This window comes from Pyrus communis, chromosome 15 (assembly GCF_041283825.1).
Source record: "Pyrus communis isolate YQ-2024b chromosome 15, ASM4128382v1, whole genome shotgun sequence".
Taxonomy (NCBI): Eukaryota; Viridiplantae; Streptophyta; class Magnoliopsida; order Rosales; family Rosaceae; genus Pyrus; species Pyrus communis.
In genome coordinates, this window is record NC_142579.1 from 3,850,820 (window position 1) to 3,922,725 (window position 71,906).

The 71,906-nt window shown below is 36.4% G+C and overlaps 4 protein-coding genes and 2 long non-coding RNA genes across 17 annotated transcripts; 4 read left to right on the forward strand and 2 right to left on the reverse strand.

The window, feature by feature from the left end:
• Positions 1–345: 345 nt before the first annotated feature.
• LOC137727573 (uncharacterized) lies at positions 346–2,239 on the reverse strand. The gene has a single exon (XM_068466416.2). The coding sequence runs from the start codon at positions 1,981–1,983 to the stop codon at positions 556–558; it is 1,428 nt and encodes a 475-aa protein (XP_068322517.2). The 5' UTR covers positions 1,984–2,239; the 3' UTR covers positions 346–555.
• An 8,118-nt stretch (positions 2,240–10,357) lies between these two features.
• On the forward strand, positions 10,358–17,363 carry LOC137740582 (uncharacterized). The gene is made up of 11 exons (XM_068480423.2): positions 10,358–10,541; positions 10,627–10,842; positions 11,016–11,111; positions 11,830–11,918; positions 12,006–12,134; positions 13,404–13,524; positions 14,952–15,030; positions 15,142–15,251; positions 16,258–16,436; positions 16,601–16,697; positions 16,873–17,363. Exons 1-11 carry the CDS (start codon positions 10,461–10,463, stop codon positions 17,167–17,169), a joined length of 1,494 nt encoding a protein of 497 aa, XP_068336524.2. The 5' UTR covers positions 10,358–10,460; the 3' UTR covers positions 17,170–17,363.
• A 1,147-nt stretch (positions 17,364–18,510) lies between these two features.
• On the reverse strand, positions 18,511–22,322 carry LOC137741950 (phosphoglycerate mutase-like protein 1). 4 transcript variants are annotated; one of them, XM_068481658.2, is made up of 10 exons: positions 22,135–22,322; positions 21,510–21,571; positions 21,294–21,401; positions 20,915–20,994; positions 20,051–20,213; positions 19,742–19,816; positions 19,550–19,638; positions 19,131–19,250; positions 18,915–18,959; positions 18,511–18,813 (listed from the first exon to the last, which is right to left on the reverse strand). In XM_068481658.2, the coding sequence occupies exons 2-10, from the start codon at positions 21,567–21,569 to the stop codon at positions 18,699–18,701; spliced, it is 855 nt and encodes a 284-aa protein (XP_068337759.2). In that variant the 5' UTR covers positions 21,570–21,571; positions 22,135–22,322; the 3' UTR covers positions 18,511–18,698. The 4 variants fall into 4 exon arrangements, 3 of the variants coding, with proteins under 3 accessions (XP_068337759.2, XP_088542088.1, XP_088542087.1); XM_088685962.1 differs by lacking the exon at positions 21,510–21,571 and having other exon boundaries at positions 22,135–22,316; XM_088685961.1 differs by lacking the exon at positions 22,135–22,322 and having other exon boundaries at positions 21,510–21,690.
• A 12,357-nt stretch (positions 22,323–34,679) lies between these two features.
• Positions 34,680–38,322, forward strand: LOC148690383 (uncharacterized). 9 transcript variants are annotated; one of them, XR_015957384.1, is made up of 9 exons: positions 34,931–35,078; positions 35,218–35,361; positions 35,437–35,492; positions 35,685–36,160; positions 36,339–36,438; positions 36,546–36,591; positions 37,105–37,152; positions 37,330–37,375; positions 38,123–38,322. It is a non-coding gene; the product is annotated as an uncharacterized LOC148690383 (long non-coding RNA). The 9 variants fall into 9 exon arrangements; XR_015957382.1 differs by having other exon boundaries at positions 35,447–35,492; XR_015957381.1 differs by having other exon boundaries at positions 35,218–35,492.
• Positions 38,323–38,597: 275 nt separating this feature from the next.
• LOC148690384 (uncharacterized) lies at positions 38,598–39,856 on the forward strand. Its single transcript, XR_015957385.1, has 3 exons — positions 38,598–38,684; positions 38,772–39,082; positions 39,209–39,856. It is a non-coding gene; the product is annotated as an uncharacterized LOC148690384 (long non-coding RNA).
• An 18,587-nt stretch (positions 39,857–58,443) lies between these two features.
• On the forward strand, positions 58,444–60,324 carry LOC137720482 (transcription factor bHLH93-like). Its single transcript, XM_068459900.2, has 4 exons — positions 58,444–59,195; positions 59,298–59,465; positions 59,675–59,842; positions 60,015–60,324. Exons 1-4 carry the CDS (start codon positions 58,524–58,526, stop codon positions 60,099–60,101), a joined length of 1,095 nt encoding a protein of 364 aa, XP_068316001.2. The 5' UTR covers positions 58,444–58,523; the 3' UTR covers positions 60,102–60,324.
• Positions 60,325–71,906: the final 11,582 nt, after the last annotated feature.

Sequence of the window (71,906 nt, forward strand, 5' to 3'; positions counted from 1 at the left end):
CATGTGTTTGTGTTCTTCTACTACCAATTTAAGAGCAATATAGAAAAGAGAGCAAGCACAGAAGTTACACCAAAACTGTAGATTAATTATGAACAGATGCAAAACTCGCTACGTTCTGAATGACAGTTATATCGATATACTAATCAACTTTTCAGGTAACGTAAGCGGCTAACATATCAGGAGAAAACGCTGCTACAATCTTTATCGAGGCTCTTGTCACGTTTCTGGGTAACTAAAGCAGCTACATTTCATGCAAAAGGCTCAATCCCAATATCTGTATCAAGTATTTTCAGTGTTTCACTACTTTCGATTCAAGAACAACTAAAATCCAAAGAGACCCAAAACTTTGTGCTAAAACAATTCCTCATATACACAAGAAACAATGTTAATTGTCATACCATCCGAACAACAATAAAGGTTTCGGATTTCAAAACCAGAGAAGTATCCACCACAAACCCATACAATTAAATTCTTATTTCTTCTTATTTAAACTATAGAACCATTAGAAAACAAAAGAACAAACACATTATATATGAATTTTATTATTTATATTTGTCACATAGCAGACGCTTGGGGTGCCATGGAAACAACAACCTTACCATCTTGAATTTGATTCAATACACCAGCAGCAGCTTGTCTCCCATCTACGGGCACCGGAGCAACCGTCTGATATGAAGAAACGACACCTCCTGCTGCAGTGTAGTATACCTGCCTCCCGACGGCATCATACCCAACCTGTGCAAACCCTTCACTATAAGCTGCAGCCTGCTGAATTTGTTGTGCCTGATGAGCTTGTTGTGCTTGCTGTGCTGCCACGGCAGTATTGTACACCTGAGCGTCCTGGTACACCTCTGGTGCCATCCTCTGCGGTACTCCATAGTATGCCTGACCAACTGGACCGGTCGCCGGTCTAGGGGCGGGAGCCTGGTATACACCGGTCGGAGTAGAAATGAAATAAACGGGCTGCTCCGGTCCAGATGGGGCAGTCGTCACCGGATAACCCCCAGTGTTCATGTGCCTCTCTGGCATATACGCAGTTGGAAATGGCACAGGTTGTGGCACTCCCACCGGAGACGATCCTTGCGCCGGTTGAATGTTCTCTGGAAGTTTCTGTGTGTAATAATCGCCGGTGTAACCCCTAGGGTTTCCCATTTCGTCGCTTTTCCGGTGATAGATGGTGGTCGGCTCGTGACCAGCAACGATTTGCATCCTCTGCAACTCCTGGATCTGCCTCTGAATCTCCGCCTGAGACATCACCGCTTCTCCGGTGTGGCGATCCCCAGATCCAACCAGAGTGCTTTTCACAATCAAATCGGGAACCGTCGGCGGAGTGACCGAGTCGGGAAATTTCGCAACCGGTACAGCCGTGTATCCCTTATCGAATCCGAACAGGAAATCGGGGTTTGTCGGCGAGGCCGTGACCGGAGCCGTCGGAGAGGATCCATCGGGAGACCCGATCTGAACCGAATTCAAAGCGTCGACGAACCACTGGCGCTCGGACTTGGTCTCGCTGGAGCCGAAGCTAGCGGAAGTGTTGCTGTCAAGAGGGAAGAGAAAGAGTCGGAGCCTGGCGGGCTTAGCTGAAGCGCGGTACAGCCGGTCGTACTCGACCATCATGTGGTCGAGGTCCTCGTCGTTGGTGACGGAGATGAGAGCGTCGAGATCTTCGCCGGGGAGCTGGTACTTGAAACAAACGGCATCGTTAGAGGTGTCGCAGAGGGAGGAGAGCTTGGAGATGAAAGCGGAGAGCTTGATATTGCGATCGACTGTGAGGATTTTGGTGTCACCGCCGACGTAGGTGAGCTGGTGGTCGTGGGGGCGGGGCTGGATTTTGCCGCCGTAGCTGCACATGAACTTGACTTTGTAGGTGGAGGTGGCGGAGAGGGGTTGGTCGTCCCATGAGGGGGTGTCGCAGTCGATTTCGCGGGAGCGAGGGGAGGAGTCGCGGGAGTCCGGGTAGGAGTGGTTGGAGTAGTTCTCCATCGGAAAGTGAGAAAGGAGGGAGAACACGGAGGAGCGAGGAAATCAAATTAGGGTTGGGGATTTGGGAGCCATTGGAAATGGAAAGGGTCAGGGTTTTTGGATTCGGTGGGCGGTGATGAGAAAAAATGGAAAGAATTTTCTTTTCGGGCTTGATTTGGTTGGTTTACGTAGTAGAGGTGAGAATTTGTATTTTAATTTTCACAATACAATTCTTGATTAAGACACTGATATTTTTTTAATTTGTAAAAATTGCTAGATCCATTTTGGAGGTGTGTACAAATAAACTTGTAAACATAATTGAGTTTGAATTTGTATTTGAGGATAAGCGAACTTAAGATTTTTTTCATTTGTAAGCATAAATAATATCGTTTGTTAAAAAAAATATATATTGAGTTCGAAACAAATTAGTCGTAATTCGTATTCAAATTCATATATGATTGAATTATTCGGATTGTATTTGGATCATCTTATCTAATTATCCATATCCAATAAACATTATGTTGCTCGAATTGTATGGATTTCAAGACTACAAATAGCGCTCGGCAAATTACATGGGCTCTCTCTTTTCTCAGTCGTTCGACCCTCTTGCAAGAGGTTTTTATCCCTTTTATATAGGCTCTTAGTGGACCTCCAAGCCTTGGGTTTCCCCAATTTGACATTTAATGTGCCACCTACGTAGACTAGCATACTGACACCTTTTCACCTATTGAAAGGATATTCAGCAGTGAAATGACAGATGCTCAGTCGAGTTGGCACCCCTTTTCAGAGTGATGCGGTCGAGCAGCTTGCTTGGTCTTAGTTATCTAACCCTGCCTCTCTGAGCAACACCCAACCACTTTTGTGTCCCATCATAGGCCTCTGATTTTGATTGGGAGTTGCCCACGGGCCTGATTGACGTCTGAGTAGACTTGCTCCTGAAGCATTGCGCTATAAAGTTATTAGGTTTGCCACTTTCCTCTGCTGGTTGAAAAGCACTTTACATAATCTAGTTGGGCTGAGCTAGTCAATGGTCGTTTTTTAGCGCACGAAAGTATTATCTTCTAAATCTCTTGGACCTTGGACTTTGACTTTACCTTGGGCTTTTCATGGTTTCTTACCCGCCCTGCACCATTTTGTGGGCCTAAAAGTTTCCAATATTAACAAAGCTCAAGAAGAGAAGGGATTATCGAAATCAATTTCTTTTGACAATTAACCGCCCAAAATGAGGCCTTTTTTTTTCTTTCTTAACAAACGATATTATATACGCTAAGTGATGGGAGAGTGGGCTAAGCCTCACAATAGGCTAGTAATAATATGGTTCAAATTCCTAAAATGGAGAATTTTTGTCGAACGTAGTGTGTACCACGTGTGCTCCATCATCGGGGCATTCTTTTAATTTCAAGATTCATAGGTGACTTGAGGAAAAAGTCACACTGCTAAAATTCGTGAGCACAAAAAACTGTGTGGAGGAAACAAAAACATTCTAGCATTGAACTCTCTAGAATTCTACAAAAAGGCTATCATTTAACTCGTTTCTTTTCCATAAAAGTATATCGTTATAAGTTCAACTCTTTTCTTTTCCATGCCACATAGTACTACGGTATAGTAATATTCATATTCACTTGTAAGTAAGAGGTCTTATGTTTGATTCTTGCCATAAGCAAATTTGAACCAAATTATTGTTAGCCCATTATGAAGCTCAATCCACTCACCCATCCTTTAATGTATATAATATCGTTTGTTCAAAAAAAAAAAAAAAAAAAAAAACTCTTTTGTTTTCCACAAAAGTTTATCATTAAAGTTTATGGAATTTTATAGAGTTTAGTAGGGAAAAATTAGGTTTTCATCCATCAGTTTTCTATTTTATTGATTGGAACCTTATTCATTTTCCATTTTTTATTAAGGTGCATTGACTTTTATCCACACAATTATTCCAATAATAAAAGATTTACATGTCAGTATATTTTATATTTTACATTTTATGTATATCCATTTATTGTTAGAACATTTGATATATTTGTATTTATGGCTAAATTGTGTACATATTGTGACATCCCACATCGCCTAGGGGAGTGATCCTTATATGTATATTCCTATATCTACCTAGCACGAGACCTTTTGAGAGCTCGCTGACTTCGGGTTCCATGGGAAGTTCTCGTGTGAGTTCCTAGAAACAAAACCGTGAGGGTGTGCTGGGGGCCCAAAGCAGATAATATCGTACTACGGTGGAGTCGGACCCGGAAAGTGGTCCCACCCGGGCCGGGATGTAACAATGATATATGCTCTAGTACTACAATCACATAAAGATTGGTGCTATGCGCAGCACATACGAGTCTTAATTGCCTATAGCAATCTAGGACATGACTGACACCTTCAATGGATCCAAAGTGAACATACGGTGCGATGTGCACATACACGTGAAAGATTGGCCCTGGCCCGGGTGAGTACCAACACCAATGTAGCAAACGATGAACATATAACATAAATATAGTCATGCCTTAGTGATTTGATAATTCACATCGTCGTACTAGTAATAAATGAAATATTAATCATGGTCATAATCAAAACCCTATAAAAGTACGCATACCTGTGCATCTTGTAGGATTTATGATAATTTCGTAATTTTCTGTTATTTCACTAATTTTTATAAACGTTAGTCTAATCTAGGCATACGTAGAAAATTCTTTTTCAAATGTATAATTGGAAACTAACAGTCAAATATATATATTATATTAAAGAAAATACTCACTCACAGATATTTGTGAGGTCACAGCCCTTCTGTGACATCCCACATCGCCCAGGGGAGTGATCCTTAAATGTATATTCCCATCCCTGCCTAGCACGAGGCCTTTTGGGAGCTCACTGGCTTCGGGTTCCATGGGAACTCCGAAGTTAAGCGAGTAGCGCACGGAACACTCCCAAGATGGGTGACCCATTGGGAAGTTCTCGTGTGAGTTCCCAGAAACAAAACCGTGAGGGCGTGGTTGAGGCCCAAAGCGGACAATATCGTGCTACGGTGGTGGAGCAGGCCCGGAAAATGGTCCCCCCCCGGGCCGGGATGTGACACCTTCGAACTAAGAAATTTGGAGTCACAGATAATAATCGCACCTAAGCATAATATTAGGACCCATTAGTAAAACTCTACTAAGACAATTAAAATTGAGAAAACAGAGTGCGGATTCGGAACCAGAGCGTCGAAATACACTAAGAAGGGTCCCTAACAAATTTTATAAAAAGTCAACAGTCAATTGAGATGCTTCGGTGGTCAACTGCGTTAAAACTTTATAATTTCACTAAATGGATGTCAAAAACGGACTCGGGACGTCGAAATTAGCCTAGGAGAGTTTCCGAGAAAATTTCAAAAAAGTCAACACAGGAAATATTCCTTAGAATATTCCAAGAATATTGTTAAATATTTCAGGCCCAATTTGGAATTGGGCTAGGCCGGATTAGTGGCGCAAAGGTTTGGGCTGGGTTTCGGCTTAGGCCACCCCCCTTTTTTTTTCTTTTGAACCGGATCGAGTTGACCCGCCAGACTGAGCGAAGAAGGACACCGGTCTTTGGCCGGGAAACTTCCCGAGCTCTGTTCGAGCTCGAAACTCAACTAAAACTAGCAATCTAATATACCAATTTGAAGCTCTAAAGGAGAGGAAGAGAAATATACCAACATAGGGTCCTGACGTGGTTAGAACGGGCCGAAAAATGGCTCGAATCTGCCGGATCTCTCGCTGGAATCTGGGAAAACAAAGAACAAACCCAAGTAGGCTTAAAACTCTTGGTTTTTTACTCGAAAACAACCTAATTCAGTCATAAAAATATTACTAGCAATTAAAACAACCCTATTCACTGGAAGCTCACCCCGCCATTGTCGAGGCCAAACTTGTCGGAGAAGTCGACGAATGGTCTCAGCTTAGTTCTATGCGCTGTGAGTACATAGAGGAAGTTGAACCCGACATGAGGAGGAGTGAAGAACACGTCGCCGTCGTCGGAGCTGGTGAGGGTGATGGTAGTTGTGGTGGTGGATGCTCCCAGGGGGGTGAGAAAATGAAAGCGACAAAAAGAAATGGGCGGAAAAGACAGCCGAGAGAAAGATGGTAACGAGAGAGTCTTCCGAGGGAGAAAAGGAACATGTGGAAGATGGTGAGTGGTGGATGTGGGTCCCACTCATAAAAATCTGAAAGGAAAAATAATAAAATAACTTAGGTAAATTATTTAGGATTATGAAATGACTAAAATGTCATTTGACTTCGTAATTTCGTAAATTTGTAATCCTAACTCCAAATTAGATTCCGCTTGCGTCTACGCATTCGTACTGTCGAGTACTTCGAGAATACGGTAGAAGGAGAATACGGTAGAAGAATGAGTCATACGTCTCTCTCTCAACAATAGTCAGCGGAAGTCAAAATCCTTGTCTTTAGGGTATTTTTGTCAATTCACACTTTTCAAATTTATAAAATCATAGAACTAGGGATGGGTTGTCACAAAAAATGGAAGCTTTATATATAGAATAATTTTTACTATATTTCAAGGAACTCCACTAGTTTTTAAACATGTCAAGGAGAGACAAAAGTATAAAAATAATTAAAGCCTTGCCCAAAAACATGAAAACAATGTTTTAAAATACTAACCATACCCCTAAGATTTTAGGCTTTTAATAGAACCTAGCCTTCAGAACTCCAACAAAATTAATATGTGCCATAACCTTAACCAATCCTCGATTATTGATGCAGAACAAGTTTTGAAACTTTATGCAGTATAAGTTTAGTTCATTTATTACTATAATCAGTTCAATTAATCTTGAACCATTTTTGCAAAATCAGTTTAACTCGTCATCGACCATTTTTGCAGAATCAATTCAATCTGTCTTTAACCATTTTTGCAAAATTAGTTCAACCCATCATCGATCATTTGCAAAATCAGTTCAACCCATCTTTGACCATTTTTGTAGAATCAGTTCAACCCGTCCTCGACCATTTTTGCAAAATCAGTTCAACCCGTCTTCGATCATATTTGCATAATCAATTTAACCCGTCTTTGACCATTGTTGCAAAATCAGTTCAAACTGTCTTCGACCATTTTTGTAGAATCAATTTCAAATACATGTAAAATTAGTTATGTATACTTTTTTACTTTAAAAAAAAAAATATGCAACTTAATTGACTTTAATACTTTAAAAAAAAATATGCAACTTTCTTACTAATGCAAGGGAGGTGAAGGTTGCGGAAGAATCAAGAGCATCATAGAGCACGAAATTGAATCAGTTATATATATATATATATATATATATATATATATATATATATTTTTTTTTTTTTAATAGAATCAACTTGCATAGTTTTAGAAGAATTAGTAAATGGGGAAGCTTAATTTGTGTTGAGTTGGGTTAGATTGATCCTTACTCGGTACTTGTAAGTTCCAAAGAATTTACTTTTTTATCAATCAAATTAATTTCAAAGTTTAGTAACATCCTCCTTCAAATTAAATTAGTCATTGTGTATTAATTTAATTTCTCTTGTGCAGGCTCGATCATGTGTTCTATCCTTTGAAAGTTGATTGAGCTATGTCCAAATGTATAAGGATATAAGATTGATGCTTGTTTTGTAATTTGGTCTTTTGTTGTCACATCCCGGCCCGGGGCGGATCACTTCCCGGGCCCGCTCCACCACCGTAGCACGATATTGTCCGCTTTGGGCTTACCATTCCTTCACGGTTTTGTTTTTGGGAACTCACGAGCAACTTCCCAGTGGGTCACCCATCATGAGATTGCTCTAGCCCCCTTCTTGCTTAACTTCGGAGTTCCTACGGAACCCGAAGCCAGTGAGCTCCCAAAAGGTCTCGTGCTAGGTAGAGATGAGAATATACATTTAAGGATCACTCCCCTGGGCGATATGGGATGTTACATTTGTTCACTTGGATCAATTTTCCTTATCCTTTTAAAAAGCTAGAGGGCATATTTGATGTACCTGAAACAAATAAATTTGAATTGGGTTTTCTAAAGTATCATTCCTAAGTGTAAATATAATTGTTTTAGCTTTTGTACTAGTCAACCTCACCTAATGATGGGACGCTCTCTCTTGCGGCAAAAAGGTGTAGATGCCCAACCTCTACATATTGCATCATCTCTTTGAAGTTTGAACCTCGAGAAACAAGGCGCCTAGGTGGCACGAACAACTTCAACGCTGGAGGGAGAAGTGTGAAAAGATACCAAAAATAAAAAGTATTTTCGTAAGTTAAACTCCAGAGAAAAACAAGCAAATGATGTCATCTTTCATATTTATTATTTTTTGTTTCTCCTTGAAATGTTAAAAAGTGTTATCTCAATATAAAATTAAGTATTAAAAGTATATTATATGTGCAATTTTTCCTAAAAAAATCTAATCAGATTTCACACAACTTAAAATTGATCGAAAAATTAAAAGCCCCTTTGGTATTAATCTTTGCATGCTTTTAGAGAGGAATTATTAATTTTTGTTATTAATTTTTTTAACTAATACTGAAATTTAATATTTTGTTCCTCAAGTAAAGTATTCAAAATAATATGATTCAATCTAAGATTTTGATCAACCAAGTAATGGAACCAAAATCTCCCTTATGTAAAAATCTATCATATTCGTAAAAGTCAATGACTTTAAAAATTGAAAACAAAAGTCCATATAAAACTCAAACAAAAGTCAATATAAATCTCAATACTCAATATAAATCTCAATACACTACACCCCTAGTTTGGTTGGGATTTGTTGGGCAAGGAATAATAGAAGGTAAAAACTTAATTTGATATGTGACGAGTAGTTCTAGAAGAGTGGTTAAATAAAAAGCGAAATATTAAAGCACTAACTTTTCTTGAGCATCAAAATATTGTTCAGTAGGAAGGAATAAAATTTGGGTATAGATACAAGCTAAAAAAAACTTTTTTTTATCAACCACGCAGAGATTAGGATCGGAATATTTGAAAACTACGTAGAGATTTTAGCTTAAAAACTACGTAGAGATTTTTTTTGAGCATCAAAAGTTGTCTTCGTTTGATTTAGCAACTATGTAGAGATTAGGATCGGAATATTTGAAAACTACGTAGAGATTTTAGCTTGAAAACTACGTACAGATTTTTTTGAGCATCAAAAGCTGTCTTCGTTCGATATAGCAACTACATAGAGATTAGGATCGGTATATTTGAAAACCGTTCCAAAAACAACAAACATAAAAAATTGAGTAAAACCAACTAATAAACTTGAGGATGCATGAACACAAATTGAAAACAAGTCTTGTTACCCAGAACATCTCCAGCCTTGAACTTCTTGCCCTGAGTCCAATGAGATAAGTCAGCACGAGGGCTCCATCCTTTCTCACCCCCACTATATATTCTACCGCATCAACTTCTTCACAATGGAGTAGTAAACTCCAAAACCCCAATTCCAATCACCAAAACTTTGTTCATTTCAATTGCCATCTTTGATTTGATCCCAATACAAAACCACATTACTAATCAATTTAATACAACAGAAGCATCTCTTTAAAAATATTGCAAAAGTCTATCGTTTAACTCTTTCTTTTTCACAAAAGTATATCATTAAAAGTATGAAATTTTATAGAGCTTTTACTGGTCAGTAAAAATCTATCAAATCTGTGAAAGTCTATCACTAAAAAACTCAACTAAAGTTCATCTAAATCTCAAAACACTTCACCCCTTAGTTTGGTTTGCGATATGTTATGAGTAGTTTTAGAGGAGGGGTTAGATAAAAAGTGTAAAATTTTAAAACATTAAACTTTTGTTGAGCATCAAAAGTTTGCTTAGTAGGAAGAAATAGAATTTGGGTATAGGTAGAAGCTCCAAAAAAAACCTTTTTGATAAATACACACACCCATAATAGTTTTTAGGCTTGAGCAAGTCTTTTACGCTTAGGGTTGCAGTTTAGGTTGGATCGACTTAACTGGCCATGTCAAATTCTATTTTAAATTCAATTGGGTTGGTTAAAACGAAGTAAAAACTCATATGCACGCAACGCGATCTCAACTAGATCTTTTGTTTGTCGGGGCTGGTTGTACCTTGCCTTCCACATCAGCCCATACTTAACATGATTTATAGTCCATATTCGCTTATCCACATATTACGTACTACGCTTCATATTATCTAAGCTACGTATAAAATTTTAAATAACAATCCTTGAAATTTGGTGGTGTTTTTCATTTGTAAAAATGAGTTATAGCGTTGACTTTACTCTTCTTTCGGTTGAAGCTTTTTTGTTGGCATATAAATTATAATTTTGTAAGTTAATTCAACTTTGCTTGGTTGACACTAAAAATGGTCTTGATGCTATATAGTTCAACTTTTGAAAAATCTTATGTCACCACCTGATTTTGATTTAATGGGCCGACCCGTGATCATGCTTTAATTTGCGCGACTCGCAAGCCCGGCCCGGCCATTAACTCAAAACAAACGACTCCTGTACCGACTGCGAAGAAGCTCATTGATCCGGCCACAAATTCACAGCGTCCGTGCAACAATGGTGAAAGCCGTCGTCGGCGAGGAAACCCAGCTCAAACTAGCCGAGGATCGCCTCGAGAAATCCTCCACCCCCGTGCAGGTTCTCTCTCTCTCTCTCTCTCTCTCTCTAAAGATTGTTGCTTCTGAGTTTTACGGTTTTTGACTTGTTGGTTATGAAAATTCAGGTGGGGCTCCTCATAGGCAAGCTCAGCTCCTCTCTAGACCGAGGTTTCGTCTTCGATTTGATCCCAACGCCGCCGAACGACGCCGGAGCGCCTGCTTGCTCCGTCCTCGAGCCTGCCAAGGACGACAAGAGAAAGGGGCCTAAACCCAAATCTCAGCCCTCCGATTCCTTCTCTCTCTCCATTGACAAGGACTGGGTCGCTGAACATGCCCGTCAGGTAAGCAATAACATATATAAAAAAAATGTTCCTGTATATATCTATGCTTGCATATTTATATTCCTATTTGTGTGTGTGTGTAATTTACAATATTTGATCTGGTTTCTGGGTTTTGCTCATTGTGTTTGTGTATTTGTAAGGGTTGTGACGGCACAATTTGTTTGATGTTTCAGGTGTCTAGAATGTTAGTGGGTGGCATGAAAGTGGTTGGCATATACATTTGGGCTAGTGATAGTGCTTTTAAGAATTCGAACATCATGCTTTGCCAGGTATTCTTTTGTCCCGAATTGGATTGGTGTTGTTTGATATGTGGATGTTTCTTTGTAGAGCTTGATTCTGGTTACTAAAATGTTGTTCAAGCATTACTCTGTGGACTGTGCTCTCTGAGCTTGGTTGTGTCTAGAAGATGATGTAGGATACAGTTGGGCAGCGAATTTAGGTAGTGTAGCGGAAGAGAAAATGCAAAAAACTGAAATTAAAACAAAAATAAAAGATATCTGATTTCGACTCTTTAGGAAATCAAAAGAAGACTAAAACCCTAAATATTAAGATACTAAAAGCCTAGAGATTAAAAGATTAAAACACCCCTTGATTTAGGCCAGACTCCACTTTGGTTCCGCATCAAAAGGATGGTGGGTTTAACTGTGCATAAATCCCTGCTTAGTCATGGTGAAATATGTAGGAAGGATAAATATGAGATTGATTGGTGAAGGCTTGGTTTCCATGGTCAGCTTTTGGCTGTTGGATGTTGATGCTATCTGTTAGGCGTATCAAGTAAAGCTGGAATTCATGAAATTGGGTCTTATACAACATGTGGAAATTTTACAGTTACCATAAATCAAGTAGTAAAGAAATCTTGGCTGGTTATAATGGGTCAGCTATGATCAATTCGGGACTGCCTATATTCATTTTAAACTTATAGCTAACATATGCAAATCTGTGGAAAACAATGATTTATTTATTTATTAATGGAAAAGGCCCTTGCAGACTGTAATGGGAGTTGCCAAAGCAGCGCCCCTCTCAGAGATTGATTGGGATGAGAGACTGCTTATTCACATTTGTTATAGTCCAAGGAGGTATCTTCCCAACCTGAATTGTCCCAATTATTCCCTCTTAAATTGTCAAATTTTATTTCAGGCTGACTAAAGAGGTTATTTCTATAGGTGGACATGTCGAAATTGTGCAGTAGCTTCAAATATTACGTCAAGCAGCCTAAGACCTTGTGACTTCAAAATGGGAAGGGTCCTAAATTCCCTTCAACATTTTAGGTGCATGTACAACTTTGATATCAGGTACCATCAGCTTATTTAATGATCTTTATTTAACTGAAAGTGGAGGATTTCTTTTATTTATGGCTTCTGCAAATGTAGGAATTTGTTTTTCCTCTCAATAGTTCAGGTTGTTGAAAGTCCTGCCTACCAGAGTGCTCTTGTGCTATATTTATATTTTCTTAAAACTTAAAAATAAAATTTTCCTGTGATTTTCACACACCTAAAATTGAGGACCCTTTTTTAATCTACTTTTCTTTTCAGTAGCCCAATTGAGGATAATTTTGAAGTCCCCTTTTCATCATGGATTGAAATTTTAAAACACCCAATGCCATTTATTTTGATTTTGAAAACGCCCAATTTTGTTGATCGAAAAAACATGAAAGGATACAGATTCCTTCAAACATAAAGTAAACAATGAGCTCAGTTCAAGCAAAAGCAAAGGGTGAGCTAATTATCCAACTGTCAAGTATATTAAACTATCAATATCTAACCAAGATGCTACTGGAGGCCATTTTGAATCTTAAATCTTAGTGGCATACCTTATTTATCATCTCAGTTGATTTCTTGTCCACTATTAAGTCATATCCAAAGCCAACACTGATGTTGAACCTTAAATCTAAACCCTTTGCCTTTTGCGGCGCTTGAGTATTCATAGGAGCTTTCAAGACTTTAGATTGCTAAACCGGCCAGAAGCAGACCTTTGTCAGTATAACCCTTCTTTTAAGCACTTTGACAGTGATCCTGGATTGGAGCGAATCCACATATAAAGACTTTCCAAAAAAACTGGTTAACAGACGACATTCAGATGGATTGGACAGAATCCACATAATAAAGAATTTCCAAAAAACTGGTTAACAGACGACATTCAGATCACGATTCTATTTTCTTTTCGTCTTAAAACCTTGGCACAGATCTAAGCTACGATCCTCCCACATGTTCAATCTTTTTTTAGCGGTTTCCCCAGAGATCTTTATCATTAATGCAACCTTCATTTTGCTCTGCCGTTCACTGGGGCTTCGGTCGCCGTCTCCCCTGTCATTAGGCCACCCACTTCCTTGACCTTCTGGCATCAAATAACGAGAGATATGTAAAAGCAGGTCCAGTTACGCGTAATCCTAAATTGAATGTAACTTGTACTGAGCTTCTACCTCTCCCACTTGATAGATTGCATTCTCATAGTACTGGGGGTCTATCCAATTTAATAATAGTATTTTTGGTTATTGATGCTTTGTTACAACACTAGTGCTATAGTGGTGTTTGGGTTTTCTCATGGTAGTTATTCTTTCCCAGATTGCCCATATTTCACAAGAATTCATCAAATCTCCGAACTTTTAGTGAAGCCCTTCGTCATGGTATTTCAGTTCATGCAAAAGATTTAAGAAGTGCAAAAGCCATGTTTGGTGGAAATTTGGTAAGTAGCTCATCGACTTGTTCCTCTGAAAGTGAAAATTACCGTGCACATTTTTTTAATATGCAAAAGTGTGGTACCTCGAATACCTGTTAATGTGCTGGATTCTTGTGTGTAAGCTAGTGCACTGGATGGAGTCTTTGTTAATGCTCTGGATGACCATGGGTTGGTTCTGTTGATTCGTATGTTGATGATATCTGTGATGTAATAGTATACCGTATATGTTTTAAAGTCCAAAGTAAAAGTTTTCTCAGTCTGCATTGCATGCGCAACTTCTTCTTTTCAACTTTGATGTTTTCGTTGCAAGTTGATTGAATTATACTAAATCTGGTAGTGATGCCTGTAGGAGTGTGCTGTAGAAAGTCACCTATAATATCTCTAGACTGTTAAGGTATGTTTTGTTTATTTCAAGGTGTTGTAGGTGAGAAAGTTGATATAGCTTGTCATATTAGAATTTTGTTTTGTGCTTCTCAAAATTAGGTTTAAGCCAGATTTTAACAACGATTTTCATCTATTAGCAAATAGACTTACTCATAAGCACAAAATTATCCACAAAGTGATGCATAAACATTCATCATTTTGCGGATAAAAAATTCCCGTGTGCTTTATTGGACCTGGCTTTGACATATATGCAATTGCCACAGAGGTTCAATATATCTCTAGTAGGCTGACAGAATCTTGGTTACCACTAGGTTTGAGCCTATATATTTTTTTTTTCTATTCAGGTGAAACTAATTTGGCTCCAAGACAAATTCAAGGTGTACTAGTGTTCTCTTGCTACTCTAGGGAGTAGGGACTATATTTAAAGCAATCATCCAGACTCTTAAAAGTTTTCGTTATCATTTAAACCTTTATAGGTGATATTAGAAACCCACGTTCTTGTTTGTGAAGTAACTTTTTTCTTTTAATTTTATTGCTACCTCTATGATTACAGATCTAAATATGAGGAATTTAACCATATTCTAGCTGTGGCAAAAAATAAAACAAAAATTCATCAAAAGGCAGTCAGCAGAAAAAAATAATAAATAAAACCTTGATCTGTGTCATAAGGTGGTGCACTTTAAGTCATAGATTCAACTTCTTTTAAACAAAATATGACCTTGCCTTTGAGTAAATTATTATCGTCCTTGAGTTAAGCTTGCTTGCTGCAATTTTCCCTGAGTTTCTGCCTTTTCATTTTTGCATGCGATAATAACCAATTTCAACACCAACATCACATATGTAATCAAGTCCCTCTCAAATTGCCTTTACTGCAAAAATTCAATTTTGATTGAACCTTGTGGTTAATTTTACATTTTTTAACTGATTCAGACTAAACCATTAATCATATTTACAGCTTAAAGCAGAGTGTTTGAATTGTGCTATCCCCTTGTTGAGTCTTTTAGCCTCAAGTTCTCATCCAGATTTCTCTGTTTTGCATACAACTTTAGGTTGTTAACGATGATCTATGCACATTGGATGGTCTGCATGAAGTCGAGTTGCTTCTACCATTTATGAAAGATACTGAAGGTTTGTTTATGCATTATTAATTTTCCTGTTCAGTTCTTTTTTTTCTTCTTTCCATGAATTGCTTCTTCCATTTTGAGTTTCTATCCTAATATGCATCTATATTGTGTAAAGCTTGCAGCCAGAAAGATACTGTTGGTGTTGTTGATTTTAGCGGTTGTGTGTGTTCCCTTGCATTTTTAAATCCCAAAGAACCAATTTCACAAGCTGTTGCTGATATTAAGGTATACAAGAGATAGTCACTGTTATTTAGCCATTCCTGATGTTACACTGAAAATTAATATCGGTTTTAGTCTGCTAACACACAACATTTGAAATCCACATTTTATCATTAGTTGACTGTACTGCATCCCATTGATCATTGGCTGTTGCATTGCCTTTTTAGAAATTCGGGTAAATGTTTTCTTTTATCCAAATGTAAATTTTTAATTTTAATTTTGATATTTAATTTAGTTCTGGTAAATAAGGAGTTGGGGTCCATTGTCTCTGTGGAAGGTGTCCAGTTTCATTTTTCAAAGTCCATGTTACTAGGATTTCCTAAGCAGAGTCAGGTAGCAAAATATCTATTGCATTTTGGTTTCAGAATTGCAGTAAAGACGTTGAGAAGCTTCATTCTACTAGATTTGAATCCTTATCTACATACGTCATTTGAATCAATTGGCTGTATCTTGTGCACATTGTGGAAATCCAAGGGTCTATGTATTTAAGGAATTTTTTGTTTTCCATGATATGATGTAAAATTTTTAAACTTTGAGGCCTCGTTTGATAATGAGGATTGGTTTAGGTAGGACTATTCACTATAATTGAAGGCATTTTAAAAGAAGAAATGAATGACAAATTCCTTATGTTGTCCAAGTTGAAGGTTACTCATGAAGAATATTTGTCCCTACTAATCCCCACAAAAATGATACGATTAACAGGGACAACTATTCTTCATGAGTAACCTTCAACTTGGACAAAATAAGGAATTTGTCATCCATTTCTCCCGTTAAAATACCTTTAATATAGTGAGTAGTCCTATCAAGCCAATCCTCTCTATCAAACGAGGCCCAAGTGTTTTCTGATGTGGTAGAAATAAAACTTTTGCAGTGTCTTGTGTTAAATGTGGTGTTGCTTGCAATTATCGCACAAAGGCCTTGTTTTGATATTTCCACGATATAGTTTTTGCTAGTTTTAATTCCTCTTAGTGCTCATATCCTGTAAAATCATGGATTGCTTGTATGTTTGTAGGATGACATAATCACGAGTCTGCAGAGTAGACTAGATATCATCTGTGATGAGGCAGATGGCGAGGTGGGTCCAACTGAAACCAGTGGCCAGCAATCAAGAGATGGTGCTGATACTCAGGAACCAAGAGATGGGATATCCAGTGAAACACCTGTTTCTCAAATTGTTCTTCAATCATTCAGGTCTGTTAGGGCTGTTATGTTTTAATAAACCGATATTTTCACTACGAATTCGAATTACACCTGATCATATGCCACTCTGATTTTCCCTAGTCCTGTTATCTGCCGCTCACATTGCTGAACGTAGGTCACCGTACTGACCACATTTGTTATGGATTTTAAAACAGACAATCATGCAATCTTTCACTTCCCCGAAGAGTCTTTGTTCCTTGGTTAGCGGGTACATTTGTGTGTGACTACCTACAGCCATCTGAGACGTTTGAGGTTTGTACTTATAAACTAAAGATATATTAAGGAAATTGGAAAAAAGATGACGCTCCTTTTCCTTCTTTGGTTCTGAAGAACTCTATTCGGACTCAATCAAGCGCGAGTTTTTCAGTTACTCTCTTTAGTTCAATGTCTAAGCAGTTCTGACCTTTTGCTTTCCATGGTTGCTTAGGTTCTGAAAGATCGATGTGTCGAGTTGTTGTCTATGGAAGCTCCAGCAGATGAGTCAACAATCTTGGAACCAGAAATAGACGCCCCATCTGCAGTGACCAAATCTTTCTGGGATGTGGTGGTGCCGCTTCCCTCGGCATCTAACTCCTGTTTGGAGAAGAGTGGAATCGAAAAATTAAGGGGAGAAAGTAGCCGAAAGTCTACAGAGTTCTCTAATGTCAACATCATGGCTGCTGGTATATTCCTTCTTCTCTCTATCATTATAGGATACATTCTCATATTCGTAAGGAGATCGTAGTTAAAGCAAGCCTCACTTGTTCACACTAGTTAATTTTTTGTGGTCCTATAAAATCAATTTACTTCCATTGAATTTCCTACTACTTTTACGGTAAAAATATGCCGTTGCATAAGATGTGATGAGCATTTTTGATACCGATGATTACGTATTATTGAACATTAATATGATAAATTCTTGGAATTCCTTTTGCTTTAGTCTCTGATTCCACGTATAATATGGTTCTCAAATTCGACACAGTAAGGGTGCTTTGTAGAATTCCATGAGGTGAGATTAGGACCATGAAAAATAAGATACCCAGAGGTGGAGCGTTGCATATAAGGACACCCAACCAGTCAGCATCAGAATACCCACGAAGCAATGGTGGTGTAGTAAACCAGCGAAAAATACAATCTCTTGATCAACAGTGCCCTTAACACAATGCAAAATGTGTTTGGCCTTGATAAGATGTGTATTGGTTGGCCGAGACACAAACTGAACGATGTGATTAACATCAAATGCAATGTCGGGACGAGTGAAGGTAAGATACTGTAAGGAACCAAAATAGGTGTCGAAATCAGAGAGGAGAGTACCATCGTGATTAGAAACCTGCGCTCGCGAAGCAATAGGAGTAGTGCAAAGTTTACAAGCATATTGGTGCGCTTTAGTAGACCAACGTACTTGGTATGAGAAAGATGAAGACCAGGAGAGGTAGGTTGTCACGTTCCGGCCCGGGATCCACCACATCCTGGGCCCTCTCCACCACCATAGCACGATATTGTCCGCTTTGGGCTCCGACCACGTCCTCATGGTTTTGTTTCTGGAAACTCAGACGAGAACTTCCCAATGGATCACCCATCATGGGAGTGCTCTCGTGCGCTATTCGCTTAGGAGTTCCTATGGAACCCAAAGCGATGAGAGTGCTCTCATGCGTTACTCGCTTAACTTCGAAGTTCCCATGGAACCCGAAGCCAGTGAGCTCCCAAAAGGTCTTGTGCTAGGTAGAGATGAGAATATACATATAAGGATCCCTTCTCTGAGGGATGTGGGATCTTACAATCCACCCCCCTTAAGGGCCCGACATCCTTGTCGGCACACCACAGCTAGGGTAAGACTCTGATACCAAATTGTCACATCCCAACCTGGGATACACCACATCCCGGGCCCGCTCCACCATCGTAGCATAATATTGTTCGCTTTGGGCCTCGATCACGCCCTCACGGTTTTATTTCTGGAAACTCACACGAGAATTTCCCAGTGGATCACCCATCATAGGAGTGTTCTCACGCGTTACTCACTTAACTTCAGAGTTCCCATGGAACCCGAAGCCAGTGAGCTCTTAAAAGGTCTCGTGCTAAGTAGAGATGAAAATATACGTATAAAGATTATTCCTCTGGGCAATGTGGGATCTTACATAGGTCGCACCTCAATAGTAAGGGCACTCCATTATCGCGGTTGATCACAAAACTTCAAGCTACATAAGTTTATTGCCAATAGGATATCTGGTATTATTTATGTAAGACTGTCCATCCATCATCGTGGCGTGCATATAATTACACGGAAGCGCCCTTCTCTGACTTCTTCTCATCAGCAACGTCACTAGGAAGATCAGGCCCACGAGGGATCTTTCCAGGATAATTAGTTATTGAAGAATCAGACCCCATTAAACTGCACATAGAAGACAAAATATTAAACTTCTGCATAAGCTAGAATGCGTGTGCGTGTGACTCTGCGCGCGCGCGTCTAAATTTAGCGAACAAGAAACTCACCTCCTATCAACAAACACCACTGAACGAAGCTCACAATTAGCAAAGCTGCACAAACCGAATTCCACTCTTAAGCTTAGCAGTTCCGAAATTAAAAAGAGAAAAAGAAAGGGACTGGTTCTCCCTAGTTTAAAGAATAAACATTACCCTGTGCTGCAGAATGTAATGTGCATGCTCTTGACTTAAAAGTTGGGATAAAACAACCACCATAACACTTACGGAGTGCATATTTCGCTCTTGATAGACGGGTGGCAATCATTTCCAAAAGCACTCAAGGTATAAAACAAGAATTCACTGTGACTAACAATTGCAATCTCCTTCTCTTTACGCGTCCACAACCTGGACCAATTGAGAGAAGAGAAAAAGAAAGAATTAACAGTTAACACCTTTCCACATTGCGAGACAGCATGCCAACGCCTTAAAAACATGAATTGGCGCAGCATACCCGCAACATAACAATTTTCCTGTAGGCACCAAGAAAAGAATTCATGTTGCTCGCCACAATTTTAAGTTAAGTTAAGATATCATTCTCTTTCTTTTCACCTTTTCTTTTCCTCAGTGATTCTTTTTGTGGTCATGAATAATAAAGAAAGCAGTTACCAAAATGCAATGGAACTTAAGAGTAATTAAGAGATCACCAGTTCAAAAACTCCACTCCCCTAGCTGCCACTTGTTCAGTTTTCTCTTTAATGTCAGGCATCCACAAAATGTCGTCCTCATTTTCTATCTAAACAATCAATCAAAGTTGATGGTTAGACAAGCAACTAAAACCAAAGCTAGTAAACCGACGGCCATAGCTTTTGTCAATTCAATTGCAAAAAGTCACTTACCAGTGAAAAATCAATTGCAGGAAAAAGAGGCCGATACTCGCTAATGCTTCTCCTCTTGTCACATGGATGAACACCCTGCAGGAGAAGAGAAAAACACACATTTAAGTACAATGTCCAGTTAAAACCCAGTGGTTGCGTGAAGGGTGAGAGAAGGAAATTTTGAAATGAACCACTTTCATTTTCTTATTGTTATTGCATGAGTGGAGTCCAAATTACCCAAACCAGACCCCATCTCTCTGTGTGTTTCTTTGTATCTTCTATGCATAGCCTACATAGCTGTTACTAATTTTAACTTTTAACATGGCATACCAAATGTTCGCGGCAAAGCTCCACTGCTATAAATGGTGGGGAGTTTAGACTTGAAATTGCAGGATGGTTACTGTTCCCAGCATTTGCAACCATTAGAGGAGGTACATCTATCCCATCTGTGTATGCTTCACCCCCAAAAACACCCACTGCTGTCTGCATGGTCCTACAAGGCAACTATTGGTTATAAACAAAAGTGCCTTAACAGCAGCTTAAGGTTTCAAGGAACATATACTTATCCAATCATTCAATAATTAGTCAAGTGCAAAACTGAAATTATAATTCTAAAAGAAAAAATAAATGTTCACTAAGTTTCTAAATCATTTCAACAGCACCTCGTCATCTTAATGTCTATTTGAATCCAACTCGCTTCAACAAATGTAAATTCTTAACTAATCCATTGAAGCAAGAGTACCTGCAGGCTGCAGCCGTTCTTTTTGTTTTCTTTACAAAAAACAAGAAGCAAATGTTGTAATTATACAGTGCAAGATACAAAGCTCTTTTTTGACACATGAAAGGAGCCCAACCAACCTAATTGAAAAGGTAGTATCCTTCTTCATTCAGAGATGGAAGCAAAGATGATCTTAAAGATTAAACTGGTGCATAATTTCACCTGTCTCATAGAATCTGTCATATAATGCTATTGGTTATTTTCTTTCCACAAAGTAAATGGGTTTTTACAAGCTTATGTATTAGAGAACGAGTGTATGCATTTCTTCCTCAAAATTCTATCAAAAAAGTAAGTGTCATGAAAGTTCACAGAAAAAAAAAAAAAAACACAAGAAAAAGTGGGACTGCTCTAATGATATCCATGCAGAACCTGATCATAGAAGTTTTAGGAAAAAATAAAATTTGAACAGGAGATACCTTAACAAAGGAGATGTTATGACCAAATCAATTTTCTTGAAAAGTCCACATGCTTGAACATGCTTGTGCAGATTATCAACCTGTTATGACAGAAAAAATTTATTACATGGCATTTGTTGATTTATTGTGGGATAAATAAAAAGACCACTTAGCAGCAGACACAAGGAACGTAAAAACTTATAGAAATATTGGTTCAGTACAACATTAAACTTACAGAAATATTAAAAAAAAAAAAAAAAATACAGTATTTCTAGTACAGCCAGCATATACTGAACAAACCCTAAAACTCTTATCGGTTTAAAGAGTTTGAAAAGATTTACAGTAATAGCATTTTTTATACCAAACATAAACTCAACTAATCAGTTTCATTAGTAATTACCTGACTCCAGCCAAGAGGGGTAAGATGTGCATCAAAAAGATCATAAGACAAGTATGCCGATTGATCCTTCTCGCCTTCCACGTTGTGAATCCCTTGTCCATGCCTTACCTGGATATATGATCACTTAGTCAGAAAACACCTGAATGCACTTCAAAGACCACGATTTAAAAGGACAAAAAAAGAAGAAGGAAAACAGGAATTAAGCCTGTAACAAACCAGGTGAAGAGTTTTAGACCGGTGCAACGGGTAGAGACTTGGACCAGTACTGGCATCCATATCTGCCTCAATCAAACCCCCAACCCCCAAAAATTAACACACAAAAAAATCCACGATATAGAGCACAACCATATCTCAGAAGCATATTCGACGACAATGAATGACATAAAAGTTTCAAAAGAACATGGCATAACATTCGTGTTTAGCACTAAAGCTCTACAAATAAAAAGAAGGAATAAAAAAAAGATTCTACCTTTTTGACTAGTTCCTTTTTTTATTGGTGCAATATTGTTAATTAACTAATCTAAATTAAGGAAAATGAGATGCGAACTTGTGCCCATATACATTGTTCTGGCCAACTTGGCTCTACGAGCAGAGGGTCTTAAGAAGGAATAAACTGACGGATGTCCAATCGCATTACTACTTAATCATCAACAAACACATAAAAATATTAAAAACTAAACAATAAAATCATAGAAAAATGGTTAATTGCGGTTCCAATACCGTAAAGCAAAATCCTTGATTCTAACTAATTAACGCTAGAGATGGAAGATCAAACTAAGAAATCAAAACGCAGAATTGAAATACAGAAGGTAAGAATTAAGGAGGAGGACAACTGCAGTACCTGGAGGAGAAGAGAAGCAGACGGCGGAAGAACGCGGCGGCGGTTGTGGTAGTGGTAGTGGTAGTGAGATGACCTTTGGAACTTAGAAATGGGAGCGGGGACAAAGGGGCGATCTTGGGAGAGGAGAAATGGAAATGGTCGTGGTCGATGGCTGAATTGATGATTGGTTAACTTACAGTGACACGTACGAAAGCAAGGAAGCACCCATGGATGAAGAATACACCAAGTGTTTTTTTTTATTTTTTTGATTTGTTGAGAAAGTACGATGTTTATTAAGAAAGTTAGAAACCATACAATAGGAGGATATTGTGCATATATAAGCTTTGATAAAGATCTTACCGAAGATTTCAACCCGATCGAAGAAAAAAAAACATCTTGCACAATTAACTAAAAGATACCTTCACAAACAAATTACAATGGAAAACGATTAATAGGAAACTTCTTCAACTAGTCATCCGCAATTAAGTCCGAAGGTTCTTCATGCCACAACAACAACAACCCATCCCCGCACAAAAATTCTATGGGCAACTTGATTGGCCTCTCTTTTAACAGAGTATTTATTAATAATAGTCAAAAAATTTAACATCAAATTTCATAAATGTCATTTTTTATAAAATTTTTTAAATATATCAAAAAACTAATTTAGATAGACGTGAATACCCATGAAATCCAAATCACTTGAATTTTGGCTACTATTGATAAATACTCCATTTAACATGACATAAATGGTGGGGACTTTATTTTTTCTGCTATTAATTTTATTTTTTATGCATCACGTGTTATTATATAAGTGGTAAAATTTTTTATTTTTTAAGTTATTAATTTTTTAGTACAAGAATCTCACCAATTGTATAGAGACACGCCGTGTTTCGGACACTTTGAAAAATCTCTCCGTATTATAAATGCTTATTTTTTGGTATGACCCAAATGAAACTTAATTTTATTTAGTTTTTTAAGCATATCACCATTTTGTGCCACTTATATTACTAGGGGTGGTTCGGTATGGGATACCATACCGAAACTAGTATCCTGAATCCCAAACCGAATTTTTTCGGGATGGGAATTTGAAGACCAATCCCAAACCAAATTTTCGGGAATCCCAAATTTCGGGAATCCCGAAATATTTTCGGGATTTTGGGACAAATCGGGAATCCCAAATTGAAATATGAAATTATGAATTGTTCTTCAAATATATAATTCAAGAACACATTCATGAACTAGGAATTTCATTTCATTCACACTACCATTTAATTGAACACTGGCATGCTTGACTCTTTTTATCATAGTCAAAATTCAAATTAATTAAAACTTTTTTTGCAATCTGTTGAGAGACAAAAGAATCAAGCCTTCTGAAATCATCAGCCATGACAACAGCAATAATAAAATCCACATAAATATCAAACAGAACATGAAAAATATGCAAGGTGTAGGGCATTCTAGGTTGCTGAGCATGAATTAGAAACTACTAGCATCAATTATAAAAGAATAATATATATATGTATAAATATATATATATAGTAATTAATATTATATATTTTCGGTTTGGTATGGGATTCCCGAAATATCGAGAAGCCAATCCCAAATCCCATACCGAAATTTTGGGATTGGTTCGGGATAGCATCCCGAAAATTTCGGGAATTTCGGTTTGGGAAATTTTTGGTTTGGGATCGGGATTTTTTCGGTTCGGTTTGGGATTTTCGGGAATTTTTTCCACCCCTATATATTACGGTATAATGATATTCTTTTTTATTTTTAACTAAGAGATCTTATGTTTAATTCTTATTAAAGGCGATTTTAACCATATTGTTATTAGTTCATTATAAGACTTAACCCACTCTCAATCTCCTTCAGTCAAATCCATCATCGTCTTGTTCCTTCTCTCGGATCTTCTTCCATCTACCCACACTGACGCCACTTCGAGTGTGGATCTGACGGCGCTGTGCGCAAGAGAAAAATAAAAATTGGTTCCAATATCCCATTCTCAACGAAAAAGACTGAAATGCCAAAAAAAAACAGAAAATAAAAAAAGAAGAAAGGTTTAAATTTCAGGGGGCATACCAAAGATTAACCAAAGAACCTAGAAGTTGGACAAATGTTGTTATTTTTTTTTTTATAGACGAGAATAACTTACGTATAAATGCAATATGTGTGATGCATATGATATTTTTTATTTTAATAAACGATATTCTCTACATTAAAGGGATGGAGAAGTGAGCTAAGCCTCACAATAGACTGGTAATACTGTGGTTTAAATTTTCCTTTGACGAGAATCGAACTTAAGACATCTTAATTACGAATGAAGACGAATACCACTAAACTGTAATACTACGTAGCAATGTGTAGATATGCACATGATATTGTATTATCATGAATTCTAACTATATTTCTTATCAATCTTTTATTAGTTAACCTTTCCCGCTCATTTTTTGTCACTTTGTATGTCGATTTCTCTATTGTTATTGTGCAAGTGAACCATAGTGGAAAATGTAATTGGAGAAGGCAAATAGGAAAGACTTTCCTCTTGTATTATTGTCTCAAGATCCGATTATGACATTCGGCCATTCAAGGGGAGCAAATTCTTCTTCTGTACAACCGGTCTGTTGACGTTTTGATGTATATTTCATAAATAAAACAGTTACAAGATGCAGCATATATGGAAGAAGAAACAAGAAGAAGAGAGGAGGGAAGATGGCAGCTAATGCCAACATTATGATGACCTGCAATCCCTCTAAACTTAATCTATTATCCAGCTTTGGCTTTTACAGCAAGAAGAGCCGAAAGCAATGGATGAAAACAGTAGGTGAGAGGGAGGACCGAAGATAACAGCTAGGCAATGACACAAGCTGAGCTGTTTCTCCATCACCACTAGACACCACTTGTTATTCTTCTAATATTTAACCCTACTTTTAATAATGACATCCAATACTCCCCCTCAAGCTGGATCCAGTAGGTTGATGGATCCAAGCTTGGAGAGGAGTCTTTGAAACTGATGAGAAGCCAGAGGTTTGGTGAATATATCAGCCAGCTGATCGAAGCTTTTTACATAATGTGTCTGAATCACCTGCGACTGTACTTGTTCACGGACATAGTGACAGTCGACTTCAATATGCTTCGTCCTCTCGTGAAAGACGGGGTTTGATGCTATGTGCATGGCAGCTTGGTTGTCACAAAATAAGGTCATTGGTTGAGCTGTGAACACACCTAAGTCACATAAAAGTCCTTTTAGCCATATCAGCTCATACGCGGTTGAGGCCATTGCACGATATTTAGCTTCGGCACTTGATCTTCGATGACAGTTTGTTTTTTTGCTCTTCCACGTGACCAGGTTTCCACCAACAAAGGTACAATAACCAGTGGTGGACTTGCGATCGATTGCGTTTCCTGCCCAATCAGCATCACAGTACCCCATGATTTGATTGTTGTCATTCTTTGCCATGAGGATGCCACGACCAACAGACCCTTTTAAGTAACGTAAGATTCTTTTGACAAGGTTCATATGCTCGATGGTGGGAGAGTGCATGAACTGACTGGCAATACTTACTGAATGTGAGATGTCTGGTCTGGTGATCGTTAGGTAGATCAGCTTGCCGACAAGCCTCTGATATAAGCTGATATCCGAGAGTGGCGTGCCTCCCAAGTCAAGCTTGAGCTTGCTATCAAGAGGGGTAAGTGCAGGCTTGGCATCACTCATATTGGCATCTTTAAGTAGGTCCATGACGTACTTTCGTTGATTAAGAAATAGTCCCTTGTAAGAAGATGCCATTTCGATTCCAAGAAAATACTTCAACACCCCAAGATCTTTAACCGCAAATTGTTGTTGAAGTGACTGTTTGAGTGTGGTGATTTCAGCAGCATTATCACCTGTAATTATTAAGTCATCCACATATATCAACACAACTAATTTGCTTGCAGCTCTTGTGCGAACAAATAATGATGAATCTGCATTACTCATTTTGAAACCAATGCTATGAAGAACTGTACTTAGTTTTTCATACCAAGCACGTGGTGATTGCTTCAGTCCATAAATTGACTTATGTAACTTACACACCAAATTAGGCTTTTGGCTTTGAGGGTGTCCTGGTGGCAATCTCATATAGACTTCTTCTTCAAGATCACCATGTAGAAAGGCGTTCTTCACGTCCATTTGATACATAGACCAACCTTTATTGACGGCAACAGACAATAGAACCCTTACTGAGTTCATTTTTGCAACAGGAGCAAATGTTTCCTTGTAATCCACCTCAAATGTTTGAGTGAATCCTCGAGCCACCAGCCTGGCTTTATGCCTCTCAATCGAACCATCAGAATTAAACTTGATCTTATAGATCCACTTACAGCCCACTGCCTTTTTTCCTTGTGGAAGTTTGGTGATGCTCCAGGTTTTGTGTTGGTCTAGTGCTTTGAGTTCATCTCTCATTGCTTCTTTCCACACAACTTGATTATTAGCCTCATAAAAGTTTTGAGGCTCACTGTGACTTGAAATGTTGTTAAGAAAGGCAGCATGAGATGGAGTTACCTTTTGATACGACACGCAATTTGAAATTGGATGCCTCGGTTTATATGTGACAAAATCTTGAAACCTTGTGGGAGGTTGTCTATCACGCCGAGGATTGCGTCGAGGTACTGGGAGGTTTGTCTCATCCTCGTTCAAATTGTCATCCACACCTTGAGGATTTTCTATGTTGCCGTTGTCATCATCATGCACCGAGTCATCATCATGCACAGAATTATCAGGATGAGTACCTTCATTATTGACTTCAATGGGAGGTGTAGAAGTACAGATTCTTGGTAGAGGAATTAGGTCTAAGATGCACTCCCCCTGACTTGTGGCTTCATGTGATTTGCTGAAAAAAAGGTTAGCTTCATGGAATCGTACATCTTTAGATACAATTATTTTTCTTAGTTGAGGATCATAGCACTTATATCCTTTTTGTGTTGATGAATAACCAAGAAAAATACATTTGAGAGCTCTAGGGTCCAACTTATCTCGATGGTGTGACTGTATATGAACAAAACAGACACAGCCAAAGACTCTAAGATGTGAAAGGTCGATTTTTCTTCCTTTCATGACTTCAAGTGGAGATTTAAACCCCAAGACTCGGCTAGGAAGTCTATTGATGATGTACACAGCCGCCATGACTCCTTGTGACCAAAATCTCTTTGGTACGTTCATTTGTAACATTAATGCTCTCGTTTTTTCCAGAATGTCACGATTTTTCCTTTCAGCTACACCATTTTGTTGAGGTGTGCCGACACAACTTGTTTGATGCATGATACCATGCTTGCTCAAATATAATGACATGATATGGGACATATATTCGGTGCCATTGTCAGATCTTAAGGTTTGAATTTGAGAGGAAAAATGGTTCTTAACAAGATTGTGAAAATCCTTAAAAACTTCAATCACTTCACTCTTAGACTTTAAAAGGTACAACCATGTGGCTCTAGAGAAATCATCGACAAAAGTTACATAATACTTATAACCATCAAAAGATTCAAACGTTGGTCCCCATACATCTGAGTGAACTAGTTCGAAAACTTTACTAGTCCTAGATAAGGATGAGGTAAAAGACAATCTGGTGGCTTTAGACAAATGACATGTTTCACACGAAATTAAATCATTCCCTAAGTTTGGAAACAAGGAAGACAAAACAGGTTGGGAAGGATGAGCTAAACGTTGATGCCACAATTGACTATCTTGGGATGGACTGGACTTGGCTTGAAATCCTCTGGGACTACTTTTTGATATGTAATAGAGGCCATCTAGGTAAAACCCTTCACCAATCGTCTTCTTGGTGAGGCAATCCTGAAAAATGACATTGTGAGGAGAGAAAATGGCCAAACAATTTAAGGTATTGGTGATTTTTCCCACAGATAGAAGTTGAAATGGAAAAGAAGGAACAAATAAGGCTACTGACTCAATTTTGTCCGATATTAAGTTTATATTTCCTTTCCCTAAAACCTTAGAACTCTCACCATTGGCAGTTGAGACTTGAGACGGTTTTGAAAATTTTTCAAACTTGTGAAACTTAGAAACATGGTTGGTCATATGATCTGTGGCACCCGAATCAACAATCCACAAATCATGCATCATATTTATATTAAGAGCAGTTTTAAAAGCAGTCATGATACCTTGCATGTCATCTTGGGCCATGTGCTGTGTTTCTGTCAGAAATCCAGCAAACTTGCCTAGCAAAGCTATTGAATTTCCATCTTCAAAGCCGACCGTTTGGTCACTCTTAATCCTTTCTTTCTTGCTTTGAAGATACACTGCAAACTCATTTATGAGTGCAGCTGGATTTGCAGTGAAGCTCTTGAGTGCATCAGACCTATGAGAGGTTGAGGTAGTTGCATTGTTGGCTCTATGTGGTGCACGGTTCAGTCTTTGTGAGCCCTTGTTTTCCTTCATGAACTCTGGCTTTAATTCTGGATGTAAAATCCAGCATGTCTCCTTAACGTGACCAGTATAGTTGCAGTGTTGGCACTTTAAGTGTGGATTCTTCATTTTGTATTTTCTTTCGTTGGCTAGATAAGCCCTTGCTTCAGTTACACTGGTCTTTGTGCCAGTGTTCATGACTTTCCTTCGTACTTCTTCACGTTGGATTGTTGCACATACGCTGGTGAAGGAAGGTAGTTCGGGGTTCATGAGTATGTGGCTTCGTAGGTCTTCGTATCCTGAATCGAGACTTGACAAGAGTTGGAATATCTTGTCTTCTTCTGCCCTTTTCAGTAGTAAAGACGCCTCAGTTGTGTGAGGCCGATACATTTCCAGCTCATTCCACATGCTCTTCATGCTGCCTAGAAGTTGAACAAAGGGTTTTCCTTCTTGTTGTATGTTGGAAATGTTCTTCTTCAATTGAAACACACGTGCAGCATTGTTCTGGCTGCCATACATCTCCTTGACTGTCTCCCATAGTTTGAATGATGATTCAGAATAACTGAATATTTCAGCTAGTTTACGTTCCATGGAATTTAGGAGCCATGACATAACTAGCTGATCCTTGCAAAGCCATATTTCATAAGTTGGTGAAGAAACATCAGGAACTTTGATGCTTCCATTTATGAACCCTAGCTTGGACCTTCCACCTAGGGCAAGACTCACTGCTCTCGACCAAGGTAAGTAATTAAACTCATTTAACAAGACCGAGCTTAATCTTTGATTTGGATTGACATCCACCTCCGATACGGTTGAGAAGGAAGGTATCTGGGAATTTTCATCTCCAAACGAATAAGAATTCTCTTCCGCCATATCGGAGATGGAATACGATCAGCTGGAAGAAATGCAGAAGCAGGTTATTTTTCCTGCTCTGATACCATGTTGACGTTTTGATGTATATTTCATAAATAAAACAATTACAAGATGCAGCATATATGGAAGAAGAAACAAGAAGAAGAGAGGAGGGAAGATGGCAGCTAATGCCAACATCATGATGACTTGCAATCCCTCTAAACTTAATCTATTATCCAGCTTTGGCTTTTACAGCAAGAAGAGCCGAAAGCAATGGATGAAAACAGTAGGTGAGAGGGAGGACCGAAGATAACAGCTAGGCAATGACACAAGCTGAGCTGTTTCTCCATCACCACTAGACACCACTTGTTATTCTTCTAATATTGAACCCTACTTTTAATAATGACATCCAATACGGTCGTATCAACATTCTACATGCATGAAACTACCTCATAGACCTGGTTGTTGAAAAAATACAAGGGACTTCTATACTGTGTGTAGCTGCATGAACACATGGCCCCTGTCTGACGCTACAAATTCTCCATAGAGAGACGTACACAACCATAATTGGCCGTTCTTTTACCTTTGCGTCATTGGCTGCAAGGTCGTCGTGAGCTCCTTGGCAGTTTCAGTGGCTGAGCCACCTTGTATGCTCAAATTCGAGCCGAATTCACCTTGTTTGAGCCATAATTGATGCGGATCCATCTTGATTCGGCGGTGGTGTGGACCTATGATGGAGCCAACGTTTGCTCTTCGGCCAAGAAGCCTTCCACAGGGGGGCTTATTTGCAGCGGGTTTTCTTGCTTTGGTCGTGTTACTACGAATTGTTCGAGAACGATCTGCCTTGTTTTTTCCTGTGGAGATGAGCCGTCGATGGCTTCCTTCTCGGCTTCGTTGTAATTTGTGTTTGTTTGTGCCGCTTAGGGGTTGTGTGGTACCTATTGTGGTAGATTTGCGCCACTAGTTCTTTTGTATTCTATTGTTTGTGGTGGCCATGTAAGGGATTTACTATGTTTGTTTTTTGTGATTTACTCACTGCAGATTAAGGATTTGGTCACTTAAGAAATGCACCCAGTTTAGCACCCTTTATGTAATCGTGGTGTAACTTTAATGAAATATCACTATTGCTTTGGAACAAAAAGCTAAAGGAGCTCCACTCGATGGTCTACTGGTCATTTGATATTTAGCAAATCATGTAGCTCGACATAGACATGCTATGTTGTTTATTGATGCCTAAAAGTGAATAAACAGACAAGGTTTTGAGCTGTTGTAAATTGTATATTCTGTAGATAGACATATACTTGTTATGTTGTTTTTATCTGGAAAAAATGTGTCACATTTTGTGTTCAGATACAGCTGCATATTTATATTTAATATTCTTCTTCTTTTAAATAGGGGACTAGCTATTGGCTTCGTCACAGTAGTCCACCTTTTCAGCGGCCGGAAGACTCACATTAGATATTTCAGCCTTCCCCTAGCATTACTCTTTCAAAATGCACCGGTGAAGAGATATTTAGCCACGGCAATTGGAAAAAAGATTGAGTAGAAAATCAGCCAGTGTATCGATTCTCCATCTGCAAGTATAGGGTGTTAGAGTGTGAGTATGTTTTTGACATATTGAACCAGTTATAGTATATGAGTTCGATATGGAAAAGTCTTGTTAATAAGCTTGAAATAATCCTTTTTCTTTTGGGATTAAATGTATTGAAAGTTGGTTCATGTTTAGGGGCTTGACTTGTATTAGGACTGTAAGTTCTTTCTAGTGTCGAATATGGATTGAATGTCTGATTCCCATACTGATTCTAATAGGAGGATAGTTAGGAAAACATTCAGTATATATGTGAACGTAGCCACTGCTCTTGTGATCTCTCTGCTTATTTCGTTCCAAAGACCTGATATTTGGGGAGCAATTGTGTTTTGCTAAAGAGGAGAAAGCTAGTAGTTTCAAAGCTGTGATGGCTTCATCTTCTGCATTGAGTTATGCAGGTATTTTTCTCCTTGTTCTTGTGTTGTCATATTGTTCTTGAGTTTTGTGATTCAATGGTATATCTGTGATCTATGTACCGTGTTGCTTACATGTCTTACATAGGGAACATAGTAATAACCATATTGAAAAAGGTATGAGAACTATCCAAATCACGAATAGAGAAGAAGATGAAGGTTAAAAAAAAAAAAAAAAAAAAAAAAAAAAGAAGAAGCTAGTATTGATATCTTCTAAGTTGAACTTATTACAAAAAAATGAGAAAGTGCTTACATTTTACCCTAGCCTGCAAAATAACTCACTCTACAACCTTCTAACAAACTCTTCTAATAGCTTTCATCAGTTAGATCAATCTCCACCATTCAATTATAAATCAATCTTCACAGTACATCTGTTAATACATAACAATGCGCTCGTATCCTTCTTTTTTTCAGTTTCTCGTATCTACAAGATTAACATCAAATTCACTATTCCATTGCACAACCATGCATAGTGCAAAAAAAATTGAGAGGAATAGTGATTGACAACATTGAACACACTACCCAATCTGAAATCTTGTAAGAACTAACTAAATAAACTCTAAAATATTAGGGGAAGGAATAACATAAGCATACCGCTGCTACGAGCCATAGTTATGTATCACATTTGGCATTCTAGCTACGAGCCATGGCAAATTTGATGAGTAATGCTTGGTAGATCAACTTTTAGATCAAATTAGTAAATCATATGAGTGTCACCAATAGAAAATAAATACGTTAGTCAATACTTAAGTAATAATTCAATCGTTAATAGTCAAATCATATAGTTTATAAAATTTAATTTAAATAGTTGGTATTCTTATCATTACTCAATTTTGATCTGGAATGCTTATACGAGGGGTTTGAGCGGTAGGGAAGAAAGTTTTGTTTGAAAACAATTTTTATGTTTGGAAAAAGAGCCGAAAAATTATTATGCTAATAGGTGGGCTTTATTTCAAATCGAGGTCCGACTCTCTGCAACGTTGAATATTGGACTTTAGTGAAAGTTTTGAACCCCAACGGTTTTGGTAAGGTGCCCAGCCCACTCTCAAATCTAAAGCATTTTGGGACAATTGTGTGTATATTTTAAAAAGCAGAGGTTTAGTTTGACAAATGTCTTATTTTGTGTAATAACCTATTACCTTGTATTCTGATTCTGAAATGGAACGAAGTGGACAACATATGAATTTTTAATTTGATGATCTCCATTAAAACTCAAATAAAACCAAGTTAATTATGCGTTTATGTTTATCAACACAACAGACTATATGCTTGTAACCAATTAACTCTTACTTTGCAAGTAATGGATTGTCTTGATTCTTACCATTCATTATCAACCTACCGCGTTCAAACCCTCCCTCCTCCAAAGCAGAGGTATTTATAGAGAATTAGAGAGTGCAAAAAATACGACAAAACAGAGCCTGTGACCCTAATATATAAATTCAACGACTAAGTCATCTACTATGATTAAAATTTCCCAAATAATTGGGTTACCACTTCTATATCATTCTTAGACAGCTAATAGTTTAATTACGTATGTTTCTAGCTTAAGCAAAATGATTTTTTGGCAATGCATGTTTAATTCAACGCGTAGCAATTTTTCTTCATGTATTCAGTAAAATGACCAAGTTGGGTTACATATGTTTAATTATGTCAAATTTCTAATCTTAATCAATATCAAAGTGGATCCTTAATCAACCTATAATTTTGATTAAGGATTTATTTATTTTGGTAGGCCATACCTTATAATTTGACTGATGATAGGTTGCTAAACACTGCTCTAAGATGCTTGAAATACATATAAGAGACAAAATATGGTTCAATGAGAATATCACTGGGAATGAATTCATAAATGCCAGTTTTCAAATATTTTGTTTTTCTAATATTTCTTATGGATTTTCAAACTCATCATGTCTCCAGTTGTTATTTCTTAATGAAGATAGAGCTGAGTTATCCCTCTTCTGTTGAAAATACAGAACTCAAGAGATTCGCACATTGTGGAGTCTCATTTCCAATAATTATAGTTGAATCATTTGAGCCGTTTATTTTTCAAGTCCCCATTTAATGATAACTTCATAAAAATCCAGCCACAAAACTATATTTATCTATTTACTTGACATAAATGGCTCAGTGATTTTCCATTTAACCCACTTTCTGCAAGAATTATCCTTGATTGAGTTAAAATGCAGAGTCGGAGCCGCGACATGTCCCTTAAGGAACCATAAACCTAACATTAGCTGTGTGAAGCGCTTGTTGTAAGAAGGAAGGAAGGAAGATGAGTGCAGTCCTCAGGTGAACAGCAGCTAGCCAACCGGCTGGTATTGTCAAAACGTGAGGACTGCTATAGTTATTAATTATAGTAGATTAGTTTCTAAGTTAGAAAATTATAAGAACTATATATAAAAAAAAAACTTTATATACCTTTATATATAATGCATAGAGTTTCCTTTTGTTGCTGTATATATTATAATTTTCTTTTAAGAAATATATATATATATATATATATATATATATATATATATATATCTGTACAACTTTGAAATAATAGGGTTTACACTTGCTGCTTTAATAACATAAAATGCACTCTCAATCTTTGTAAGAAAACAAATTAGATTTGAGTGTAGTGTGACCACCCAGCAGACAACCGCTCAATTTGGGAGTAATGTTCATGGAGAGAAGACCCTTTAATTTGGTAATTATATAGGTAAATTGATGAATGTATATAATGATATTGGTCAGTATCGTATTGTCCTTAACGAATTTTTAATATGCATGCATGTCCAGGACCAGGACCACACAATATTTCATCATCGCGATAATTTTTGTTGTGCACACTACAAGAAAAATGGGCTATGGATACAAAATTGAGGACACGGATGAGGAGTTTGTGTCCCTTTGAACACTAAAAGGGTGGAACAGTGCACATTTTATAAAGGGCACCAAGTATTGTGCCCAAATGTAAAAAAAGTTGACACAAACACATTATTGGGCACGAAAATCGAGACTTTTGTGCCCAAATGTCCATCCAATTTTCATGTGTCCTTTTAATATCAGAAATGAAAATTTAATATTAATTTACAAAGACACAATAGCAGTTTTCGTGCCCTCTAATTTAATATATTTAAATAAAAAATATGGTTTTTGTGCCCTCTACATATTTACTTTTTCCTATTCCACAATAGTAAGATTGTTTATTAATTTCAAATTGACACAATAATATTTTCGTGCCCTTTGTTTTAAATAAAATAAGAATACCACCCTCAAATGTACATTTCGAATTATTTGCCCTATATCTATATATACTAAAACCCAATCAGGGTGCTACTGTGGATGACCAGTGTAATGGCTTAAATGCCCCTTGGTGTGTACTTTGTTTCCCGTGGTCTTACCTGCTTGGTACAGTTAAATGGCAAACTTGCCCCAGAGATCCACGCGTCAGTCCGCTTCAATACAATGGAAAAGTCAGGTACTGCGTTTGGTTCCAGACTCCTCCCATACACGTGTTGCTCATCGGGAAGGAAAAACGGATGGAAAAGCCGAGCTCTCTCTCAAGCATGTAAGAAGGTCCGTCTCTCTCTCTCTCTCACACCCTTCTCTCGCTCTCAAACCTCAACTTCTCTCTTTCACTTTCTCCGTTTTGCTGAAAAACCACCCAACCAATAAACGCTTCCGGTTTGATTCGAAGAAAAATTTTACCCATAAAGGATAGCATTTCTTGGTGAGTTCTTCGGATCTTACATCTGGGGTTTTCTTTTGTTCAAATATGGGGTTTTGTGATCGTGGTTTTCCTTTTCTTTTTTCTTTTTAAAATTTTTTATTTTTTTATTTGAGATTCTGTTTGGGTTCTTTTTTTTCAGATGAGTTTTGCATCCCTGTAAACCTAGATTTGTCGGCGCTATGTGGAAGGTCATAAAATTGGTTTCCAAGGTTTTTTTTTCTTCCTGATCTTGCGATTGCTGATGCAAGGGTTTCAGAGTATTTCCCAATCTCTCCTTACATAGGTAACTAAATCTCACTTCTTCTCAAGTACCCAGAAGTCAAATATTTAATTTTTCACTGTACTTAATCTCTTTTAGCAACCTCCAGTTGTCCTCTGCTTTTCTCACTCTCCAGTGTTCATCAACACCATCAGGTCTCTCTCTACCTCTACCTCTCTCTTTCTCTCTCTATATCTCTGATATGTTTATACATGTCGTTGTGTATCTATATGTCAGGTTGAAAAAATTGTTAATATGATTAATTTTGTTAGGGAAATTATTTGTTTTGGTGATGGATTTGTGGGTTTTAATCGTGTTTTGGATATACTAACAATTTTGTTTTGCAGTAAATTGCAATGGGTTGTCCACGGTTTGCCTGGTAAAACCAGATTTTGTGAGTCTATGATTTTTCAGGAGTTGCAGCGTTGTTGGTAAGGTTTGAGCATTTTCATCACATTAGCTATTCCGTTCATCAGTCCAATATGTTCTTATCCCTTGCACTGCGTTGTTTATGTTTGGAATTTGTGATTAGAAATTGGAGAATTAACTTCTTGATAATTGCATGTGTTTATGCCCCCTCATGATATCATGAGATCTAATGAGATTGTTTGCGATCTGGTTAAATACATAGTAATAAGGACAATAGTTCATATTTTTAAGGAAGGTTAATGGTTCTGGGTTTTTACATTTATTGTTAACTATAATTGTTATGGTTGATTATCGTTCTTTTAGTCTCACTGGGTTTCTTTGTTCAATGGTTTGGTCCATCTTATTAAGTTTCTCACCAGAGATCTCTTCTAGCACTGCTCTTCTCTTGGACCAGGTACAACTTCTTTGACTTTCTGTTTGTTTCCAAGAAAATTTAGAGCTTGAAAGTGTGTAGAATTGTAGAAGTAAAAAAAGTCTCAATCTTTCTATTGTCCTGTACAAAAAGAAATTGAATTTTGAATTTGTGTTTTTGGCATACCCTTTACTAGAATTTTGTGCTTTGGGAATTGTAGAAGTTGGTGGTGATTCAAAACCCATTAACTTGGATGAGAATTAAGAGTAATTTGATATCAGACAGCAAGGAATTGCAAGTGGGTAATGATAATGATAATGGTGAGGATAATGATGATGACACAAATCTGCTATTTTGCATATGGTTTTGAAGATTGATTTTTTTTTTTTTTTTCATTTTGATTTTTCTTTTTTGTATTTTTTAGCAGATGTTGTTTTGGTTTTTAATTCCTTATCATCGCTACTACAAAAAAGGTTAGTTTTGTTTTCTACATTTAAAGAGTGTTTAAAGAAAAGTTGCATGTAATTGATTTTCTGCTATAATGTTTTGAAATTCCTTATTTATATTGTTCTAGATATTCTTGGTTTGCATTTATTTTACGTGATGGTATTAGAAAAAAATAAAGCCGCAATGATGAAAAAATTTGTCTAAGTCAAAACAAGCGATAAAGAATCCTTACACCATTGAGCCATTACTGAAATAAATTTGATACTAATTTTATGTGTGCACAGTTGAATGTGAAACAGTGTAATTAAATGTGAAACAGTATGTTTTCAGTACCTTGGTATATGGTACAAGATTGGGGGTAATGACACCAATAAAAACTGGGGTTGTAATAAGTAACTTTTTCTCCGTTCTTTATTGTAGTACTATAGATTGAAATTTGTCATTGTGCATTTTTTATTTTTCTGCACAGTTGCATGATTAGGTTTTGTGCAAAGTGAATCATTCGAATGCTCAGAATGTATTATATTTGTAAATTCCAGCTAATGCTGCTCTAACATGATACAAGAGACCAACACTTTCATCCATATGTAAGTTCCTCTAATAAGTGCTTTGCACAAATGCTTTACAAATTTCAGCTTTTATCTTCTGATTATTTTATGCAGGGGTTTTTATTACTTTTTCTTTGATTGGAAATTTGGTGGTTTCTTAAGATACAATGATATCAAATTAGATTTTTCTAATTTTCTCATTTTGGTGTTTTGCAGGGAGTGCTGATATACTGATATCTGGGACTTTTTATCTTTGAAATAGGTAAATGCTATTTTTAATGTTTCAGTTCTGGCATGTTTGGTTCTTTGAATTCTGTAGTTTGCTTGCTTCTTCGTTGCTTCGTGATTTTCATTTTTCAATGTAATTAAATTCTTGAATTTTTCATATTGAACTAATGAAGTTCATTCTGAATTTCCAATTCAACATTATAACATTATAAAATTGTTTTGCAAAGAAATTGTGTGTTCTTCATGTGCATTCTTCATTGTTTGTACATTGAATTCAAGATAATGCAGTATATTTTCAACAGTAACCAATGATATATTCTCAGATAATCGTGGCAGGATGCCCATGATGTGTTATTTAGGGGACTTTGAGTGGAATAATTTTGTGATGGTTATTATTTGAAACATTGATGTTTTTCAGTTATTTGACTACCTTTACATCTCTTTCATTTAAATACTTGATTGGGAGCTTAATCTTTCTTTTGGTATTTGTTATGTTTTCTTTTGTTGGCTGTATTTTGTATCTCATTAACAACAGTAAGCAAGTGAAAGCTATAAGTTATCTATTACCGGTATCCATTTTAAAAAATCATGTGGTAGATGTTATTATTTGAGATTTCTTATTATTGTAGTGGTGTTGTGTTAACATTTCTTTTGCAATTTGATACTTTTCTATTTACACATTTCTTTACATGCAATTTAATCTGCATATTTGTGATTTCGTAAATTGATAAAATTGATATTTTGATTCTACAACTTTGTGATTGAATGAAAATGGTTTCAGCTCTGCGATTTGCCAGCTTTTAATCCAACAAGAAAGATGAAGGTTCGTGCCTATTGAGTGTGGAGGAGTTAAAGTAGGTGAGTTCGAAAAATGTAAGAATGCAGGAATGTAAGTAAAGATTAATCTTTTTCACATGCACATCATCTTTTGTATATAGATTGTATCAATCAAATCTTTCGTATATAAAGATTTATTCAGCATTTTCTGTCATACAATCTTTTTATATCTTTGAAACAAATTTTTCACACAATTTGTGATCCCGCAGCAACGCGCGGGCAAAACTATCTAGTCATATATACTAAAACCCGTAGGGGTTGGGTACTGTGGATGACCAGTGTCCGGACGGAACTGCCCTCGCTTCTCTGTTTTCTTTCCGTTTGTGTCCCTGTTTTCCACGAGGCGCTCAACTTATTCTCTCGACTTCGAGAGTCATCTTGAGTTAGGGTTTTGTTCCTTCGTTGCTTTTCTTGATTTCGGGCAACAGCGCCGCCTTCCACTTGTCACCACAGACCGTCAAATTATACCTTCATAATCCTCTTCCCATCATCTTTCCGATCCTCAAGTTAGTTTCTACAAATTCATAGCCAAGTTTCTTCAATTTCAGATCTAAGAAACATATGATTTTGTTCGGGTTTTGTGTGTTTTGCAGGTATGAGAGCGGCGTGCGGGACGGCGAAGAGAGAAGTAGCAGTGGCGTCGATGGGTGATGAGGCCCGAGCTGGTGATGAAGCCGATCGTTTCTCTCGGTGACACACGACACAAACGGTCTCGCCTCCGTCCTATCCTCATCTCGCTGCCGACTCCCTTCTCTCGCCTCCGTCGCCATTCTTATCCTTTTTCCACCTACCTTAACTTGCTGTACTAAACAAGACACGAGAGTCTTAGAGCAGTTGAACCCGTCCAGCTCCACCTCGAACTGCGGCGGCGTCCTCCAGCTCTGTTTCTTCACACGAGCCTGAGGTGAGGACTCCATATTTCCCTCTTGCTTTGCTGTATTGGTCGTGTTACTTGATGGAACTGCGGCAGTGCTCTTCAGCTGCTGTGTTCTTCAATCATGATATGTTGCTTTTAATTTTTGGTGCAAAGCTTAAAGGAGATTGTGAAAAACTGCGCTCAGGTCCTCCCCAACGAAGCCGTCAATGGACTCCTCGCCCAAGGTCCTCCGCCTATTTCTCTCTCCTCACTTTGTCTCTCTAAAATTTCAGATTTATTTCTCTAATTTTTTAACTTGAAGTTTTTGGTTCTTTCTATTTTAGGCCAAATGAAAAAAAATAGAATTGGGCTGAGGCATAGTTGTATTAATGAATCCCTAACTCAGCAGCAAGGGTGTGGAAGCTCACACGCTCAGATTTCAACGCGTTTCGAAGGTGGAAATGACAAGAATGTGCAATGTGGACCTCCAATTTCTAGTGCTATGATGCATGAGGACTGCCAAAGTGAGAATACTGGTTAGTTGTCATCAAGCAGCCCTTGTAGATGTGTATTTTGTTTATATATTGCTAGTTTAACCATTAGTACGTTTGACTTGGGGATACAAGCTTGGATATGTTATATTTTGTTGTATATAGAGAATCCCGGGTATGTCCAGCATAGGATAACATGTATTTTTTGGTTTAACATTTGGATGGGTTGTATTGTTAGGTTGCATGAATCGGTCTTAGCCGAGGACATGGGTTATGTAATATATTAACTTCACTATTTTAGTGCTAATGTTGATTTATGTTTAGTTTGTAATGGATGATTTGTAAGTTTCTAAATTTAGGTGGAAATTAGGTTCTATGAGCAACCTGATGATTTCCATGTTTAAATAAAAAATATCCAATTATGCCACAAATTTTTAATTGTGCTGGAGTTTTATTGTATTTATTAAAATATAATAGTGGCACAATTTTAAAGTTGTGCCCTTGCTTTAACATTTATACAGCAATCTAAGCCTTTAAAATAGCAATTGTGCCCATCTTACACCATACATTCAGTAGCCTTTATTAGAGGTAAGACACAATAAGGGTTGTATTTGTGCTTAGCTTTGGGCACAAAACATCATATTGTGTGCTATAAGTAATGGTGACGCCCATAGAGGGCACAGATACAAACTTAGTTGCTGCACTGTTGCTATTGGTCTATGAGCACAAATGTTGGTGCTTTTTGGCCTCAAAAGGCACATATAATTTTTTGTGTGCAGTGCTCATTTTTTTTGTAGTGGCAATTGTTAATGCTTAATTTAGAAAATTAGAGCTGGATGAAAATAATCCCGTTATAATTATTAGCTAGTTCATATACGTGCAGTTTGGGCATAAACTAGTCTTATTATGTATGATTAGCATACACCAACTTTACTTAGCAAGAAAATTAATTAAAAACGCACGGTGTTCAATAATATTAGAGCAAGATACTGGTCTGGACAATGCTCAATCACGCAATAAGCATGTTAAGCTAAGGAGACCCACCAAGGACAGAGTTTATGGTCAACAGTCAATGTGGAATGATCTTATTAACAGATCAATATTTAATCACCTTCGATGATGATGATCCATCTGGATGTGACTCACTGGCTTAGTAAATGTTTTATATGTAAGTACGAGAGGAGTCGTCAAGAAAAACCAAGAACGTATGAAGTTTTTAGAGAAACTCTAATACATTCCAACTGTTTTAATTAATTTTATGCTCTGCACTGTACACAAGGCATATTTAGGAAAACTTGGGTTGGCCATTTTTTTTTTAAAGGAGTTTTAACGAAAAGCCCACGGTACTTTTCACTTTAACGAAAAACCACATTTTCACACTAAAAAGTCAATTCTGGTACTATTCACTTAACTCTTTATTTTGTCTTTATCATTAAAACTCAAAGTTTTCAAACCATTTTCATTATTTTTTTTATTTTATTTTTATTTTTTAAATTTTTTTATCCAAAGATAGAGCTTATTAGATTCTAATTGAAATATTTACATTTTCAGTTAAGATATTAAAAAGAAATTCTAGACTGATACAATCCCAGCTAAACGACCCCCCACCTTTTTGGAACGTTGCCACAGAATATGTCACTCGATTTCCATCCCCACGAACGAGTAAACTCGAACGAAACAGCCCTCACACCGTTTACTATAGACCAAATATCATGCATGATACTTTCCAAAGATGCATCGACGACAATCTCCTTATTTACCATGCGAATCATAACACGTGCATCATACTCCACAATCAGGTTATTGAACCTTTCCTTTCTGCAAATCCAGAGCTTCTCGAATTGCAGAACCCATATAGGCCTTTTAATACTAAGCTTGCATGACGGCGTGAGTTTGAACTCTGTCGGTAACTAATCTAATATCTAATTTAACAAAATCTATTGTTTGACAAATTTTTTTTTTATTTTATATTTTTTTTACCTTTATCACGAGAGTTTCTTATTATTATTATTATTGTTGTTGTTTAGATTTTCAAAAACCTCCAACCTCATGAATAGTGTGTTTTATTTGAGGACAAAATTAATAAAATTATTATTGTAGAAATGTGCAAAATTAAAAAGAAAATATACAATCACTCGTAATGACAAGTTTTACAACGTTCATGAAGGATCACTTCGAAATCTGGCACCACAATCTATAAACTATCTATTTATAATTAACTGTCGATTGTCAGTTATGCTTTATTTTATCATCGAATTTTGTTTTTTAGATTTTTCTTTTTGAATACATGATCTTTTAGTGAATGTAAAGAAATAAACAGTTCAAATGGTTGATATCACGTCTAATATTTATGGTTAATTAATTGAAATATGAGTCGATATTATATAGTTTCTAGAGAGTTTATAAACTCTAAGCAATATTTCACTAATGGTAAAACTCTAAATGTAATATCAACAATTTGAATTGTTCATCTTCCTGCATCCTCCAAAAGATCATGCTTTCAAAAAAGAAAATCTGAAGAAAAACAAAATTTGGTATTTGATAAGAAGAATGGAGCGTAAATGTAAACGATAATCAATGGTTAAATTTCGATTTATAGTTTATGTGATTATAGTGACGAATTTTGTAATTGAGCCTTTCGTGAAAGTTGTAAAGCTTGTCAATACGAGCGTTTATATATATAAATTTTTTTATAGGGTCATTTTGGTTCCGGTCCCTAATCAACCTAATTGTTAGACTGAAACCTTGTTTGTTTAAATATTTTGATTGAGGTCCTTAGTATCATTTAAGAGATTTAATTCATGCATTTATACATTTAATGTCCCACAAATTATGAAATTTAAACAAATTCAATTAATATTTTAAAATATAATAAATACTTAAAAATCAAATTTAGAGTAATGTTGTTCTTCACAAAGATTATAGCAAAAAAAAATAATGTATTGATCACATAATTATTAACATATTTTAAAAATTAACTATTGATATATTTTAAACATAAAATAAATACATATAATTAGCATGGGTACATTTAGGAAAATTAAAAATGGGCACAAATAAATTTAAAAATATGGGTACAAATACAAATAAAAGTTTAAAAAATATGGGCACAAAAAAGAATTAATATATGGGTACAAATTAAAACTGAAAAGAAAATTGGTACAAATTAAAAAAAGGGTCGCAAATTAAAAATAGGTACAAACTAAAAATAAAAATAAATGATAAAAAATTTTAGCCATAAATATAAATAGACCAAATGTAATGTTTATAACACTAAATGAATATATTTAGAAATAAAATATTTAATTATTGAAATAATTAATGACGTTTATTAAAATCTAGGGGCATTGATCTAAAATTGAAAAGGAATAAGATTTTTAATCAATGGAGTAGGAAAAATAGGGATGAGAACCTAGTTTTTCCTATTTTATATCATTCACACTTCTTTATTAATTAATATTTATGTGATACATGGAACGGAAGACAAATGTGTTTTTATGTTTTGAAGTAATATTTATGTGACAATGTGGCATGTATATACATACTAATTTAGTATCATATTTTTCATTTGATTATTATTGGTTTAAAATATAGTTTCTTTAACGAGTAACGGGTTGAGTCATATTACCCGTTAATATTAATAGTTCGAGTTCGGATTGGATCAATATACCCGTTTATTTTGACGGGTATTACACAACACGAATGTCAGGTCTAGTTAAACCCTTGTAGTGCACTCAAATTTGGTATATAGCATGGGTTATGTTTCTTTATTAGTGGTTACTCTTATTATTTTTTTTTTAATTTATTTATTTATTTATTTATTTTTTCTTCTTTGGTTTTAAGATAAGGAACATTCCATTAATGAAAGAAAACGAGAAACATCGTCAATAAAGAATATGCAAGTGGTGAATTGCTCATTTGCCTTGGTAGTTAGGATTTTTTCTTTTATCTATTGTGTCTTAAGTTCAAATTCTCCATCTCCACTTAGTGTAGTTTAAAGTAAGAATATTATTTTTTATTAAAAACCAATAAAGAATACTGTTCCAAAATTACAGACACAATAAAAAGTCAATACAAAATCTCACCACATAACCACATCCAACCAAACAGCAGGATGATAGTGAACACCATACCATCAATTGAAGACCTTACAAAGACAAACGACAAAAAACTGGTTATGAATCCCCTCAAACCATCACAACTGGCACCACAAGAAAAGGTCGCACCATCCTATGATGAGCTTTCTTCTCATGCATCTTTGCCATGTGCACAAGCGCACAAACTACAAAACCACTACTTCAGATTTGAACAAAAATGTGTAAAATTCATGTGCACTAAAAAATATGTCTAACAAGTGTGAGCCTAAACTTTAACTAAATGATTTGAGTCGTTAAAATATCTCGGGGAAGAATGGTGAGCGTGAGATCTTGTTGTCGACATGTATTGGTTTATTTTCTGTGAACCGGGTATAGATGTTGGATTGATATACGTTGAAGGAACCGGGTATAGATGTTAGATTGATATACTTCGAAGGAAGACAGTTGGATTTACGTCCAAATTAATATGTCGGGACTTTAAATTTTCCTCAGAGCTGCCCCCGCCATTGACAAATTAAATTTCCTTAGAGCTTAGAGTTGCCCCCGCCATTGACAAATTAATTTTCCAATTAATTTTCCTTAGAGCTGCCCCCGCCATTGACAAATATTTTCGCTCTTCCAACTAATCTGTTGAACTCAAACTTAAAAAACATAGCTAGACATCTGATGTGCTGCCACAAGTGGGGATTTGATTAGCATATCTTAATTCGTCGCCATGCATTTAATTTTCAGTTCAAGTACTTCAACAACTAAATCTTTGCACACAATCTTTTATACTCCATTAATTAACCTAGCTAGCTAGAACAGGTTTTATGTATTTATATTACTCTAGTTTCAAGCCCATATTTAAAAATATATATATGTTGTTTGTGTCTTTTACTAACTAGTGGGCTTATTTTATAAACAATCTTATATATTTCCATCTCAAGCTGACCGTTAAATGTTTATAATAACCAATATATATAGCTAGGGTTAAGTTTAACTAATCCCTTGTAAACGTAGACTGAAAACGCTTTCCATACAATGTATCTTTCAACATTAGTACTCTAGCTCGCTTAATATCCTACCTGAGAAATGAGTGCTCTGTAATTTGTTTCAAGTCTTGCTCAAAGGCCGGCGCAATCTGACAAAATATAATATCATATGTAATAACAACTCCATGAAGGAGGAAGGATCTGGTCCGGATCCTTCCCATCAGAGGCCCAGGATTAAGTTATTCGGACTGTTGAAATTTGATCAAACGGCTACAAACAAGGAACCCTCTAAAAGTTATAATAATTGTAACCGTTGAATCAAATTTCAACGATCTGAATCACTTAATCCTGAGCTTTTGATGGGAGAGATCTGGATCGCATCCTCTTCCCTCAATGAATTCAACCAAAGGCTGACAATGATTGAAAAGTTTCAGAGTTGTAACCGCCAACCCAATTTTTTCTTCTGCTTTAAAATGGACAATTTGACGTCAAACTGAAGGTGAAGAGAGGCAAATGACTGACAAATTAGGTCACCCAAGTCGTGGGTCGAGGATTTGACGAAATTGCCGACGAAATAATAGGCGTGGGGACGATGTTTATCAATTTGAAATGTGAAGGACGGTAGTGATTAGTTGCCTAAACGTCAAACCATTTGCGAAAAAAAAGAAACTTATTAATTAAAGTTTTAAAATGGACCCTGTGTGAATATTTTGATGTTTAGCAATAACGTCCCCCTCAACACGATTTCATTGTTTTTGCTCCTATAAGCATTCTCTTTTGAGGATATCAACACGGTTTCATGTTTTTGTTCCAATAATTAAGCACAGTCCTGATATATATTTTCTTAAAGTATTACACAAACAGATGCTTGTTCCAGACAATATTGCAATTCATTCGATCTTTGCCATGTTGTTATGAGCTTCCGTGCACTTCTATTGATGTTATTTAATAAGTATGTATACTTTGCATGCTTTATTTTAGTATTTAACCATACCAAACCCTAACAAGAGAAACCAGGAATAATATGCATAATGATCAGACGCACCAGTGCTGTAAAATTAACACCATCTCATAATTTCAATGTTTTATAGTTTAATTTTTATTTACCAATCCATCGATTAGCTGTTGAGTTCAACAAAAGGTTATGCACATGGTTCTACGTCCCAAATTTAATACGATCCAAATTTTTCAGTAGGACGGAGAAACAAATTTCTTTAAAAAAGTTAACAGCATGCAATTCACATAAATGAGTTCACAATGAGCGAAGATCTGCGACTTTAATTTCATCTTGTTACAAAATAATTGGAATTGTCAATGTAAAATTTCATATCAAGAATTGTTAAGTATGAATAAAATATAAAATGTGTTGCACATGTATGATAAAATATAAAATCCAACAATTAAGTTCGTGAACACGAAATTTGCAGAAAGTTATGAGATGGTTTACTTACAACTTTTCTTTAGCAGTACTGTTACATTTAACATCATTTATAAAGGAGCTCCTTATCTGTCGAAATTTCTCTTTCCTATATGTAAAAAATTGTGATGTGTTCAATTTACTTCTCCTTTTTGATCATTTTTTCTGTTTACACAATTTCTTATTGAATGGTGTGAAATTTACTAACTTTATTATGTACCAGGGTCAATAATTTTTCCTCTTTTTACAACAGCGTCAATAATTTTTACTAGGTGACAAATAAGAATGTAGACACTTTTTAAGTCGCAGTTGTGGTGGGTCATAAGGGCTGTGTAAGCTGCTTTTTATCTAATTCTATAGTTTTCGATTAAAAAAAAAAAAAAAAAACCTAATATGTAATAGTGTTCTTTTAACCAAGAAAAGAAAGTTAAAAAAAAAATAAAAATAAAAGAGAATGTCATTAATAAATTAGACTAGCTAGGGTTGTGAGGAAACAAACTTTACACACAAGCGAATGAAGTGTGGACATATGGAAGAAAGGCGTAGAAGCATCACTTATGATTTTTGTATGACTTTCATATATAAAATCAAATGAAGTAGCAACCAAATTGGTACATGCATGTAATTTAACATTACATAAGCAGATCGAGTGACCGGACGGCAGGGAAAGATCTGGATATTTCATTATTTGAATTGACACGCCTTTTGATGATGATGAGTGAATCAGTGAATCTGCGAATCTGCGGAGGATCTGAGTGAAAATATGAATATGTGGTGGGGTTGCCATGCATCTCGTTTTCTTGCCCGTAAAGGACTCGTGAAGGAGGACTCAAGGATTTCCCACCCATGGAAACGTACACAAAATTTCATAGGGCCAACCCAACATCTAAGTAAAAGCTCATTTTTGCAGTGCATCAACTTTTACACTGCAATAATGATAATATCAAGTGCACTGATTGGTTACGTGTAACCGGGTACCGATTTGTAGTACTTTGTATATAAATGATATTGGTCAGCTGTGAAAATAAGTCGAGGGTTTGTTCTTTCGATTTAATTGTGTTTTGTGTATGTTTGTAACGTCTAGCGGTTTGTGTAGTCTTAGCTTTAGCAGTGACCCTGTGTGGTTATGAATCTCATTATGTTGTTCACTATTTTTTGCCGTGTGGTCTCAGCTTTAGTACGTATCTCATTATATTGTTCACTATTCTTTTGGGCACAACTTAGGGTATAAATTCAGGCTTAAACATAAAAACTAATGATAAGGACAATGATTATTATCACTTTTATATAATATTGTATTTATATGATACATTGTTGACGTTCGGTCCATGTTTGAGTGATATCTTTTAGGTGATAGAAAGAAATATAATGCAAGGGTGTCGATTATATTGATATTGGGGGCACCAAACACTTAGGAGTAACTAATCTCTAATTTCACATGGGCGTATATAAAAATATTAGCCAAATCGAAAATATTTGAGACACCTAATTGAGTTCAAAGAAATTGAAGAATACTTTGTTTTAGGAAAACATTGAAATTTCATCGTGATAATAAAATAGGAAAATAGTTTCGGATTGAATTGAATTTTTGTAAAGATGATCCATGAATCAAGACTTACAAAATAAATAGCTTGGATCATTGAAGTTCAATGTGGAGTGTGTCCCACAACTAATCCCTAATTTTGAAATAAAATAGGGGATCCTTTCCATTAAAGGGCCTCTCTATGTGGAATGGTAAGTTTTGTAACTCACATACTACCGCAGACAGCCATACACATAGACACAAGGAAACAGATTCGGCCTCCTCCTCTCTCCCGCCTAATAAGTTGCTCGGGATTAGATAACGCGTTAGCAAGGCGATCTCCAACCGAGGACTGGCCAGAGGGCTCGTTTTAGCCCTCTGACCCTCAAAGATATTAATATTTTAATGAACAGTACATGACCATATTTGCCTCCGTCTCCAATCGAGGGCCAAAGGGCCAGAGGGCTCGTTTTAGCCCTGTCACAAATAACCGTCTCCAACCGAGGGTCATAGGGCTAAACATAATTTATTATTTAAATTTAAAAACTACAACAACTTAAATTTAAAAACTACAACTTATATTTAAAAACTACAACTAAAATTTAAAAACGACAAATTAAATTTAAAAACTACAAATTAAATTCAAAAACAACATTAACTTAAATTTAAAAACTACAACAACTTAAATTTAATATCCATAATCAACATCATCTTCATCATCCGCCATCGTAGGAGTATAGTTAGAGGAAATAATTGCCGTCGGCTCATAATTTCTTTTTTGTTTCCTATCAAAATAGGCCTTTCTCATTGGAGTGTAATTTGAAGTGTTCCTTTCCATATTCTTATCATCCATCTCTTCTTGTATTTGTTTGGCCCGTTCTTCATGCCTACACTTCATTTCTTCCGCCTCAAGGGCATTTTACTCCGCCAATAATCGCAACGAGGCCGCCACTTCATGTTGAGCAGCGTAATCATCATTTGCCTTGCCCTTTTTCTTCAACCTTCACGCCTTGTTTCATCCCATAGCCTTAGGTATGGAACCTTCACCCGAAGACGGATTTTCTGCCCTTGTTTGTTGAATGTTTGGAGATCCATCTTCATCCATATTTGCAGCTGAGGATGCAGTTCTGAACATCGGCGTAGGAGTTCTCTGTGGTGGATCTTCAAATAACACCCACCTTTTACAAAATTCCCAACAACTATGAAACTGAAAGGGTTTCGAGCTGCTGTCCATATACACTTCCTCTGCTTGGCGTACCTAGAAAAAAATTAAAGGAAATTATTTATGAAATTAAATGTAATATAATTAAATATTTAAAATAAATTGTGAAAACGCTTACTTCGTTGTAGTAATTAGCGCCGCTTTCATGTCTACTTGTGGCTGCTAACAATGCTTGATGCCATTTGTTCAAACTTGGCTGAAGATGTTTCTTCCATCTTGAAGAACAACTCTCGTGGTTTCGAATAGTCACTGGAGTGGTGCCTTCATAGAACTCTAAGTATTTTTTGGACGAACGAGTCCAAACACCGTCACTGGAGTGGTGCCTTCATATTCTCAAAATTCTTTTTAAGAATTCCTGTCAGTTATAACCGACAGGATTAATCAGTTTTCTAGCTAGCCCTGGGCAAGCAGCCAGCCCTCCAACCCTCTAGCCCTTTCAGATTTCGTAGGGCCCTCTCAGATTCCACGAGTCCTCTGGCTTATCCCTCGGTTGGAGACCGTTTTCGGGCTATTTTCGGCCCTCTGGACCCTTCGGTTGGAGATGACCTAATGTCAGCAGTCCAAGTGAGTCTGGATTAATTTCATTTAAGTTAATTCTTAGTCATACTAAATACGGAATTAGTAATCCTAGCTAGCCGACTTTTACCTAAGACTTACCTCAGACTAGTAATCCCACTTATACCAACTTGCTCCAACCCTTGGGGAAAATATAAGTTTTAACCCAAAACTCATTTTTGGGGTAAGTATAGGCCAGAACCCTCTGCCCCCAGGTTAGTGGGGTAGCCCACTATATATGTGTATTTTATTTAGTTTCATATTTATAAATTCATTGATTCCAACGGCTATGATATTATGATCAAATTCAACGGTAAAAAAAAAAAAAAAAAAAAAGAAGAAAGATCTAATGGTCTAAATTTAAATCCAAAAGCTAAAATAATTTTAGAAAAAAATCTTTCATGCATTTCATATTCTTTCATAGTGTTCCACGAGTTTTATGGTGTCGGTATAGTAATTTTTCAATATTGATCGAAATCTAAATATTATTAGGTTAAAATGTTCATAGAATTAAATTAGGATAGTTTATATAATTTTTTCTTTTAAAAGTTACTTTTAGAAAAAAATTAAACTATATTCATTCTTTAATAATGTAGAGCTAAAAATTTAATCTAGAAGGGTTGAAGTAGAAAAACTGATTTTTGGTTAAAACCTAAATTTTTATATTATAACCTAAGAGTTAGAGGTGATGTAAGAAGGTGAAACAGAAGCGACCTATATGTGTATAATGGTAAGTTTTGCAACTCACACACTACCACATACGGCTATACACATAGACACAAGGAAGCAACTTGTGTCTCCAAAAAGGGAAAAAATGACGACCTACTACTCTTGTATAGAAAATGGCCGAGTACGCAGACCTAGCACTGTGGCACTTTGGCCGCTACGCCCCCTTTGGACCCCCTACCCACTGTGAATGGTGCTAACAAACAACCCATAACAAGACAAAAACTTAGAGAGAGAGAGAGAGAGAGAGGGAGAGAAAACCAGTAGTAGTTTTTGGAGACGACCTCACCACCCCATTCCGATATTGTGGGCTGTCAAAAGTTGTATTGTTTTCTGTGTGACGTGCGTGCATGCATTATGCAAATGAAACCGCTTTGGAAAACCGCTTAGTGTCGGGGTGGTAGGGGGATGAAGCCGCGGTTTTCTCTCACACCACCCAGAGGAGCCATATAACAACGGTGCCCTGTGCCTCTCGTGGTCGTACCAGTCTTGTCATTTAGAGTTTGATTAGCTTAATTATAGTTTGATCTCCAGTTGTTGTTAATTAATCTCTTAAATCTCATGACTTATTTCTTTGATTTTATGTTTTTTGATTGGTTCAATACGCATCCACAGATGTAATGACACTAACAACCGCATAATTAGCTCCATATTAAATATATATATATATATATATATATATTTTTTTTTTTTTTTCTGGATGGCTATACCGTATGAAGATGTAAAGGTAAAAGAGTTCTAAATTAGTGAAATAAGAAATTTAGCAAAGATTTATAAAAAGTTGGACTATTCTTCATATTAATTAATTTTATAGTAAAATCTCAACTTCATTCAATCGGTATGTAGTGAATTAAAGTCAAAAGAAGTCCATCCTTATCAAATGTTCACTACTACGATGTTAATATGTTATTCTTTGTCTCATCTTTATTATTGATAGCTAATAGTAATATGAATAACGCACACCCAGATAATATGTTATAGCTGATGCTAATGGTAATATGAATAACGCACACCTAGATAATGTGTTATGGCTGATGCCGTTGAACTATAAACTACTTGAACAAAAACTTATAACTTTATATGCATGGTTTAGCCACTTGAACTACAAGTTTTTTTTAAATAAAAATTTAATTTAATTTACAAGTTGTGAATTGCTCTGTTGTTTAATGTATTCTTATTACAATCTGGTTCAAACCTTTTTCCTTTTTAGCGTATACTTGAGTAGAAAATACTAATAATAAAAATCAAATCAAATCAAATGAAACTTAATTTTCGTTCTACGTACACTTTTTTTGTACAATCAATAATGTAAGGACCATATCTTAAATATCATATTTATGTGTAAATGCCGTGGAAATTAAAATATTCTTTAAATCTTGATTGTACATCCTCCTTCTCCCTATTGATAAATAAAATTTGTTTTTTTTCCTTAAACATAGAAATAAAATATAACCTTCCTTTTTCTTTTCAAATTCCTCAAGTTTCTATTCATCATAATTATCATAACCATGGCGATGGATAGTTTTTCTCTCTATTTTTTTTTTTTTTTGATTTTTTTTAATGAAGACAACTGATGACAAGTCACGGTTATCCATCATTTCTGAGCCCAAAGAAGCTATGGATAGTTTAATTTTGCTGTTTTTATATGACACTATTACTTCAATTTTGTATTTGGTCTTGTAATTTCCAGCTACTACTTATATTTCTAGCTGAACTGCCACTTAGTACTACGGTCTGATAGTTTCCTCTTTGCTTAGAAGTGAGAGGTCTTAAGGTTCGAATCTCGTGGATGGTGAATTTGATACCAAATTAGACTGTTCATTATATGGCTTAGCCGAACTCCCCTCCCCCTAGTGTTAAAATATTGATGTACCAAAAAAAAGAAAAATCTAGATGAACTGTGATATCAATGGATTTTCGATCCGAAAGTTATCCTAGTTATAATGTTAATTATGATACTTAAAACTTAACACCGAAGCGACCAATACGATACTAGAAATCTAAAATCAAAGTGAGGTTCCGTAGCACGTTAATTATATTTTTCAAATTGGCAGATGTATTGCATCTAACATAATATAGTTTTGGCTTTGAGTGATTTTTAGTATAGATAATTTTGAAAAAACGTAAAAAATAAACGGTTGAATCATCGAAATACAATAAGAAGTGGGTCCTATAAGTAATCTCTCAAATAAGCTTATCTAAAAATCCATCAACTGATGGGTGATAACATATATACTTTTGTATGTATGTATATATAAATAATACATATATCTTCAGCTTTAGCTCATACCTAGCCTATGATGGCATACTAATACTGTCTATGAAATTAGAAATAGGCATAATTGGATATATAAATAGTCTTTATGGTGATAGATTATTCAGAAGATAATCCTTGTGGTAAAAAAAAAAAATTGAATTTAAACATATTTATGGTGAAGTTTGTTGAAAATTAAGCATAAAATCAAAATTTCCGTTAATTTTCCGTTAAGCTTCTTAGATAACTATTTAGTGCAACTTTTTCAACAAGTTTCTCATCAATATTCTAAAAAGTTACTAGCTCAGTCTAACTAAGAACAAGTTTGAATTTCAACAATCCTATATGAGCAACAGTGAATCAAAATCTTTGAGCACTGATTTTGATAAATTTGTCATTTTTCTTTATTAAGCAAACCTTGTTTGATAAATAGATGAATTGAATCCAGATACTGTCTTTACAAACAAGTCCTTCTTGTAGATTATTTTAATGTAATATTTGTGGTTGTAGCTGTGAATTTTCCAGTCGGAGATATTTGTACTTCAAAAAATTTGCGAATGGAAAATTCACAGCTACAACTACAAATATTACATTAAAATAATTTACAATAAGGACTCTTTGGAAAGTGCATTAAATGATAAACGTTTTTAGAGAAAATATTTTTGAATTTCAAAAGCACTTGTAGAAAGCACTTCAAGTGCTTTTTCATGATTAATTTGCATTTTTACTAAGAACTGGTTTTAAAAACTTTTGCATTAAAAACACTTTCAGTCATTTAAAATAACTTAACAAACGAGCCCTAAATCTGTTTGCTCAATATAATCGAGACACTATTGGGTCATTGAATTTCCCATTCAGTTCCTCCTCAGTTCCTATCCCACGGCTCCATGTTTGCTCTATCCATTTGATTTTTTTCTTGCTTTTTTTTTTTTTTTAATAAATAAAAGTTAGAATTTCATAGCAAAGATTGAGTAAAGATGTACAAAGAGATGAATTCTCTTTCCTTGTGTTGTCCTCAGACATTAGCATCCCAAGTGCAAGACATGGAGGCAACAAGCAAGTTGATTCCAAGCTATCGTAGGCCGGAACTGGCAATGGCAGTGGAAGAAGTTTGGTTGTTGAGTGTGAAGCCATGACTAATGCATTTAACGGAGAAAAAAATGGAAGTTTTGTTTTTGGGTTTAAATCGTAACGGACTTCACTACAATGATTTAAATACGAATTCTTACCACATGAGTTATTTTCTGACTACTTTATCACCAAGAGGATCATTTATCCAATCAGGCCTTAGAAATATTATATAGATAACAAAACTGATCTAGTTATATCATTTAAATATAAATAATCAAGACAAAATTATAGCCAACAAAACAAAAATCTAGATTTTTTTTTTGGATTACATAATACATATCTAGCTGGACGAATTAACCTTATATGCAATATGGACCAGTGGACTTAATTATAATGAAAAGTACAAATAATGTGGTATATAAGCATGCAAGTAAAAGGATCTTCTTTGCCCAATGGCATGGTTTAGTCATGTAACAATAAAAATATTATTGGTGTGTTGTGCATGAAAGTACGGTTAACAAGATGAGTGAGGATATATGGCCCGACATATACATACATATATTTAGTTATACTGTACACGAGTAATCGTAAACAAGAAACTAAAACATATAGTTAACTAATTATTAGGCTAAGACTAATTCTAATGCATGTGTTGGGTAGATAGGAATAGTCAGCTATTTTTGGGTTGATATTGGGGACGGTTTAGAAATCAGCCATCAAATTTTGTTTCCCCCAAAAAAAAAAAAAACCTGTGCGGTAATTGAGATATGCACACGATTTATGAAAGTATATGATGTTGAAATATCCACATCGATCGTATCTTAACTTTACACCAACTAATACCGAAGTCTTTTGTAATAAAACTCTACACCTGACGATTAGGTAGATGGTAATTATCAAGTCGGGGATCGTATCGGTGTTGTTGAAAGTGGATATTTGGCCCGTCTCTCTGATAATTCTACATGGTATTAGAACCAGAGAGTCAGCCTGTATTGCCACGTGAGGGGTATGGGTGGATTCCCTTGGCCTCGCGCAATGATGGTGGGTCCCTTGACCTTGCGTGTTGGGTGAGTCCCCTTAGCTCTACTTGGTTGCCAATATGTGGATCTCCCACGTGTGACCTGATGGATTGGGCATGTGGTAGTTACAAAGTTGGGAACAGTATTGGAAATGGACCTTTGGCCCGCCTCTTTGATAATTCTACATATTCTACCTCACGTTTTCTAATTTGTGCGCTTGACACGTAAATTACAATGTGATTTGGCAATTGTGTAACGATAATATTTAAATTCCTTTTTGGGGATGAGCTCATTCGTGCATTTGATATAAACTAATCATATATTGACACGTGTTTATCTTTTAAAAAAATAAACTCTTAATCATACTCAAACTCCTAATTTGGATCTATCTATTTTTTTCGTTTTAAAATATTGCACACGTGTCAAGATATGATTGATCTATATCAAAAAGAGGAGCGAGCTCATTCCCAAAGTGGAACACAAATTAATCTTAATGTGTATGCTTGAAAACTGTTTATCAACAATTAAAAAAAGAAAATGTTGTTTAGCGCGACTGCATGGGAGGATGATCGATTAATTTGCTATCAATATGTATGTAGTGAGATATCTTCTTTATTAAAAAAGAAAAAAAAAACAATTGTATACCTTATATATCTTTCTTTTATGTCTAATTTCATCATTTTATTTTTGAGGATTTCAATCCAGTAATATAACCCTTAGGATTAACATCGAACAAATAGCCTCGAGTACGAAACGTATATTAAATTTCAAATTGACTTTACCATCATTGCAATGGTTCTTAGTTTCGGAAAAGGATGCGTATTCTTTTTCTAGGGATCCCGTGATCTCATTTGTTCATTATATATCGTGTAGTCAGTTTTCATTAAAAACTATTCATATTTAATTTTAAATTTTAAATTTTAAAATGATTTCTGATTACATGATGTACGATGAATGGGTGAGATCACGACGATGATCCTTTTCCCTTAGTTTCTAACAAGTTTTAATCATTTGTTAGATGTTTCATCATTTCATACCTAGAATGGCAGCTAGGCTGCTAAGAAAATAGCAAAGAGTCAACACTATCAAATAGAAACTCAAACTTCAATCGAAACCAAATGCAACCTTTTCTCTTGCCACCTGAATATTTATATTTTTGTATCTCGGTACAATGTTTTTAAAGAGAATTACTTGCCTTCTTTTTTTTTTCTTCCTAATTTCTTATGATCGAGGGAACTGGTGTTTCATTTAATTAATCATAACTAATCTTTAGCGCGTTTGTGCATAACATGCACCCAGCTGCATAATTACTAGGTTAAGTAGCTAGCTCGCTGGACTCTTCACCAGATGTCAACAACTATCTGTTCACTGCTGCTTGTTTTTTTTTTTTTTTTAGCATGTGGCTCAGATTGCTCGTAGCATTTCGGGTTCATAAATAAGTACTTATAGTCTTTAAACTTAATTAGTAGCAAAACACACAATTTGTCTGCCCTTGGCTAAATAAACCAGAATCAATTTTAGTTTCTAGCTCACGTTTCCATACAGCTCAACAATTCTACCCATAAACCAGACTCAATTTTAGGTTTATAGATCCCACCTTTGTCTTTTGGCTAACGTAATTAGGCTTATCTCCATTGTTTAACCCTTAAAACAGCTGCTGTATATAGAATTATATATAATATTAGATTCCTTGCAAAATACTCTGACAGTGGAGGGTATTTTTATAAGACTCTAAAAATTAATAACAAAATGAAGGATATATAATGTACCCCTGCATGGATGTACCACCCATCTGCAAAATTGTAAGAACTCCACCGAGAAAAAAGTTAGAGCTACACATGGTGTGGATGCAATCCATCTTTGTAATGAGGAAGCTAGAGCCTAATCTAGCAGAAGTATCATACCTACCCATACACAATTAAAGAAAAATGTTATTTTATCATAGTATTATTCTGTTTGATAACAAAATGACATATACTTATAATGTCAATACATTGATCTTAATACCACTAAGTCGTTTGATCTTCACTTGAATATACAGTTTAAGTTTACAGTTTTGCAACATAAACATTTATTGTTAAAATCATGTTTCTCCTTCACCAGATAGTACTAAACCCTGTACAATTGCTTGTATTGTTAAATAAATAAATAAATAAATATATATATATATATATATATATATTTATCTAACGGAGTACTTATCCTTTGCGGCCGTGTGTCTTACACATTGTGTGGCACCAGTCCATGACTACAGTTGGACAAGGATACAATATCTCATAAAAGCTGCGAAGTCAAACACCCTGTACCAGCATTTGGATGGGGCTCTATGTCGCCACTCTCAAATTACAAGTTTTATTCAGATTCCCAGCTTACCGACCAAGAAAATTGCTAATGTAAACGATAGTAATATTGTCGACTTGGTAAATCCACAAGCTACCAAAGAACCGTTGTTTTGATAGGAGTATACTAGTACTAAGGATTCATATATGCAACACAAATTGCCCCATATGTTTAATGTCAATTAGTGCATTGGTGGTATGAGCCAAACGCTAACAGCCACACATGATAGACTATGCAGCCTCTATACATATTCATGAAATACTAGAAAACACACACAAACACAATGCCAAAATAGGTCTTTAGCTAACCACTATTTTAATATACAATGGTATTTACAATTAATAAAACCATAGGGATACCACTACTTGTATTTTTAAATTCTAGCCATATTAAAAAGGTGGTACGATACAAATTTCTTAGCAATTACTCTTAATTACAATTATTCAATGAAGACTTTCTTGCGATGTGAGATGCTGATTGATTAGTAATTACCACCTAGTTAAAATTTCTCTTGGATGACAAAATTTTAATTGTAAACAAAAACTTTAAATACCTGGCAAAGTGTAACTCGATATGGTACCTACAAAAGTACTTAACCTAGTAGTGCTGGAAAGTTACCATTAAAGTTTTATTTTGAGTGGTGTTATGTAGACCACTTTTAATGGCTGCTAACCAAAATGATGTTCATCTTTGTTAAAGAGACCGTCATCAAAATGATCAATAAATGTTCTACACTCTTGATTCATGTACATAGGTGAGGACAGAAGGAAAAACCCACGATCTATCTACTAAATCTCAAAACGAAAAGGAAGAGAATAATCAAGTTATTAGTTGCACAGGAAGATTAAAAACAAATGTTGACGAATAATTCTAACTTTAGTAATAAGAGGCAGAAAGAAAACAAACGAGGCCCACCAACTAATTTGAATTAGTGAGCTCACCCAAATTTTGGAGGCATTGTTGCATGGGACCCAACTCAGCCATTTTTCTCAACACAGAGAGAAAATTTGTGATTGTGGAGAAATTTTTCAGTATGTCGAAAACACAGTTTAATACATCAAATATTATAATACAAGTAGTTGGATTTTATTTATTTTTTAAATATTAAACCACTTATATTATGATACTTATTGTACCGAGTAGTATTCCAACACACTGAAAATCTCTCGTGACCAGGTAATATTACTGAGCTCAAGCATACAAAGAACCGGACAGGGTCTATAATGCTAACCCCATCCTTTGAAAGTGTGGGTCAAAGTTTTCGGAGCATATCAATTTTATATTGTGTGTTGTTTTGATTGCAGAGATTTCGGTGAAAAAGACTTGAAATCCCTCCTTTAGACAAAGGATACTTGTCTTCTTAGTTCAGCTGCTTTTTCATGCAAATTACAATTTAACGTGTTAAAAAAAATTCGAACTTGCGTATAAAAAGAAAAGCGTGCTGCTTGAACCGTTTGACTACATCAAATATGCTTAAGTTATTTCTACACACGCGTGGTTTGCAAATAAAGAAGAATTCTCCTCCATGTAATGTAAGAAGTTAAACAATATTACGTATAATCATGAACAATAGCAAGAAGGAGTATTACCTGAGAGAGATTCCATATTAATCTTAGGTTTTTAAGGGTCCTAAAATAAAAAAACAAAATAATAGAAGTGAAACGTATTATAATAATGGAAGCCTTTTGAAAACTCGTTCCTATATAAATATTCCACTTGGTGCATCTTGTTATCAGGGCACTAACCTAACATCAACATTCCCACAAGAGAGAGAGAGAGAGAGAGAGAGAGAGAGAGAGAGATGGAGTTGAATGAACATGGTTTCTTAGAGGAGTTATTAGCACTAAGAAGAGACAGTAGTAGTAGCAGTACATGGGAAACCAATATTCCAACTGAAATGAATGAATTGTTGTCTAGTAGTGGTAGCTGGGGAAATTTTGATTACTTTGATCAACAAAACCCTTCATCTTCTTTCCTCCCAATTTCTTCCTGCACCCATGAATTCTCACCTTCATTTGAACCCAACTTTAACAGCAGCAACTTCAACAGTAACACCACCGTCAATCAAGAAGTCTACTATCCCTTAGGCTTTGGCATTACTGATGAAGCACTGCTCTCAGCTCACCAGCAGGTCACTGACTCATCCTATAACACCCTCGACACACCACCGTTTCCGGTCCCGGAAGACAATCCATGGTCCATGCTTGAAGAAGAAGAGTTGGGTTTCCCTGGTGATGAAATGCACAACTTGGAGACTCAAGCTGAAGCTGCTGGCTGCAAAGTGGAGCCAACTCAGTCCCCCGACCAAGTCCCAGCTTTCAACATAGGAATGTGTGTGGAGAGAAATACCAGAGCTAATAATAAGAAGTTGCAGGGGCAGCCATCAAAGAATCTAATGGCTGAGAGAAGAAGAAGAAAGCGATTGAACGACCGGCTTTCGATGCTAAGATCAATTGTGCCCAAGATAAGTAAGGTAATTAAGTTTAATTAACCCCATCTTTTCAGAATGCATGTAGATATTAACGTTGAATACAGAGGCTAATTTTCTTGCTTAATTTATTAAAATGGTTTGTAGATGGATAGAACATCTATACTTGGAGACACTATAGATTACATGAAGGAGCTCCTGGAGAGAATCAACAATTTGCAACAAGAAATTGAAGCAGATCCAGATCAGTTAAATGTGATGAGCCTTTTCAAGGATACAAAACCAAATGAAATGCTAGTCAGGAACTCACCTAAGGTATGTACTCTGCAACGCATCAACTACAAGCACTTCTTAAATCCTCAAATTTAAATCTCAAAATGACGTAGCCGAGTTGACTAGAGCAGTTTGTGCTCTTCTTTCTGCACCCAATTTTGAGTCCCCTGCCCTGCAGTTTAGATTAAATTAGAATATCACTAAAAAAAAAGGTAATCCTGAATTGACATTGCTGTGGTACTGATTTGCAGTTTGATGTGCAAAGGAGGAATGTGGACACCAAGATTGACATATGCTGTACAGGAAAGCCAGGGCTGTTGTTATCTACAGTATCTACCTTGGAAGCCTTAGGCCTTCAGATTCAACAGTGTGTTATTAGCTGCTTCAATGAATTTGCAATGCAAGCTTCTTGTTCAGAGGTATGTGAATTGCCTTTTTTTCTTTTTGTTTTCTGATGCCACAATGGCACTGGGTATTTTTTGGCTTTCCAATAATATGTATTTATAGAATCTGTTTGTGGATTGTGTACTCGGAAAAGTATTAAATTAATGTTTTTTATTGTCTAGTGATTCATTGTTGTTATGGAAACAGGATTTTGATCAGAGAACAATCGTAACTTCTGAAGACATAAAGCAAGCACTATATAGAAATGCAGGATATGGAGGAAGATGCTTGTAATTGCAAGAAAGTAAGAACTTTGCGGTAAATTTTTGGAAGAGATGGCTTTTTATGTAATCTCTGGAATTTCAGTGACAGTTGCAACTGAGAGTTTATAATGCTCTTTTATTAAATAATTGGTGTCATTTCATGGAGTAGCATTTGCTTCAGTAGTAGGAGATGTTAATTCATGTACAATGTATTTTCTATTTTCTTCTCCAAGAGTAAAAGAGTGTCTTCTACATTTGAAGTGCTGAAAAAAAAAAGCTCAAATTAGGGTTTAAAAGCTATGTGGAATTGAATTGACGCGAAATGTTGGTTGTTGATTGCAAATAAAATTAGATGGAGAAAAGAATATAATGATGTAAGAAAGCTTTTCTATGAATGCTGTTTGTCGCCTGCTGATTCTTAAGTGGATATCCACATAAGAATGAGGTGGATGTAGTTTGTTGCTGCTCTTGCCGCTGCACGTAATATGTCACTTAATCAGCTTGTTGTCCTTCTCCAGTGGCGGAGTTAGTATGGGATCATTGGTTGCCCTTGATCCTAACAATGTCAAAATATATTTGTTTGTGTATTGTATTTGACCCATAAACAGTTAAGACAAACTAAGTTACAGCCTTCTCCTACTACTTCTTCTATCTTCTATCATATTTGTCTTCATTTTCTCTTTTCTTGTGTGCAACTCTATTTTGCGCACCATGAGCTTGATGAACCTTAGTTGAAAAGTCTTAGCAGTCTTCAACACTACTCCACAATATCATACATCCACCCTCGACAAACCTCTAAAAATAATAGTAGTTTTCGACATATGTTAGCATAAGCTTTCGGCATATGTTGGTACGAATTGGCAGGAGCCGACTAGGTGCATGACGAAATGGCCTAATAAAGCTTTTTTAGTTGATATTATGACCCCATTATTTGAAAACTCTGGCTACACCATTGGTCTTCTCCACCTAATTTTCAGTGACAGAGGGAGAACTTAGTGTGTCACCTTAACAGATCACTGTATGGCCTCAAGCAAGCCTCTCGCCAATGGTTTGCAAAGTTCATGGAAGTTGTTCACCCAGTTGGTTATGTTTAGTCTAAAGCAAACTACTCTCTCTTCACTCGTAAACATGGAAAGTCTCTTACTGCTCTTCTTAGTTATGTTGACGATATATTGATCACAGTTAATGATGACAAAGCCATCTCTTCCCTCAAACAATTATCCAAAACATCGCGTTACCAAACCTCCAATATTAGGCTAGTGAAACCCTAATGTAGACGTAGTTACACCTCATCATAAATAAATCACACATGGTCTGGCCATAATATTTTATTGATGTTTGCTGGACATGTATACTTACAACATATCCAAAATTTGCATCGATCCATGTTTGTTTCATATGGTTTTGATCACATCTTTAAAACAATTGTTGGATAGTGCTATTTAGAAACCTATTTTTACCTTCCACATATTTTTGTTAATTTTTTACTATTGATTTTCTTCAATTCATTCAATTCGACAATCGAAAATTGAAAAGAAATGTGTAAAGAATAAAATAGATGATAGATAGTACTAGGTAGCAAAAAGTAGCGTGTGGTACTCAAATTGTAAAATTAAATCCTAATAGTCGTATACTTTCTTAACAGTCCCCTTAAATCCTAGCCCAACACCATTTGGGCTTAAGTGGATTACACCAAATGCTTATAATTAACTACATTTGCACGCTTAAAACGATTTAAATGGTCCAGTTACGGGAAGAAAAATTAAGGCCTTAAAATAACCACCAAGACTTGTAAGTCCAAACATTAAATTCAAATCCTATAAATGCATAAGCGGGTCTACATAACAACTACTACCAGGTCTCTTTGCGGGAACTAGTCTGAGATATATCCATTGTTCTGTGAAGGACTTAGTTACTAATTTAGAGCAATTAGTTACTTTCATTTATGCTTTTCCTAAAAATCATATGCAGTGTGACCTGTGGGAGGAGGTCCTCAAGTTAGATCCAATTCATAGTCCTTGGTGCTTAGTTGGAAATTTTAACAATATTGTTAATCTTTAAGAGAAGGTTGGAGGTAATCAAACCCATACCACGGTCATGAACAATTTTATCAATTTTCTTAATCTTGGCAACCTTTTGTCTTTAAATGCTTATGGAGTTCCTTTTACTTGGACTAATTGTCATACGGATCATACGGTTGTTTTCGAGAGATTGAATAGGGTGGTGGCTAACCCTTTATGGTTAGATATGTTCCCTAATTATCATTTGCATAACTATCCTATTTTTGGTTCTGATCATAGTCATATTTTATTATCTCTAAATTCTAGTGAGGAGAAGAATAACTACTTCTCATTTAAATTTGAGGCTATGTGGCTTAATCATCCTTAGTTTAAAACGTTTGTGCAAAATTCTTGACATTGTGACCCTACTATTAATCCTAAAGATAAATTCAGAGTGTGTGCTGGTAAGTTTAAATTTCTCACTTGTTAATGGAACAAGGACACTTTTGGCAATTTAAAGGAGAAAAAGAAAGAATTGTTAAATGAAATTGATGAGTTTCAAAAGCAAATTATGAGTAACAACTCTGTTGATTTGATGATGGAAAAATCTCTTTGAGATGAATTAAATCATGTGTTACTTTGTGAAGAAATTATGTGGGTCAGAGCTAAAACTAATTGGCTGCAACTTGGGGATAAGAATACTAAATTCTTTCAAACTGTGGCTACTATTCGTAAGAAAAGGAATGAAATTACAAAAGTCAAAGATGAGAATGGTTTTTGGTGGTTTGTTGGTCAGGGCCTTGAATAGGTTTTTGTACACGATTTTAAAAAGCACTTTTCTTGTGACAGTCTTCCCTCGGGTGCTGACTTAAGTAATTTAACGGATATCATTAAACCTTGTGTTTCTAATCATCATAATGAAATTTTGTTGTCTCTTGTTATAGATGAGGAAATTTGGGATGCTGTGAGTAGTATTGGAGCTCTTAAAGCCCCGAGTCTTGAAGGTTTAAGTATGGCCTTTTTTCATGGTTGCTGGGACCAAATTAGGGAATTTGTTTCATGTTTGGTCAAAGATTTTTTCCAAAATGGTTCCAGCTTAAGACTCATAAATCATACTAACATCACTTTAGTTTCTAAAATAGATAATTCGGAAACTGTTAGTGACTATAGGCCTATTAGTTTGTGTAATGTTAGTTATAAAATTATAAAATTATCACAAAGATCATCATTAAACGACTAAAACCTCTGTTGGATCTTTGCATCTCTCAAAATCAAGGTACTTTTGCTCTGGGTAGAGCCATTCAGGATAATATTCTTATTGCTCATGAAATGTTTGCTGGTTTCAATAGGATGAAAGGAAGAACTGGAGCTATGGGTGTTAAGCTGGATTTGGAAAAGGCATATGATTACTTAAACTGGGATTACATTCGGTATGTTCTTCTTAGATTTGGTTTTGATAATCGTTGGGTTGAATAAGTTATGGAATGTATTACTTCTCCTTCCTTCTCTGTGCTTATAAATGGGCGACCTGATGTTTATTTTTATCCGAAGCGGGGAATTAGACAAGGGGACCCCTTGTCCCCTTATAATTTCATCATTTGCATGGAACTTTTAATTATATACCTCAATACCCTAACAAATAATCTGAAGTCTCATATTGGTATTTTTTCCTCACCTAGAGGATGTCTCCTATTTGCTAAGGCCACGCCTTGGGGTGTGAGGAATATTCTTCAAATCCTTAAATGTTTTCTGAAGCGGCGGGCCAACAAATAAACTTTCATAAGTCGTCCTGGTATTTTTTTCAAGAATACCACTTCTCCAACTAGAATTGATATTATTGATATTTTACATATTCAACAAAAAACTACTATTGGCAAGTATCTAGGAATTCATAATATTGTTTTCTGGAAAGACCACATTAATGGGAATGAGTTACTTAAGAGGGTTAAGCAAAAATTAGCTGGTTGGAAAGCAAGCACTCTTTCGAGAGTGGGGAGGCTTACTTTAATTAACTCTAATCTAAAGGGTATGCCTAATCATGTTATGTCTTGCTTTAAGTGTCTTGACAAGATTGTCAATAAGATTAATAAAGAGTGTAGGGAACCTTTCTAGGGTAGGGACAATAAAATCTTTCTAGTGGCTTGGGACTTGGTCTATGCTCCTAAGAAAATGGGAGGTTTGGGAGTTATAAGACTTGATCATTTTAATAATACTTGTCTCGCTAAATTGGGTTGGAAGGTAATGACTAGGGAGGATAACCGGTGAGTGAAGTTAGTAAAAAATAAGTATCTTAGAAAGGAAAATTTTCTAGATAATAAAATTAGACAAAATCGTTCTTTTGCTTGGAAAGGTATCTTGAAAAATAGGTATGTTATTCTTAAGGGTATGAGATGGAGAGTGGGTAATGGTAAGGACATTTTGTTTTGGTCCCACAATTAGGATTTTCCTTACCTGTTGTTCCATCTCTTACCCAATATTGACAACTAAAACATTAATTGGGACTTGAAAGTTAATGAATTTGTTGATGATTATTGTTGTGATAGGAGAAAGCTTTCGCAAGTGGTTAGTAATGAGATTGTGAGGAAAATTTGTAATATTACAATTCCTTTGTAGGATTCCAAAGATGTGTTAGTTTGGGTTCCAAATACAAATGGTAGGTTCTTTGTTAAATCAGCTACTTGGATCCAGAAAGGGACATTGACTCAATCTACAAAGCATAAGTTAATTAATAAGATGTGGAAACTTTATATTCCTCCTAAAGTTAAGATGTTTAAGTGGTTGTTCATTCGTGATAGACATTAAACTAGAAAAAGATTAAGTCATATTGTAATTAATAATTAATAGTGATAAGATGTGTCCTTTTTGTAATTTTGTAGATGAGGACCAAATGCATTTATTTGTTAAGCTAAATTTTGATGGTTCGGTGGTTGGGGACAAGATGGCGGTGAGATTTGTCTTAAGGAATCATAACGGGCAAATTATTGGAGGTGGAGCTTTAAATCTAGATGGTGCCACTATTTCTGAAGTGGAGGCTATGGCTCTCAGAGAGGGCCTTTTTTTTGCTCAGAGGAAGGGCTATACAAAGATTATGGTTGAAGGTGACTCTGAGTTGATCATTCAGTCAATATTGGACCGGGGTACGACACCATGGAATATAATTCCTATTATTGAAGATATCAAGTGGATGGTGACCAATTTTGATTGCATTGACTAGAAACATATTTATAGAGAGGCTAACTTTGTGGTGGATGCCTTCGCTCACCAAGGCCTTCTTATTGTTGATTGTCATATTTGGGATCATTGTATTCCTTCATTTGCTCTTCATGCTCTTCAGTTTGATTCTGTAGGGAACAGTTGTACTCATGGGTTTTCCCTTTAATATATTTTTCTTGATTAAAAAAAACTATCTTGTACGGTTCTGCCCCCGGAGGGGTGGGGGGTGGGGGTGACTATACTTAATTTTAGTACCCAATAATCACCTCTGTTTTGCTTATCCCTCGTTTCAATCTGTCCCCCAAGAACACCCTCTCTAAATTTTTCCATTTTCGCTAACTAATTCTATCTTCAATTTGAAGGACTTTAGTGTGATTTTCCCATTTAATTTTGGCCAACTTTGTCTAATGATGACTCATGGTCGCTATTACGCACTTTGCGCTATTATGCATAGTTGAAACATCAGTGATTACTATTCTTCAAATCTTCCCCTTGTTAGAAGTGGTGGGTTCAATAGTGGTGCGGCTTAGATTCGTAGTGATATTTATGATTTAGGTTATGGATTCACTTCGGGTTTTGGTTGTTTTGGGTTGTGTGGGCTCGAATGTGAGTTATGCAAGATTTTTCTATTATGAGTTTTTTAATTGTTAGTTTAGTGAAATCCCAAAACCCAATTTTTTCCAGCCAAAGAAATTGCCATCGCCCTTCAACCACAAAAAAAATTCCCGATAAATTTCGGAACAGAAAGTCTTAATTTTCTCAGAAATTCTCAAATAGGGAAGACCAGATTATTATTAATTTTATCTCAAAAAGCACTTTGCTTTCTACAAAGCTTACCACAATAGCCCAATCAACATAGCAAGTTGCATGCTCTTCGTCTAGCCAGTCTTTTTCAACTATCTATACATTCTCTACTTCACGCCCTCGCTGCTCAATTTTGAGGTTTTGGTGTTTGGGAGCGACGTCGTTCTGTCTTTAAACTTTGGTTTGCCATTGATTATAATATGTTAGATAGGAGGAAATTCTTTGTAGAACTTAGAAGCCAAAAATAATACTTGAGAGCGAATTTATCTGCCTCTCTCTGTCGTGAGAAGAATCTGAATACTGTTGTCTCATATTTGGAATTCTGGTGACTATTTGTTGTTCTGTGTAAGATTCAAGCTTTCAGGTGATTTTTTATTCCCAGTATGCCGAACTCAGACCTACCCATTGATGAAGAATATGTTGACTTCCTCTTTGTGAACTTCGAGGATAGTCTTGATTTGGAGGAAAGAAACAAGGAATCGATGCATCTAGTAGGCCTTCTCATTTCAGATCAGAAGCCTTCCTAACTGATTGTGAATGATGTTCTGTGAAGTATTTGGAGAAAAATAGGCAATATTAAGGTTTCTAAGGCCAAACCAAACGTCTACTCGATTGAAGTGGGTGAAGAAAAGGTAGCATGAAGAATCCTATAAGGGAACCCTTGGTTTATCAAAGGTGCGCCTTTTACCCTTAAATTTTGGCATCTATATCAATCGCTGGATGAGATTTGTGCCAATAGAGCTATTTTCTAGATCTAAGTCCATGAAATTCTGAGGAATTCTTGTACTACAAAAAATGCTCGGATGCTCGATGTGAAGTGTGGTTCTTTTCTTGGGGTGGAAGACCTAGCCTTTACTGGGTTTCGGGGAATTCTGCGCATCTAGGTTGATATTGATGCTACTAAACCCCTCTTTACCAATTTTCGATGCCCTGTCCCTACAGTTGTAGCATAACTTTCCTCTTGAAATATGAAGATTTGTGGGATTGCTGCTACACTTGCAGACACTTGGGTCATGTCCGAAATTGCAATTGGAAGGTTCCTACGAGAAGGGATGATGCAAATAGGTATAATGCGAAGTTTTGTACGGTGGCCATTTCTAAAGCTTCCATGAACTTGTTCCTGGAGATGGATTTTTCAGCGTCCCGGCCTGGAAAAATAATAACCTTTGGCGAAAAAGATGAGAGCTGGATTGTCACATGGAGGGTGCATATGCAATCAATAAGGTACGAGAGCATCTTAGGGATAATGCCACAGTCGTGTATAGGAAGGATACTCATGGTACCCCGCTGTTTGCTGGCTATGGTACTGTAGCGATAAACTCTGCAGAAGAGACATCACATAGGAGTACTGATGTAGCTGACATGGCGAGACGTTATTCGAGGAAGGTGTCACTGCTCGATTGGGGAAACATGGACCACCTAGATAACCTTGGGACCCATCACCACAATAGGACCTTTACCCTTACGGTTAATAGACTTTCCTTGGATAAAAGTTGGTTTGGTCCTCGTAAGATCCCCCCATTGGGCCTTTACCAACTCAAATAGTTTACTGGTAAGCTCATTTGAAAAGAATTTGGAGACTACTGAAATGACTGGGTCAGTGAGCTTATTGAAAATAATTGAACAGGAAAGGAATGAAGCCCTACATGGTCTACTGACTCGGTGATCAATCCTTTTATGCATGGTGAAACTGCATCCTTCTAGATTTCTCCGAAACATGGCATGACACTGCTTCAAAAGAGGAAAACGCGTGAGGTCTCACCCACCCCTTCCTTTGAGAAATGCCGCAAAACTCTGTTGGGTGGAAAACTCTCCTGCTCATCTATTCTATGCAATAGGGGATCTAAGAAACATGGAGGCCATGGTAGGCATGATGGAAGGGGTAATAAGAAACTTTTGGTGGAGGTTGCTGATGAGGATATCAGGGAGGTGCCCATTAGCCCCTATAAGGAATTCAAAGATGTTGAACTTTAAGGTTGGCTTGGAAGGAAGAAGAGTGGAGACAATTCTCATGTTTTATCGGTTGAGGTTGGCCTCGTCAGCCTTGCCGAGTCCAATGAAAATCATAGTTTGGAACTGTCGAGGGCTTAGGAACCCTTGGAAAGTTTAAGATCTGTTGAGTTTCATTAAGTAGCAATCTCCTATTATGGTTTTCCTATGGGAAACCAAATGTAACGTTAGTTCTCTGAAGAAAGTGTAATTGAGTTGGGGTTTTTCTAGTTTATGGGGTATGGATTCTATGGGCAAATCTGGGGGTTTAAGTCTTATGTAGAAGGAGGATATTGACCTACGAGTCTTGTCCGTATCCTTTCACCATATTGATGCGGAAATTGGGGGCATCGGTGACTTAAACCACTGGCGTTTCATGGGCTTCTATAACGCCCCAAACACTTCTGAACACCATTAGTCTTAGTCATTACTCTGTCGACTTGCGTCCACTAGCTATCTTTCTTGGGTTTGTGCAGGGATTTTAATGAAATTCTCCACTGTTCGAAAAAGAAAGGTAGGCCTCCTTGCCCTTTGTGACATGTTCGCCTGGAGAGGAGTAATTGCGGATTGCCAACTTACGGATTTGGGATTGTTGGGGAACCCCTTCACATGGAAGACGACTCGTGTGGGAGGCATCAAAGAGCATCTTGATCAATATTGTGCTTCGGCTTTTTAGAAAGGTATGTTCCATATTTTGAAGGTGAGCCAACTTAAATTTGGCAAACCAGATCATATACCGGTCATGTTAGAGCTTGTTCAGTCTTATGTCAGACGAAATCATCATGTATTCAGATTCGAAGAGGTTTAGACTCATCATGAAGATTGTATAAAGATTGTGATGAGGTTATTAGAAAGGCTTGGAGCTTAAATGTGGTTGCCTATCCCATGTTTCAAGTTTGTGAAAAGATTAAGGCGACTAGGGTGGCCCTTCTTGAGTGGCAATAGGTGAAATTTAGGGCTTGTGAAAATAAGATTGAGCAAGTGTGGGATCATCTTTCCTCGATTGATGCCTAGCCCTACTCAGCTTTGTCGATCTTGGAGCATTTTGGTCTACTTGATTCTTTTCGCCTTGTTGAAGAGAGTCATTAGAAACAGTGGTCAAATGTGATGTGGATGAAAGTGGGTGATAGAAACACCCATTTTTTTTTTTTTCACCAATGAGTGAATATTAGGCAACGAAAAAATAGAATTGTGGCCCTGATGGATAAGAATGAAGATTGGTAGAACAATGATTATGGGATTGATAGGGTTGCAATTAATTACTTTGAGTCATTTTTTCGTTCTCAGTCTTACCTTTCCTCAGCTGATGAGGCGATTGAGGCCTTGGAGACTCGAGTTACGGAGGATATGATCTGTAATGTCAATTTGCCATTCACAGCATAAGAGGTCAAGGTTGCTTTATTCCAGATACACCCTAGCAAATCACCTGGTTTGGACGGAATGTCTTCGCTTTTCTTTTAGCAGTATTGGCCTATTACTGGTGTGGATGTGAATGAGGCAGTGCTTTCTATTATGTTGTCCGGCCAAATGTTGAGGAAAAACTAATTTCACGCACGTGTGACACACCTTGACCCAAAAGGTCTACCTAGATTCCTAATCGAGCTGTGTTGGTTGACACTGGAAACACTGGAAAGGTGACGAAGACATAAAGTGTAGTGATGTGAAAAATGTGAATAAATTTAAACCTAAAGTGTCTAAATGCAAGAGAGCGCATGTGAGAGGAATTGAACCCAATTCACACGTGATGTCAGAGTATAAGTAAAGTACAATAAAGGTAGGATAAGAATTATACCATCGAAGGTAATCACCTATACCAAGATTTGCCAAGAATCCTTGTCGACATGAAAGCTCTGCTTCTAAAACCTGGAGGGGCGAGAAACAAGGGTGAGTGGGCCTAAAAAATAAAACATTGTAAAAACCTTTTCGAAAACATATGAACCCCTTGGTGTAAAACAAGTATAGTTTCCACATATAACATACTACATATAGTATGAAAATACTTACCGTAGCTAGCAATATCCCAACAACGTAATAGTTCATAATAATTTGTAAATAAACACATAATGCTTGATAGTCACAATATATATAAACAAACATATCATATCGAATACTCATCGACATATGCTGACACACGAGTTCATGCAGATGTATTCTGACATGAACATGACTGGGTGAAAAGAAATGATTTACGCTCTAGTACTACAATCACTTGAAAATTGGCGTTATAGGCATTACATATGAGTTCTAATTGTCTATAGCAATATAGAATATGACTGGCACCTACAATGAATCACAAGTAAGTGCACGGTGTGATGTAAACATACACGTGAAGACTGGCCCTGGCTCAAGCGAATACTAACACCAGTGTAGTACAAGATGAGCATATAAAGTATATATGATTAAGGCATCCCATAATAATACGCATACCTGTGCATCCTACAGGATGTAGCATAATTTCATAAATTCTGTTAATACGCTAATTCTTAAAACGTTGGTCTAATCAAGGTATAACGTAGAAAATTATTTATTAAGCATATATGGAAACTAAATAAATATTTAATATTTAAAAGTAAAGACCTACTCACAAATCATGTCGTCGGGTCGAACCTGCCTTGCGGTCACCGCAAATCCTTGATATGCATTTCACCTAGAAATGAAACCATTTACATAAATGTATAACGTACTAATGTAAATACGTGTTTTTGTACAAAGTTTGGCTAATAAAAGAACAATTTGAAAATGATCAAATTTATAAAAACGGAGGGTGGTTTCGGGTTTGGCACGTTGAGAAACCTAAGGAGGGACCTCAGGTTCCTTCATAGGCCGCCGCACGCACCACCATAAGGTGGCCGCACAAGCAGCCACGCGCTGAGGACATGAGAGCCTACACGCGCGAGTACCAACATACTTGTCTTCCTTTCGAAAGCCCTGGTTTTGCAAGTTTTTGGTCCGACTTCCAAAGCCCATTCTCAACAAAAATCAATGATTCAAAGACCTAAATGAACTAGGAAATGTAAGGAACAAATGTATACCAAAGTCTTGCCGAGTTATAGTTGGACTTGGCCGAAAAAATGGCCTAAAGATGGCTTAACGACCATGGTTCATTTTCCAGAAATCTGGGGAAATCCTTCCTTGAGATGCTTTATGCATTAGATCACCTCCAAATCTCATATTTAAGGTTAAAAACATCACCGGGAGTTCAAAATAAGAAAGATTTGAGGTTTGGGATCCCGATGATTACCTTGATTGTGCATTGTGGAATGTTGCTGTTAAAAGGGTGACGGTGTCACTCTACTTGCATCTGTGCAGTGAAGGAGATAAGGAGCTGAAATAGAGGGTCCAAGATGTGGCCTTGGATTCCTTTGTGTTTTCATAGAAAAGAAGTGAAGATGGTGACTTGTTATGGGTGGCCAGAGAATATGGTGAGGGTTGGGCCCTACTTGGCACACAACACAAAGTCACAAAAGACAATACAGAAAAATATCTCCTGTAAACTTGAATTTACCAAAACGCCCATCACGCTCCGTAATTCATAAAATCTTCGTCGTAACTCCAAATTCAATTTTGCTTGTGCCCATGCATTTGTACCGTCGAGTACTTCAAGAATACGATAAAATAAAGCTCATATGCGTCATGACATGATGGTCAATAATGAAAGTCAATATCTTGCTTTTAGGGGTATTTTCATCAATTCACTTTTTAAAATTTAATAAAATTATAAAATTAAGGACAAGTTATTACACATGGCACTAATTTCTAAATAGCAGGACCCTCGCGATATGTCTCAGCTACGCGCCATTAGTCTTTGCAATGTGGTGTACAAAGTTATC

Coding starts and splice junctions, on each gene's coding strand:
- LOC137727573 (XM_068466416.2), bottom strand. CDS start 1,983: ATGGAGAACTACTCCAACCACTCCTACCCGGACTCCCGCGACTCCTCC.
- LOC137741950 (XM_068481658.2), bottom strand. CDS start 21,569: ATGGATGCCAGTACTGGTCCAAGTCTCTACCCGTTGCACCGGTCTAAA. Junction 18,960..19,130: donor AAGAGCGAAATATGCACTCC/GTAAGTGTTATG, acceptor CGGTTTGTGCAG/CTTTGCTAATTGTGAGCTTC. Junction 18,814..18,914: donor GTGGTGTTTGTTGATAGGAG/GTGAGTTTCTTG, acceptor TTCTATGTGCAG/TTTAATGGGGTCTGATTCTT.
- LOC137720482 (XM_068459900.2), top strand. CDS start 58,524: ATGGAGTTGAATGAACATGGTTTCTTAGAGGAGTTATTAGCACTAAGA. Junction 59,196..59,297: donor TTGTGCCCAAGATAAGTAAG/GTAATTAAGTTT, acceptor AATGGTTTGTAG/ATGGATAGAACATCTATACT. Junction 59,466..59,674: donor TAGTCAGGAACTCACCTAAG/GTATGTACTCTG, acceptor ACTGATTTGCAG/TTTGATGTGCAAAGGAGGAA.
- LOC137740582 (XM_068480423.2), top strand. CDS start 10,461: ATGGTGAAAGCCGTCGTCGGCGAGGAAACCCAGCTCAAACTAGCCGAG. Junction 11,919..12,005: donor ATTTGTTATAGTCCAAGGAG/GTATCTTCCCAA, acceptor TTATTTCTATAG/GTGGACATGTCGAAATTGTG. Junction 15,031..15,141: donor ATTTATGAAAGATACTGAAG/GTTTGTTTATGC, acceptor TATTGTGTAAAG/CTTGCAGCCAGAAAGATACT.